At 38.0% G+C, this 63,521-nt stretch overlaps 2 protein-coding genes and 1 non-coding gene across 5 annotated transcripts; all 3 read right to left on the bottom strand.

Annotated features, from left to right (window-relative positions):
* Positions 1 to 19,743: 19,743 nt before the first annotated feature.
* cpne7 (copine VII) lies at positions 19,744 to 47,195 on the bottom strand. Its single transcript, XM_026319919.1, has 15 exons — positions 47,022 to 47,195; positions 43,062 to 43,244; positions 42,757 to 42,831; positions 40,601 to 40,675; positions 36,932 to 37,015; positions 36,751 to 36,840; positions 36,506 to 36,604; positions 36,251 to 36,337; positions 35,853 to 35,912; positions 35,020 to 35,153; positions 25,922 to 25,976; positions 22,385 to 22,436; positions 21,643 to 21,776; positions 20,526 to 20,762; positions 19,744 to 19,896 (listed from the first exon to the last, which is right to left on the bottom strand). Exons 1-15 carry the CDS (start codon positions 47,193 to 47,195, stop codon positions 19,744 to 19,746), a joined length of 1,692 nt encoding a protein of 563 aa, XP_026175704.1.
* A 5,255-nt stretch (positions 47,196 to 52,450) lies between these two features.
* Positions 52,451 to 57,723, bottom strand: rpl13 (ribosomal protein L13). 3 transcript variants are annotated; one of them, XM_026320448.2, is made up of 6 exons: positions 57,681 to 57,723; positions 57,079 to 57,196; positions 56,067 to 56,208; positions 54,249 to 54,422; positions 53,126 to 53,182; positions 52,451 to 52,655 (listed from the first exon to the last, which is right to left on the bottom strand). In XM_026320448.2, the coding sequence occupies exons 2-6, from the start codon at positions 57,180 to 57,182 to the stop codon at positions 52,497 to 52,499; spliced, it is 636 nt and encodes a 211-aa protein (XP_026176233.1). In that variant the 5' UTR covers positions 57,183 to 57,196; positions 57,681 to 57,723; the 3' UTR covers positions 52,451 to 52,496. The 3 variants fall into 3 exon arrangements, with proteins under 3 accessions (XP_026176233.1, XP_026176234.1, XP_026176235.1); XM_026320449.1 differs by having other exon boundaries at positions 57,623 to 57,720; XM_026320450.1 differs by having other exon boundaries at positions 57,685 to 57,714.
* On the bottom strand, positions 52,815 to 52,892 carry LOC113138309 (small nucleolar RNA MBII-202). Its single transcript, XR_003296439.1, has one exon. It is a non-coding gene; the product is annotated as a small nucleolar RNA MBII-202 (small nucleolar RNA).
* Positions 57,724 to 63,521: the final 5,798 nt, after the last annotated feature.

Here is a 63,521-nt window from a genome sequence, read left to right as displayed (position 1 = left end):
AAACTACTATTCTACACTTTACTGTTAGATGTCATTCCCATCACTCCTTTCATTACCTATAATCTCTCTACTGTTGTACATCTAATAAGGGCTTAAAGAGACAACTGGACAAAATTTCAGCATGTAACACATTATCCATTATTTGACTGGGAGCTGGTTCCACAGGAGAGGAGCTTGATAGTTAAAGGCTCTGCCTCCCATTCTACTTTTGGAAACTCTGGGAACCACAAGTAGACCTGCACTCTGAGAGCAAAGTGCTCTATTGGGATAATATGGTACTATGAGGTCTTTAAGGTATGAAGGAACTTGATCATGAAGGGATTTGTATGTGAGGAGAAGGATTTCAAATCTTATTCTGGAGCCAGTGGAGAGAAGCTAATATAGAAGAAATATGATCTCTTTGGCTAGTTCCTGTCAGGACTCTGGCTGCAGCATTCTGGAATAACTGGAGGCTTTTATGGAGTTACTGGGACAGCCTGATAATAATGAGTTACAGCAGTGAAGTAACAAATGCATTAAATAGCTTTTCTAACAGAAATATTCATATCTAGTTAATTAGTGTCAATTTAGCTGGGGCTGCAGGTCCCAGCCTTATGTTTTTACATTTGTACCACTTGCTTGCTTAACATCATTTCAGTGACTATACTATGGGCTTCTGGCTACACTATATATATATATATATATATATATACATATAGGCCCAATCACATGATATATAGACAGACAACTATTCATGTTCACATTAACACCTACAGGCAATTTAGAGTTTCCAATTAAGCTACAAGGACACTTCCAAAACCAATCACATATCCTGATGACTTGGATTTTCTGATCTTTCTACAACAATGGCAAAAAATAGTTAATGATATGAAACTAGAAATAAAAACACCCTGTTAATAGTTGTTGACCCATCCATCTGAATCCAACATCTTCTTCCCTAAAAGATTTTGTTATAAGAGCATCATGCTACCTCAGCCTGTGCTTCTGACAAACAACTGTCATAATTCACACAAAGTTTAAAGTTTTTTTTTTAGGTAAACCTTAGCATAGGCTATTTTAGGCATGTGAAAAAATGAGATGTTATATATTCCCAGACTCCCAGGTCAGCATTTTCCTAATCTGACAGCACTCTCATGTTGGAACATATATCCCACATCTGCCAGACGACACTTAAGTGCCTTCACCTCCCTCCAGAGATTTGACTGTCTCCTGCCTTGGGTCTCTTTCTGGAGCTCAATTTACATGCCCCATCATATGCCCCATTTCTTTACAGACTTTCTGTTTCTCCTGTCTCTCCAGCTTGGTGGCCAACTTCCTTGCCTTCTTTTTCTCACACGTCTCAGTGCTTTGGACTTTTACCATTTCATGTCTCTTTTTAATAGTGCCATCTCTGGCTATCAGACTTGCCCTTCATATCCTACGTGCTTGGCTGGGTGATTCAGTCTCCAATAATTTTGTGTGAAGTTGCCCTCTGCAGCAATGCCTCTCTGATATAATATCTGCCTGCTTTTAGAGGTGCTTAAGTATGCCAAACAAGTAAGAAAATTAGTTCTGAAAATGTTTATTTTTAACATTTAGGTTCAGTTTATGTTCATTTACATAGTTTGACCTACACAATGCACTGCTGTTCCCTGGCTGGATTTGTGAGAAGTGTGATTATGATTTGGGGTTCCTTTAGTTTAGTGTAATTATGTGCCTTTAAAATTTAAAGTGTCTGATCCACAGTATCACCCAGTCATATAAAGTAGGGCTAGCAGTGTTTTTTCTTACAGTAGGATCCTCTTGTGGCTTAGTGTTCTTTATTTATTAGATGCAAAAACAGAAATATTGCTTATTATTGTATGAATAACCTGTCAGCGGTGGAAGTGTTTCATATGATATATCTATGAGTTCAATCATTTTCCCTGGCAAGTGGCTTTGATGGCAGGATTGTAAGCCTTGCTGCGAGTCAGTAAAGATCAAAGGTGTTCATTTGAAGCTCCTTCACTTACAACTTATGGAAATGACATGTTTGCAGGATTGAGCCATCTTTGTTTTGAAAAATCTGACTGTTGGTGATTTAGAGGAAGTGTAGTCCAACAGATGACTGAGAGAAGTTGAAATATATCGGTTTAAAATACACCCCAGCATCCCATCAGATAACATCGTTTTGCAGTGCTGATGTGGCTAAAGAAACTGTCAAATTTAAAAATCTTCTGTGCGGATAATGTAACTTGAAACAAACACAGCGCTTGGCATGAGTCTCTTAAGTGCCCCAGCATGCTGTTTATAATTGGGCAGTGTCAAGCACAGAATACATATTGGTCTCAGGAAAACTTTCCTTGTGAAGGTTTATTATTCACAGCAGTTGCCAAGTGTTTATGCTGGTGATCTTTGTCACTGAAGGTCAGCTTTGTCCCAGCTGGCTCCTGCTTTGTCACTGTGACTCCTACCTGACCTCAAACAACCTGCCTGTCAAAAAAAAAAAAAAACATATGCTGATGTACACACAAAAAAATGTTTGTTGTTTGAAATTTTGTCTGCACACACCACTATACTGCCAGGTGTTTAGGCATCAGTTGCCTACTTTCCACAGAGCTATTGCTTCAGCACACGAAACTCAACCAAATTACAAAGACATGAAATTCGCTTTAAAAAACGAGCGAGTTCTAACATAGTTGTGAGCTTTGAAAGCTGTGCCTCAAAGTGTTTTGTGTGTTCAGATGTTAAAACGTTATTTTAAATTTAAAATAAAATTAAATCTAAAATCTAAAATAACAAACTTTAGGGAGAATTGTGTAAAATGATGCATAAAACATTCAACCAACATGTTATATTTTATAACTTACTATTGTGCTGATGGGTGGATGGACTATTGTGCTATTGCCATATTGAAAAGTTAGATCACCAGATAAATAATAGATATCCATGACATTGTGATAGTGTGAATGTATTTTCACTTAGTTTTATAATAAGTTGAAAGCCAAGAGTTCAAGAGATTAAAGATCCACACTATTGTGTTACAAAATTGCACATATTCAAGTGATATCTTATAATCATTTTATTAAACTAGCATATCATTTCCAAGTGAATTGGATACATGATCCCATTTCCTGGCTGCATGTCAGAAAGTGAAACAATGGGTAAGCAGCAATGTCAATGTAATGGAGCTATTTTGTGCCAAGTGCATTCTGTGCTGTGCTTGTTTTTTTTTTGTCTTTTAGCAGAGTGAATTATAAAAGTCTGACTCCTCTGATCCCTGAGGATACCTACCCTGTATGAGTTCAGGTAGATGAAAAAGCCACGAGCAACCACAGCTTGCCAGCTCTAAATCACCTGCTAACAGTCTTTTTAACACTTTGAACCTGACTGACCAAGAAGCTGCAGTCTGATGCACTTTATTGTTTTTATTACAGTATTTCCCAGTGTAGCTGCTGCACTGATGCTGTTCAAACACTGTTTTTGTTAGTCACAGTCCATTGTCATCCCCAGTTTTTGGGGTGGACATGAGCAGTTTACTCATTGGGTTTCATTGTGGTTTTGTCCTTGCAAACATTTGATACAAGAGTAGGAACAAATATGTGTAGTTATATTAGACTGTCTGTTTGGTGTAATTGTGGCATTACGCCTTGACATTTGTAAAGCATTACCTGTTGGGCCACTAAAAGTGACACCGATTCGCCGAGCAGTCAGTAAAGATGATCAGAGACAGACAGGACACTGCATATTGAGCTTACTCCACATCTGATCTTCACCACACAGGGAACCTGTGGAGAATCGATGCCACTGATCACAGTATTGTTGTATAGACCAGAAAGTAAAGGAAGATTTGAGAACTAGACAAATGCACTGCTTGGCTGCACAGTTAAAACACTGTTTATTTAGACCTTTCAAAGATGCTTTTTTAAAAGATAGGCAAACAGTGGAGGAGCCAGCTGCCACATCTCTGTTAACCACACACTAGCGGAGCACTTCTGTTCTTTTCTTTTCTGGTCTTTTGCTCGCTTTTGCCATAGGAAGAAAACAATTCTGATTCCCTTAGTTTGTGAAAAATGTTATTGAGGATTAAAACTATCACTTGTTATTTCACTGTTATCGCCACCTTGAAGCATTTTGTGGCTGATGTACAATTACCTGAAATTGCATCTCTTTGATGGTGCGCATATTCGGTCATCAAAAAATTTTCTTTGGGATGATGTTTCCCTACGTTTACACATTCTTTGAAAGGGAAATCAAAGCTTTGAAAATGGAAATTAAAAAAACAGCTGGCATACGGGGGAGGTCAGAGGCTCGTAAGAGTAGTGGTCCTTTATCCACACAGTCGGTCAGGGAGTGTATACCAAAGCACAGCCTAATCCTGGAAGAGTGGAACTGCTGAAAGCTCACACTTACTGTATCAGCAATTCAGCGCTACTGCTGGTGTTCTGTTTCTTCTTCATCTCCATGGAAATTGAGATTTGCTGCTGATTGATTGTCCAGAGTAAGCAGTAATTTGATCTATAGATGATCCCAAATGAAACACAGCCCATAGGCAGCAACCAAAGGTTTGACAGTGTTAGTTAAAGTGTTTCGGGCAGCTGATAAGCAGTTGAACCGAGCACAACGCACAAGAGAAACCCTAGTGAGATCTTCTCAGGTCACATCTGGATCCAAGTTACTCAGGACCAGGATTTCTGGACCTCTCTTCTTTTTTCTTGTTGCCATCATATTGGAAAGTCGCCCTGAATCACAAATATCTAAAAATATAGACTAAAAACTAAGCGCTGCATGTTGCCTTTACTTTTAACGAGTGTCTACAGCTGTTTTACCAGCTCTTAGAGGCTCTGATTGAAAGTGCTTTTAAATAGTAACATGAGCATGCTACTATGGTGGAGAAAGTCAGCTGTGTATACACTGTGCTGATGATTGGTGAGTAGTAATCTCTTGGGGATACTGATTAAAACACTTTCTAAAGAGCAGGACCAATATCAATCCCTGGCAGGTGTTTAAAAAGCAGATTTACAGGGATTTATCTTACCTGCCACCAACACCGGTCAGCCAGCTCCATCTGACCATTTCACTGGCTCTCACCACTTCTTACAACTAACTAGAACTGTGTTTGCATGTGTGTGTGTGTGAGTGTTTGTGTATAGACTACAATTGTCAATGGGCATTGAAATACTGTATATAATCACATCTCAGGTGTGCAGCGACAGGATTTACAATAACGTGCATTAACATTAACAACATAGAAACCACTGTGGACAAAGAAAAATGACTCCGAACATGTTCTCCTCCTCGCTTTCTGATTCAACTTTAATTAAAATGGTGACTTGGACCCCTTAACTCCTCTCCGGACATTTTGTGCTTGTAAAACAGTGAGACAGTTACAGCATGATTGTGGCAATACTGTAAGTGCTAATGTGGGGTGGTACGAGAGATGATGGCATTAAATCACAACAGTCTGTCCCAGAGGAAGCTTTGACTTTTTCCAGACATTCTCATGGACAGTCATTTAATGGACAAACAGAACCATTAACAAACACCTAATGGACTGGAAACTGTTTCTGTGCATCACCCACCACTCCCCTGGCTGTCCGCATTATAAATCCATATTATTGTTCATTCTGGAAAGAGAGGGTTAACATTGAGTTGAAGATGTGGCCCAGTTTAATAAAAAACATGCTGTAGGGATTAATTAAACATTGTAATATCAGGAATCTGAGTTTGTCTACATTTCCAACCCAGTTTATATTATCATAGTGAGATTAATAGAGACATAAAAGTAAAACCCAGCTCCATTATCTAACCCCCTTTCACTTATTTCTCACATAACACAGCACATCTTTCAGAGTTTTCTCCATTATAAGGTTGCACACATAAATAATGTTGAAAAATCCATTCAGCTATTTCCTGCACTCTGCTGTCTCCTCAAAAAAAAAAAAAAAAAAAATCAAAGGACACGAGCCGCACAGCACATGTTGTTAGTTGAAAGCAATTACCTCTATGGTTTCAGTCACTGATGCTACGTGATACTACCTGCAGACCTACACAACAGATCCATGTAAAACCAACTCAGCTGCTGAGCAAGGACAGCGTCTCACTATATACACAATAAAAGGCATAATGATAATGACAAAAAATGTATATTACTCAAGTACTTTTATTTTTGCTTTTGGTTTTGTGCTACCTCCAGCTGTGTTACCAGACCCGTTGCTCCATCTAGAGCAGACACAGCTTGCTATTGATTATTGCAACCTAATATCATCAGTAAACAATGGATTTTAACACAAGTTGCCGTAGCCTATGGCATGTTGCAATTTCAAATGTTTTTTCTATCAATGTTGTTTTATGAACAATAGATATTTTTGTTATTTTTATATAAAACCTGCTATGTAAAAATTCTTTTAAAATGTCAAGAAAGCGGATGGACGTATACTGTATCTATGAGATGGAATCCTGCCCATAACGACGGGCATGTGTGTTACTAACAAGAACACAAGAAAAGCCCTAAACTGCAAAACATTTGAAATTTAAAGCTGATATATACACTTTATTGTAATTGAAGTATTGCATCTTCTTTGCCAAAGTAGTACAAGTATGGAGCTATGAAATTTTCTCAGGGCTCATTATGTCCTTTGATAGAGTTTTGTAGAAATAATAGCCATTGTATATTCTGCAGCGGAGGAAATGTGATGTCCCGTTCCACAGAAAAATAGCAGCAGATGTAATTATTTACTTTCAGAGAGCTCTCAGTTTTGATAGATGGCACATCTGTCACAGGTATGCGGTTGAAAGGTAGATACTGTCAGTGGCCATTAAAAGAAAAATGTATTGTTTTAAATTCACCCACACATTGCTCAGGGACATGAAGGGAAAAATCTTAGCAATGTTATTCCACAGTGGGTGTGCTTGGTGAGGACAAGCTGCTCAGTCTTGTGGACAGGCCAAAAAAAAAAAAAAAAAAAAATCGACATAGCAGTCCAATGGAGAGCATTTGTCTCGCAAACATTATGCTGATGTCCTTCTGATTGTCAGTTTTAGAAAGTGAAATGCCTGACAACATCTGCTCCCTCTTCATCAGACAAATGAAAAAAACAGAAGTACTTATAGAAGTACTTACAGAAGTACTTGTCACTTACACTGTTACTTTAGCTCTTATTAGTTATTAGTAATTGGTGACTCTAAATTGCCCATTAGTATCAGTGTACCCTGCCTCTCGCCCCAGTGTCAGCTGGAATCTGCTGTAGTATGGCTAGTGGATGGATAGTTTTTACCTCCAAGCCTGTCTCCGTGCTGTTCTTTCATGTGCTTTCCCCTCTGGGGAAGGTCTAGTCTTTTTATATCTTACATGCCCAGTCTTATGTCCTTGCTTTATATTTTATTAAAACGTTATGCCATCTGCATCTATTGCAAAAGTTTAAACATAAAATTCTGAATTCATTAATTAAACCTCCTTAGTACAATAAGTGAGAGTAGGACAAAAGACTGATTATACCTAGACAAAAGTTGCCAGTAAAAGTCAGAATTTTAATCAAAAAAGGTCAGCAGAACAATGAAGAAAATCTGCCGTGCTCATAATAATGTTCAATTACATTCTCACTTTTATGACCAGGATCAGACCCCATCATTAATAGGGTTTTACTCTATACATGCTTGGATGGAGAGTGTGTAGAGATCATTTTCCCATTTTATTACACTACAATTATCTATGTTTTAATAAGATCTATAAATAGCAAGTCTTACTTTTCAGCATAGCCAACTTAGTGACCACATTAGGAGAAATCACGATACTCAAATTCTAACCTGTAGAATTGTTCTGATAGTGATGAACAATTCAGGTCAGAGTCTTTCCTGTCACAATGTTCTGTATTATAGTGGTTTTATCTCCTGATTATGTTTGTGTTTTGACCTCTTTGGCACTACCAGATGTGGGAATCCTTATATATAGCAAGTGTTGCTGTGGATGAGACTGTCACATGCAGTGACAAAGAACAGAACAAGTTTAACAATGATGGCTATGGCATTTATTTATAAGTTATTCTCTAATGCCCACTAAAGGAATTCTGAATGAAAACAAGACTGTTAAGTAAGAAAACTGGAACCACACCTCTCTATCTGTACTTTTTTTTAGAAATATCAACAGTGTCTTTAACCTTATAGTTTGTTCTGTGCTTTATTGGTTGGGCAATGGAGTCATGCGCGATGAACACTGGCAAAATTAAGTCCATTTATCTATTTTAGAGCCCGTGAGCTACTGGAAGTTGTAAATTGATCACTTATTCAAAAACACAGAATGGGTTGCAACACATTAGATTTTTTTTTATTTGTTAATTTCTCTCATGGGTAACAACAGCAAAAAGAAACATTCTCTCTTCTTTCTGCATCATTGCTAAAACACTAAAAATACACAATAAAAGCAAACTTTTGTAATGTCACCAATGACATGACATGAAACAAGAGAAACAAAATAACATGAAGTAGGCTCAAGCCAATTTAAAAGCATCAATTTATTGAGAGAATTGATGTGTCTTTAAAAGAGTTATTTAAGGTATTGATTAAGTTGATCAAGAGACTGATGGAAAAAGAGATGATGAAATTGATGAAATTACACCTTAAGTCAGCTATAATCATGAACTACCTATCTGACATATTCAACACATTTTTGCAACTCATTTTTGCAACTCCAAATAAATTGAGCGAATTAGACCAAATACAAAATTTTTAAAATATATTATGTTTTATCACAACTTGATTTTAAAGACAATAACCTTAACAGTGAAGATAATCTGAATTTAATTTTTAAAAAAAGCTGATAAAAAAGCCAATCAGAGAAAGAGTTAAAAGTTAATTTATGTCACCAATCCATAGAAAATATTCACAAATCTTATTTATCTGTAGCTTGTTATTGTTTTGGGATTCCTCTTACGATTTTGATTGGCTTTCATTCTTGTAAATACAACTTGATATCAATAAATACGGCTGATCTTGAATCATAATGTGAACTCAGGGTGAATACAGCCCATAATTGGAATGTAGGATTTAAATAACCTGCAACAGGATGAAACCTTTTGTTCATAGTGACAAATAATTAAACTCGTCCAAAAAACAAGCCTGTAAAACTTTCGGTCTACCTTAAGCTTTATATATGAAGATGCATATTTATGTTTAAAATATCAAATTATTTATTAAATTATCCTTAAAAATCTAACTAGAATTGTCGACTGTGGCTTGTTTGTGCTGAATCACAGATGCACACTGCCCTTTTGCTGAAAGTCCAAATAATAGCAATTTAGTCTAGAACAGATGTCATTTTCTGATAAGACACCACACAGTTATGACCTTTATATTTTGCAATTGACTCACAGCTCTCACTTACCATTTGATTGAACATGTTGCGCCTTAAAAAACAAAACAAAACCCCAAAAATAAAAAAGTAAATAAATAAACCTGTTGATATCTGTTCTGAAGCCAGATTTTGACTGGGCTGAAAGGACAACACTGATATATATATATATATATATATATGTATATACATATATATATATATATATATATATATATTACTAAATTGCCTTTATAATTATGCTCTGTTACATTCAGAGTCAACATTTTCAGTTCACATTCTGAGTTACATACTTCCAACCTTAACTACAACAATAAAAAAAGGTTATTTATGTAAGTGCAAATATTTGTTATTTTTTATTTTAAAAATAAATTCATTTTAACACTGGATGCATTCAAGGACTTAGGGGCCATTTTACTGATATGTTTAGTCTCAACATTTTGCAGTTTGCAAGATAGTACACATTAAAATAACACTTCATTGTCTTACTGGAAAACATAATTGATCATTTGTTTTAAAATCTTTATCATTCAAAACACATTTACAGCAAAAGTAAATATATAAATGTTATTCCTGGGACACTGGGTTGGCAAGATAAAGACCTATTGAACAGAATACATGTAGTTTGCCACCTGCTTAGAAAAATGTTATTAAATCAAATCATTCTCAACACATTTCTAATACTTATTTACATTTTAAGTATTTTCCTACTATTATGGGCATAGTTTAGTTAAGTCAAGGTAGAGAATAATGTCAGTGCAGAATCTCACATTTTTTTCAAGAAAAAATATTTGTCTTCTGACATTGGTGACAACATATGTGGATAAAATTACTAATCCCAAGTGTAGCTGGAAATGTCTGTTTGGAAATAAGACATATTAATAACTAAATAAGGCCTAGAAAATAGAAGCTGGTGTTCAGATCACCAGATCATATGAGTTAATGTAATTTTATCATCATGTTAACAAAAAAAAAAAATTAGTTCAGTGTGAGGTTGTGTACAAATTTACACATTGCACATGACAGTGTAATCAGTGCAGTCTAATTATGGAACCTAAATGTTGAACTGCACCACCAACCCACTGTTCATAATCACTTTGCACGCGTGTGCAATCCTACAATGTCAACTCCCACGATTAGCATGAGCGTGTACACAAGCCCATTTAACCTGGTTACCACGTAATTGCAAGTCATCATCATGGATCAGAAACTCAGCAATATCCCTACAGATCCAGTGTTGTCTTCATTCTGCATTATTGTCAATATATCATCTAGCAATAAATGCAATCATTTACCCACATATTCTTTACCAATATTATATGTTGTTCTTTGTAGTCAGTGTATGAATTACTTTTGTTATAATATTGTATGGCTTGTTGATAAGTGCCAGCACTGTGAGAATTTTTTACTGTATAACACTATGAGAGTCAAAAGGGAAAATTGCCCTTTCTGCTCCTCATTCAGTTTGGATTGTTTTGCTTTGCTGATTCATACAGCAGGTGTTACAGCTTCATGGCTCCTATGTTGCTGACTACAGATTGTGGATGACATTATTATCCAGAGCAGCTGTTCTCAACATTTTGAATTATGACAACAGGATCGCACTGCCACAGGCAAAAAAGCAGCATGGCAGCATTCGCTTTTTTGTTGTTTACAGGAGTTTGATCACCTCTAAAGCAGGTATAAACAATAGCTTCCTGATAACAAAACATCAAATAACAGCTTGAAAAAATGTGAAAGGGGTCACTGCTGATGATGAACCTACATAAAATTATCACCTGCAACTCCCCTAGGCTTTGTGAACCTATATAACATGTTTCAGCTAATTGTTAGTACTCTGGATTGCAAGGTTATTGTGGATCACTCTCACAGATCTCATAGAATTAGTTTGTCTTCTCAAAAACTATACCTGCTGAGCACCAAACAGCAGGAAGTTTGCATTTAGCTGATGAACGCAGCATTCAGCAGTTAAGACGTGAATAGGCGGTATGCCAAATAAGAAATATTCAGGAAATCATAAATACATGCACTATTTTAAGGTTGCATTAGCGAGGAAATCACTAAACAATATGATGAAGACTTGGCAACAGTATTTATGTTTGGAGCTCTGATTTGGACAGCTCTCTTGGCATTGTCTGCCAGAAAGTTAGCAAGATGCTTCTCAAGAGCAACAACACTGAATAACAGGCAACACATTCTGTAAATAAGAATAACCACTATAAAGTGCCAGTCTAAACATCTAACAAACTTCCATTAAGCAGACTGTATAAAATTAAACAAAAAAGCTATGGATTTCATCTGTAGTATGCTATATGTTCTCAACAATTATGATAAATGTCTCAACCACACATTCAGGCTGCTTTGTTATCGGAGAATAGGGCTGGTGCTATAAATACAACATAGAAAATCTTCTGAGTGTTCACTCCACATCCTGGGATGGCGGCTTGCTCTCTGTACTAATTACACCCAGGTTCTGTGGCTTCACGGCATGAAAGATTCCCACATGTGGATCAGTTGGTTAATTTCATATGAAGGAACACAAGGGAAGTGTTTTGTCATTAGGAAAGCCCAACAGTCGAAATTGGGCAGTTATGGAGGGGGATTTGATGAAGCAGGGAATGAGCACTGCGTGGAGAGCTGTGAGCAGTCCAGCTGGCACTCCAGAACCTAATTAAATGGCCATACAATATGTGTGGATGTCAGACATATAGACAGAGGAACCTGGGTCTATGGCACAGAGTCAGTGAACCCCATCTGAATGTCTTGCAGTATGAAAAGGTTGTTAATTCTTCTGCAGACAGGAAGACTCTCCTCCAGAGGAAAGTGCCAATTTCCTTTTGCTAAAGACCCTCGTTAGGATACACTGAACAGGGCTATACACAGTGTGAAGAACTGTCTGTCTTCATAATTTAACATAGAATGAAACATTTCAACTTGATCTCTGCTATTTAAAGACTCAGTTCAACTTTATGCTAGCTGCTTATGGTCATTGTAGAAAATCCACTTGAAGGTTAAACTGTACATTATTATTATCATTGATCTGAGGATGTAAGAGTCTTAATGTTAGAAAGTTTATACCTGTACACCTGTTTCTGTCTTGATGTAGTTGTTTAAGCCTATAAACACCAAGGACAACAATAGAAGTAAGTCCAGGACCCTTTCACTGTATTTTTGCAATGCCTGATTTGTACCATTTTGCTTTCTTGACATTTGTGGATTTGAGTAAAATGTCATAATTATTCGAATACCTTAAAATTTGGGTCAAACATCCATCCTTCTCAAATGAACTGTAACTGGTTTAGTGATCCTCTCATTTTTCATGTAGTGTCAGCATCTGATTTGTATTGTCCAATACTGATTTGTAATGGCATTAGCATTTGATAAGCATCATTATGATGGAACTGTCATTTTGAGGTTATTAGCATGCTGATCCTAGAATGTAGCTTAAAGCACTGCTATGTAAAAATACTGCCCCACAAAGCTACTAGCATGCTTGTAGAGCCTTAGTTTGAGAACACACATTATGGGAAAAATTCATAGTGATGCTGATTTTTGTTTTCAATGACAAGCAATGACAATAGCAACACTGATTCACAAAATGAATATGAAAATTGAAATGTGTGTGTGTGTGAGAGAGAGAGAGAATAGAATGCATGAGGGAACAGGAGAGTGAGATAGTAAATGAGGCAAATGCAAGAATGTGATATGCCATTGCTTGATAATGCAACAGTTTCCCTAAGGTCAAATTAACTCAACTAAAAATCACAACTACAACTCCATTTTAAAGTTAGTTTGTCATGTTTCTTATTAGAAAATTTCAGACTGAGATGGATATGATCCAAATGCTAAAAACACTTAGCAGACAGGCAAAATGAAACAGTTTTTTTTTATGTAACACAGGAGAACCACAAAAGACTTACTTTAGTCCAGGGAGACAGTATTAAAAAGGAAGAGTCAGAGTCCGAGTGCAGGTCCAAGCAGGGATCAGAGGCATCCTAACAGTCAAAGCAGAGCAATAATCCAGGGAGGGTAGACAGAGTTCAAAAGCAGGGAAAGTCCAAACATGAGTGAAACACAAGAAACCATAATATTAGAAACACCGGGGGACTAGAGTACTGAGGCTATAGGAGCACAAAAGCTAAGTGAGCACATCAGACAATATGACCGAGAATCAAAGAAACCAGCCAACTATACTGTATGCCAAGGGAGCTAATGGCTGCAGTGCACACAGATGTGATGTGAGGCCGAGTGAGGACTAGATAACAAGAGAATGGGTGCCAGGTGTGCAGGTGTTGTGGCAAAATTGCTGAGGAGAGCAGTAAAGAGAATGACTGACCTAATTGTCTTTTAAGTTTTATTTCCTAGCAAGGAAAGGAGCAGCACAAAATAGTTAGACACTCAGTTGCTGCTCAGCTCTTATTAGGTAGAGGCTGTTATTTACAGACAATTGTAAATGATCTTCCCTTAATTTCCTATTCTACGACAAAGATTATTCCCTAATACGGTTATTTCCCAAAAACATACAATCTCATTTAGCAGTTAGTTCTCCATCCTGGGCATGCTGGGCGTGCACTTGTTTCATCCTCACACCTAGTTTCCCTGTCACATAAGTGAGAAGCATATCTCAAAAATACTCCTGCACACATTTGTATGTAGCCACAGCAATACATCATTGAGAACACAATGCCCCGTTAACTGCACAGTGTTCTGTCACGTAGGCACTTGGTAAAACAAAGACATGAAAAACATAAAACATAGAACTACATCTGTAGTGTCTTCCTGAAATCAATCAAACCCTTTAAATAAAGAATTGCAAATACAAGAAAAAATTATTTTTCCATTACAACAGTGTAAGGTCAGAGGGAAAATTAAGAGACACCTGGAGACTGGACGGGGAATGACAACATCTAGAAAAGTCCAGGAAGCAACAGGAAAGCATATGATAGAGGCAGGATGTGTGGCATGGCCTCCTGTTGAGCTGTCTCTTCAGTTCTTTCTTTGTCACTGTGAATCTTGACTGCAGATGACTCATCCATTGAAATCTTTCAATAGACTCACTTCAGTAAAGCTGAAGACCTGGTGCAGTGCGTCGTTTGAAAGTATCAAATATTGCCATCATTAAATTGTCCGAAAGAAGATTTCCTTTTTGTAATGTAATGTAAGGTAACACAGTTCAGTTGGCCACAAAAGGGCGCTTTTGTGAAGGTGTGTTTACTGTACGTGCATCCACAGAGTTGACTGGGGGATTGAAAGCATGTAGAGACAACATCAGATGAGCTAGCTGGAGGCATTTCAAAGGTGTGTTCTGTTTCCTCAGGGAAGCAGGAGAGCACTAATTACAAGTGAGATTTCCCATTCTCCATGTCGTATTAGTCCTTTACTCATTGCAGGCAGACATTAGGCAACCAGTCACCAAGAATAAAACTAATGAGTTCGTCCTGTACTTCTAGCTAGACCTCCCAGCCATTCCAGTGTTAGGGAAGCCAAGTTTAAAGGCACTAAAGGTAATCTGATAACATGAGGCAATGAGCTGATTCCACTAAACAACAGCACCTTGTCCCAAGGTGCAAGCCTGCTGTTGATTTTATTGCCAGTGAATGTTAAGTGGTGGTGAGTGTTCTTTAATTGTGGCTATATATCAACTGGACAGGCGCAAAAGAGGTAATAGGGGATAGAGAGTGAACAAGAGAGACAGACTGTCTATACTAAACACAGAGTTGACCTGGGGGCTTACAGCCCCACTGGACATTCAGTGGCCAGGGAAAGGACAGCATCCTTCACAATCAGAACATCCTCGTTTTTATAAGAATGTGCTGATGACCACCTCCCAGAGCCCTCACCACATCCTGCATCTTTGTCCCTGAATCTGACAAAAATGAAGGTCTACATCTCCCCACAAGTAGGTGTCACCATGGAAACAACTGTTATTCAGTGCTCTCAACAATAGACGTTAAATGAAAGGAGCTGTCTGATGGAATTAGAGAGTAGGCTCAGACCCTCTTTCTATGCAATAAGTACTCACAGCATACCACACAGGGCAAATGCGTACATGGTATAATCTAAATCAATATAGTTCTATTATCTACATTTCTATTCATGCTTTCTGAACAGCCTCTGTACAGTAAGAAAATGTTTTGCGAATCACTCACAGAAATAAATGAGCAGGATCAGAATGTCAAAAAATGGATATATGGTTTTGGAATATATATTTTTGAGAAAATAATTTACAACCTATTTCAATGCAATAACAAATCACAGAAATGGTTTCAGTTAAATGATGAGATTTATTTACCTAACTGCAAGACAGAGAGCATAGAATTACAAGAACAGAGGTTTGTGCAAATGCAGGCTTGCATATTAGCATATAATACAATCCAAAGTAATGACCGCGCAGCACAGCTTAACAATAAAAGTAAGCATGCAATAAATCTTCTTCCTTTAGAAGAAATCAAATATTTACTAATTATATATGGGTTGCTTCTCTCCCACATGGCCTGCAGTTACACCAGTTGCATATAAACGGTCTGGGCTGTAAACCTTGCTCTGATTTAAAAGTGCATGGGTGAAAAAGAGATCACAAGTGTGCATGGGAAATTTCAAATATATCTGTGTGGTGTAAAATTTATGACTTTTTAATTTTGTCTAAGAATGGTGCAAGTCCAGATAGGGGGAGATAAGCAGCTCACTTTGATTCTTTGATTTGTTTTCATCCAAAATGGCCACATGAACCGTGGATTTATTGGCTTCCATGTTACAGCAAACTTTTTCTACTGTTTTCCAAATGATTCTGATTATTACATAAATGCTGCATAAATGTTTTTCATGAAATTAAAGTGACAACACCACATGGCTGTGCACTTGGGTTGAGCTACTGTTGCTTTCGCACACAAGCATAGAGTCATATCCTTTGAACATTTTAGCATTTCATACATGAATGAAAAAAAGATATTAAAAAACAATTTTCATTAAAAGTCTGAAGAGAAACAAATCTAGTGATGCATTAAAGACCCAAGCATCGCTGTTTAACAAGAATTACAATAAGACATCTCATATATTTTGTAATTCAGGTAACTCAAAAATGCATGAAGCATTGTATTGGGGACTGAAATGACAAAATATTTACTGTATTACTTATTTGATAATAGAACCAATTTTTAATGGAATTTTTATTTTCTTTTTTTGTATGTTCTGATGTCAGTGATATATCACAGCTCATTCACATCTCATAAAAATGTTAATAGTAAGGGGTAATAAACCATTTGAGCTGGTGCAGCTCATAACCTGAGGCAAAGTAGCAATAAGGTGATACCCAGTAACAGGGGACAAAGATTGAATTACCATGTAAGGCACGAATCACGAAAGAAGTGCCGATCCCTTTTAGATTATAATGTGTGTGCTAGTTTGCCCTCAAGGAACAGACATATTGGTTATTATCTGCACTTCTTGCCTTATTTGGTCAGAATAAGTAGCCACTAAAGGTCCAAGAGTAAGCAAAACACTGTTTTAAAGGCATATGTTTAGTCAGGAGTAGTTCCTAATTGTTGCATTTGTTTCCATCCTGTTGTACATCAGTCACACGGATCTAAGCTTCAGTCAGGAGACCAAAAGCAGCTCTGAGATCATTTACTGATTCAATAGACCTCATCCTGTGATCCATAGTGACAGACAATACTCAAAAGTTATGATCAGCAGAACTATCTGTGTTTAGGTGCATTTATAAGGAGTCAGTAGAGTGTATCTGGGGAGAGCTAGTGTAGCTTTAGTGGACAATTCAAAGACAGATTAATATTTGTAGCTTGGGGGTGGATATGAAGATATTCTTTCTGTGCATTTAATGGCAGTGACAGCTTGGTGTCTGTGTTCTGCCAAGTGAATTAATCAGCCTTCAGAGTCATTCTGAGTGCAAACACACCATTTAAGATAAATGCAAAAACACCAAGCAAATATACAAAGTATAGGGTTATTACTACAGTAGGCAGCAAACAATGAAATAGTCAGCCAAACCCCACAATATTAGCATTACAGTAAACAGTAAGGCTTGAAAACAGTGGAGTGTTTTTGTTGTTGATGATTTTCAGTCAACCCCCCCAACCCCCTCGTATGAGCAAACATCTTTGAGCATTTAATAAATGTTCTACTTTTGGAAGTTGTTATTTTTTTCTTTGGATCTAAAACGTTTTCATTGTCCAACACAGCGAGATATAGTTATTTGTACAATTGTTTGTACATACTCTATGTTTTCATGTAATCAAAAAAGGAATGTAAAGCCAAGAAAAGTAAGAATTTGTTTTTAGAGAGACTGCAGGGGATGTCATGTTCATTTTAAACCTCAGATCTTTATGCTCTTAATGATGATGAATAAAAACTCTACTGCCAGATTCTAAGGTGGAATCATCTGGCAACAAGCTTTAGAAATATTTTCTTAATAAAGGAAGCAATTTATTTTAGGGGCATTCAAGGTTCTTCATATAAGTAATAAAAAAGCTTAAATGCCAGGAAAATGTCTTTTCAAAGGTCAGAAAACATTTGTTCCATTCAATGTGTTCGCTTTCTTGTTCAGTAGGCTTTTTGCACACTCCTTGAAAATCAAATTGTATATCATTTAAACACACAAGGTGCCATTCTGTCTGTAGTTAGAGTCGTATTCACATAGGTATTTACAATGAAAACAGCATCTAAAACAGTAATTATTTTTTCTGCCTTGAAGACTCAGTGACAGGTTCAGGCTCTCTATCTGCAGAATTAACATGTACCTTTTAGAAAACACCGAGGCCAAAACATGACAGCTTTTTCAGACTCATAACAGACTACACTCTGGTTACTGAGAAGACAATCTGACACAGTTCTGCCAAGTTCTGAAAAAGTGAGTAACTTTTTCAATGTGATGAACACTGAAAGTTCAATAGAACAGCAAAAACATCAAATGGAGCCATTCCAGTAAACAGTTATCCTTCAGGCATGAGATACACAGACATGAAAAGTAGGTTTCACAGAGCAAACCTTTCATTTTAAATCCCTTCAAAAATGTTTCAGTAATCACCAAATAAATTAATAAATTTTTTTAGATTTTAATATACTGCTGGTACTGTGTGTCTTAAAGCAACTGTGATCTGTTTTGAGCTTTCATTTGATCTGATCTGTGTCCTTGCCAGTTGAAAGTTGAATTCCTTGTGAAACACTGTGCTGAATTATAAAGCAGCAGAAAGGAAAGGAAAACTGGGAAACTAGAATATACTGCAGAAACAGGAAGAATACTACCTGCTTAACACCAATAATGAACAATTCAGAGGAAAAATATTCATCTGACATGTAGCATGATTTTTACAAATTACACCAAATACCACTTGACAAGGAATCAAAAATAGCGCCAAGTTTCACATTTCCCACTTCAGCCTGCAAGCTGATGACCTGACTGCATCCTCTGACTTATTAGCTCCCTGTTATAACTGAAAACACAAAGAGCTCAAGCTATAGCAAATATCGCAAATTGGAACTAAACAAACATTGTTGCTGTTTCCTCACCTGGGTTTAAGTAGGCCTAATTATCTAATTAGATCATTTGTGTTATTTAGGTAATTATTTTACATAGCATACAGTAATTGGCAGCCCCTACATGCTAAGTGCCAAACATACCGCACTTAGTATTCTTTGCTTTTGTACTTGCTAAGTAGAGGTGTCATCACAATGGTTTACTGTGGCTATCAGGATATTTTTTGTTTGTTGAGAACAGTTAGTGCACTTTGGAATAGAAATTTTAGTTTTAGAAATAAATTCTTGTAGGAATTTATGTTTTATTTTAAAAATGAATTGCCTCTAACCTGGTCTAGTGTAAATTCTGCAGCCAGAGAGACTTGAGTGAAGGTCGGTGTAATTATGAATCAGAGATTAGAAAGGCAACCTCTTTTTATATTTTTCCTGTGATTCATTTATCAATTCAGAATTTAATATTATTGAGATGTTTAAGCTGAACAATCCAATTATAATTGTGACATACTGTATGGTACATCTTCAAAATAAGGTATGACATACAGAAAAGAGTAATGTAACGTGGTGCTGAATGTTATGGGCAGTGAGGAAAAGTAAACCTGCATTCAATCCATTGATCAGCACTGAGGGTTAGGCTTGCATGCATAAAAATTAGGGGAAAACATAATCCTCCAGGACTGATGATGCTGAAACAGCTGGATGGTCAGTTTGCACAGCCAGGGAGAAGTACTAGATCCACACTGAGCAGAGAAATATAACCCACAGTCTCATCTGTACCGTCCTTGTGAAAACACTTCTATCAGTGAAAAATGAAATAAATGAGTAACAACACATTTAGACAGACTTTCTCTTCAGCTCTTGTTCAAAGCAGTGAGGCATTTGTCCCCTCTCTCCTCTCAGTTTGCTAGACTGTTGCTGTGGTCAAAGCTTGGTCCCAGGAACAAGGTGGGTGGTTATTCTGTTGGGGTGGTGGCAACTGGGCTGAGGATGGGTGTGTGTAAGTCCCTCACTGGACACATTGGGGAGATGGCCTTATGGCTGTAGTACTCCACTACTTGTTTGGGCACCTCTGCCAGGACACATTTGGCCAGGGCTGCAGGTGAAGCCTGCAATAGAGATAGAGAACAGCTGGGGTTGTTAAAAAAGCTGTAAAATATTGTTTTCATCTCATTCCCTAGTGAGGTTACTATTTTTTGTGATGAAGACACTATAAAAAGTGTTTGGACTAATTTCATTGTTTCAGACAAAATAAAAGAGTTATTGTTTTATTATTATTATTATTGTATGTTATTGCTATTGTTAGATATCATATTAGAGAGTAACAGTTTTTTCATGATGCATGAAAAAGTCTCTTCTACCTTGATGCTAAGAGCTACATACAGGGGAATGTTTGTAGTGTGTTTTGTAGTTGAATTTCATTTTATGTGGTAAAAATGTGGTTATTCTAGCATATATCAAAAGACATATAGTCTGCGTCAGACAAGATGAAATGTCAGTCACTGCATGTAGCCTCATTAAATACATTCTTGGTTCTCCTCCAGGCCACGATGCCCATCTGTAGAACAAGGAAAGCCAGAAAAAGCTGCCTGTTTACTCTTTTAAATAAGAAGGGGACTTCATATGAAAATGAGTTAATGTTCATAAGCATCACTAGCAGTGAGAGGGAGTGGGGCTGAAAAAATGAAAACTGAAAGTCAATGAGTGAAGATTGACAGATGAAGGGAAAAAAACTGACCGTTTTGAAGTCTCTGAAGGGCACAAATTGCACAATGTCCCGGAGGACTGGCTCGCCCTTTGGTGAGCGTAGGACTCCATCATCTCCATCCAAAATCTGCATGTCTGTGAAGTCTGCATTGCCCACACCAACAATGATTATAGAGAGAGGCTGGTAGGAGGCTCGTACAATGGCTTCACGTGTGTCTGCCATGTCCGTCACTACACCATCCGTGAGGATGAGCAGGATGTGGTATCGCTGGAGCAAGATAAGAGCTTTCAGTGTGAATTAATCCATTGTAAAGCTGATCCATTTTAACACCAGTGTGCTCGTAAGTAAAGACACCTCTCATTGTGTGGTGTGGCCTGATGTGGGCCTTTCATGTTGTCTTGGATAATTTTACATTCAATACTGAACAGAAAATATTATATGTGTATGGCAGAAAATAAGACCATCATGAACAGTTTAAAAAATAAAGTAGCATATTAAAAACGAAAGGCAAAGCAGCTAAAACACAAACTAAAGAAATTTGTTGTGTCTGCTGTATATTACAATAAGAATTGTCCAGTCAAAGAATATTAATATAATACACTGGCATTATTTTTGATTGTGCCTGTGGGTGGTGGTTTGTTGGTGCCCTGGCTGCGTATATATGTGATACTGATGTCACAAATGTGTGTGTTCCTAGAGTCTAATTATTTAGTGTAGCTCATTTACTAGTTGAAAGAAAGACTGAAATTGAGAAGGAAAAAAATTACATGGAGGTCAGTGGAAAACAAGGAAAAGGCAACAGTAAATACATAAAAGGGCTTATGTTTTTAATACCAAAGAGATAGCAGTAATTTCTAGCCTGTTAAATTACATTGTAATAGTTCATGAGGTAATTTCTAAACCCCAAAAAACTGAAAATATGTCTAAAAAATACACCACCAATATGGCACAGCATGACTTCAATCCATTATTTAAAATACAGTAATTAATTTTATAGTAGGTATCTTCTTTGTTTGTGCAGCAGGACATCCTTACTGTAAACAGTGGGGTGAATTAACTTACTGACTTGGGAAACTCAATGGGTGGCACAATAACAAAGCCTGTATTACATCCATATACTTGTAATAGAGTATAAAGGAACACTCACAGAAGCATCTTTAATGTTGCCATCGCCTGCTGCCAGCTTGGCTATCCTGTTAATGATGGGGGACACGTTGGTTGGGCCATACAGCTGGATCTTAGGAAGGCAGTTCTGGTATGCCTCAACAACTCCTTGGATTGCTGATCAAATAGTGCACAAAGCAAAATGAAGGATACATCAGCACAGTAATCTACAACTGTAAGTAAACAAGACTGTGTAAACTAAAAGGTTCAATCAGATGAATTATCACCGCAGTCTAATGTTAAGGCATACCTGTTAATATTTGGGTACCAAATGGGTTGAAGTTTGTATGATGTTTGTTTGTTTGTTTGTTGTATTTTGAACATGTAATTAGAAAAAAGTAAATAAATAAAAAAAATAGGAAGACAAAACTATGACAATAACAACAGCAAAAGAAAATATCATACATTAGGAAACATATGTTATATATAAACATGTTCAAAAAGGAGCAGGAGGAAGTGTGTCAGTTGTCTGAGTAGGATGCAGGGGGCGGGAGATGGGTGTGAAATACAGACTCCTGGGAAAAAACAGATATTTATTATGTATTATATACAGATATTTACTATGTTTTCTGCCTCATAGGGGTAAAAGAAGATCCTCTGAAAGAAGCAAAGTTTTAGATGTTTGTATAGTCAGTGTAGCAACTGTTATTGTCAGATTATATATTTCAATTATAACATCATCAGCACAGAAATGCACTTGCCAGTAAAACTGGTGTAAAACTTACCTTCACATTCATCATCCTCTGGGTTGAAATTAATGGCGAAATCATGAGACACCTGTGGATGGAGAAAGATATACTGCTAATTTTTGATGCTTTGTGAAAACACATAAAAAAACAGTATTTTAAATTACACAGCTTTTCATTCATTTCATTCAATCATTTCATTGTCAGTTTGACAGTGATTTTTGGTAAGATCAACAGTACAATCATAATATAGATGAGATTAAAAATACAGGCATTCAGTTTCCCACTAGCCAGGTTAATTAACAGCAAGTAACTTAAGTCATTTTTAATATTACGTACATCCAGAACACTAACCTATTTTGACTTCGAGTATATAAAAAAAATGTAATGAGTCAAGTAAGAAGGAATATATTTATATTCATAGAACCCTAATGGCTTGTAAATTGTTTAAGCAGATGACTGGGTTTCCTTTCAAATTAATAAAGGCAGAGAAAGTATGTGCTAATGAAAAGATTTAATCAGAAACCAATAGCAGACTTGTTAACTAAGAGTTCTGCATATAGTTTAGGCTGACATAATGCAAATGAAATTAGATACTGGATTGGATAAAGTAACTCATGCTTGTTTTCATGGGTGTTTCACAGTGAGGTTTGGTTATGTGATGTAGCATTTTCCATATCTTACATTCCTGACATGTTTGTTTATATTAACATCCTGAATCATCACTTCATCACGTTATACAATAATGAGCACATAGCTTGCGCTGCATGTTTCATGTCTGTTTCAGAAAATGATTGCACTCCTTTTAGCTGGTCTGTTCTTTCCATCCAAATGTCAGATTGGCTTTGTTTATCTAAAGCTGTTTAACTGGCAAAAATCAAATTAATTCTTGATGGCTTCTCTCACAAGAAACTGTTTTTTTCACATGCACCAACTGTCAGACATTAGTGACAACTGTCTCTTCTCCAGATGGTCACTTTTTTAGTTATTTTTTTATTTATTGTCACTGTATATAAAGATATGATAGCCCTATCATACAGCTCACGCTTTGGTTTTGACACTGGATCACTGTAGGAGAAGTGAACTTGTTTAGTATCTCCATTTAAGCAGATGGTTTGAGATGACATCACATGCAATACACAGGTATATCTATAACATTAATACTGGCTGACCCTCATATGCTGTTGTTTTCTGTTATTGTGCAGGCTGCTTAACTATTTACAGGCATACGTAATATAAATGGAATCATTGTTTAGACCTGTGTTTTTTCTGTTAATGTTTAATAATAAGCCTTTCATTATCGATCCATCCATTATCTATACTAGCTCATTCCTATTTAGGGTCACTGGGATCTGTTAGGGTATCTAGCCTATCTGAGCTCTCTGGGTGAAAGGCAGGGGTACACCCTGGACAGACCCACACAGAAACAAACAACCACACACACTCACACTCACTCCTATGGGCAATTTAGAGTCACCAGTCAACCTAACATGTATGTTTTTGGACTGTGGGAGGAAACCGGAGTGTCCGGAGAAAACCCACGCAAGAACAGGAAGAACATGCAAACTCCACACAGAAAGGTCCCTGATGGATTGCAAACCCGGGACCTTCTCGCTGTGAGGCAAAAGTTCTAACCACCAAGCCACTTTGCTGCCCATGCCTTTCAAAATTTCAGTCTTATTTATTAAATTTGCCAAATTATGTAAATTTATATGTTTTTGGATGTGAACCCCCATGAAAAAACAAAATTTTTTAATTGTCTTCTCCTGTGATCAACATGAACATGAACGAAGTATTCCAAAGTCAGTTTTGGTTATATCACATGCAAGGTTCTGCTTTCCTCACCATTTTGTAGAGCGGGACTTTTATGGAAAAAGTTGCTGTCACATGTGTAAAATGGTCAAAATAGTTTTCAGATGTTAAAGGTGGAATGAAATACCTCTATTTAGCACGATAAAATCAATTCTCTGATGTCCTAAAAAGACTTCTGTGACTTGCTTGTATAAAAAGTCTGACTTGTTTTGGGGCCGTGTGGCTTAAATGAAAATAAATCTATCCTAACCACACACCCTCAGTCATGGGGTCTGCCAAAGGCCAAGCTACAGCTAAGTAGTCTTGAGAACACATTAATGCCAGCAAAAGCACAACATTGCAACCCACAATATTTGACCCAGAGTCTGACCCAAGGCGAAGCTACCAAACCAGTTGGGCCATCTTGGCTTCAACAGGATGTTTCTGCAAGGTTAATTATAAATGTTGTACATTACACACTCACATTTATTTTAGCCAGTAAGTCTGCTATTTTTTGCTGTTAGAACAAGGACAGTTGCGTGTTAGGAGGAAAACGGCAATAAAGTCAAACATATTATCACTAGTGGAGTAAATAAGGGATGTTTCTGTGTGCCATTATGTGTTTGAAATAACTGCACATAAGAACAATGTGCTCCCGAAGCACCTTCGGGTGTAGGTATGCTCATAATTGCTGCAGCGCCAAGTTGTGGTAGCAACGTGGGGTTAAACTGTGGTGCCTTCCAGATAAATACTGTACATACTCAAACACATATACATACATTCATTTGTACTCATATACACATAAATTCTTACTTCATACATTCTCATTCACATATATACATGACTGTGTATGTATATATATATATGCATAACAGTATGCATATATGTGTGTGCAAGTATGTGTATATCCATTACAGTATGCATATATGTGTAAGTGCATGTACCAGTATACATATACTGTATGTAAAATGCATTCAGTATCTATAGACCTGACTATGGGCCCTTGTTTCTTGAGGAATAAAGCAGTACTAAGTATTTCCTATATTATACTCTTTCAACTTATGGGACATGCTTCTGAGAAATTCATCAAATTTGCACACTGGTGTGGCCTCTGAGCTCACAGATGCAGTTCATGATTAGTCTAATGCTTTAATTAGTATTCATCTGCACCGCCAACCACACTGTGGCAACAAAATGCTGTGACATTAAGTTGATTATTGCAAAGCAGACACTGTCATGGCAAATTCAGAAATGAAGAGTTTATATTATTAAACAACAGATATTTGCATGATTGAAATAGTTATTAGTGTATGACATTAGCGCAGAGCATATTGTAATCTTACATTAAACACAGGACTTTTCTAACAGATGATCAAGAAGAATAGTGATTTAACAGTGCATTTGCATGCCCGTGTGTGTGCGCGTGTGTGTGACCGTGTGCAACCATGCACTCACTTTTTCTTCACGTCAGCTGTCTTACCACAGCTCTATTCACAATTCACGTTATTTCTTCCAGACAAGTTGATATTTAAGACAAAGGCCTTATGATTAAGCATAAACTCACTATTAGCTCTAAATGTGAAATTTTGACAGAATGGCAAATTGTGTCATGGAATAGGTCATGGAAATCAACTTGTTTAACATGAAAATACCAACATTCAATAAGAGCATATGAGGCATAACATTGCCTAAGTGACGGAAAGGTCAGTGTGATACAATAAAATTGTAAAAACTGAGTTTTGAACTAAAATCAGGGGGAGCAGCAATATGAACAACGATACGCACCTCATAATTTGGAGGGATTCTGGCACCAAAACCCAGAGCTGAAAATCTTTTGTCACTGAAAGATAAGAAAATTAATCAGTCATATATCATTGTTAGTGCAATTCATTCTGCAATAGCTTTCTACAGTGGTCTGAAAAACATTGGTCTTATCCATCTCTTCACATTTCCATGGGCCAACTCCCTGCTTGTTTGCAATTCACAAATATTAATAGCTTGAATTACAATTTGAAATCTGCAGTGAGTGTTTTCAACCAGTTCAAAGAGTGTTTCAAAGCCTTTATTCTGTCCATTTTTCATCATGCCATCTAGATGGGCAGATACTACCGTAAGATGCTCTGCTATGCTGTATTCTAATGTTCCTTTTGTCAAATGCCAGGGTGCACAGTTTTGTGTAAATAACAAGACAGAGGCTGTGTCTGAAAATACTGCATATTCACCAGACAAGTGCACTATATTTACCCTCGGCTGTTTTGTCTGTGTACCTGAATTTTGAGCATGAAATGTACCCACTATATAATCGAGTAATTCATATAGTGTAGCAAAATTAGAAGTGCCCTTGGCCTTTCCGCTACTTTCTGGTAAACATTTCACAATGCAATGCACTATATTTTGTAGACCACTCAGAACAAGCCTTCCAACCAAAATAACAATATATGACGCCGGTCCCTCCCTTACATCATAACCTATGAGACCCTTCCAGCAACGTGTTTAATGGACCATCTCACGGAAATGGTCAAGAACAGAACCATGGCAGTTTCATTAGGTTCAGACACAGATCAGTCTGGTCAGGTTTAGATGCCAAACGTGTGACCCAGCCATACACCCCAACCTGTTCATAATTTTGACTTTGCTGCCCGATTTACTACATCACCGAATGTTCACTTGTCTGTATCTGTCAGTGATTATGGCAAGCCGTTTGAGCATAAATTAGATATCCTTGATATCAGATGTTTATTTCACATACTAGTTCAGTCTTTGTCAGAACTAGTTCGACGTTTGATTGCACTAGTTGGACATGTGATTGCACTAGTTGAACAAGAACCCTTACTAGTCACGCTTTCTCAGCAACTAGTGGCATTTCTGTCCAGCTAGTTCCATGAAAAGCCCTACTATCAATGCCAGTCACTGCACTAGTAGGACCAAAGTCCCAACTAGTCAGCTTTTTCATGTACTAGTGGCCCTCTGGACGACACTAGTAAGGCTAAAAGTCCTACTAGTTAACTAGTGTGCTGAAAGAAATGTGACAAGTTTACTAGTCAAGCATGAGTTTGGCTCACTAGTGAACTAGTGACCAGTATTTGTCTGCACTAGTTCACTAGTGAGAGCCTAAATCTTCACTAGTTCACTAGTGAGGGCCAACATGCACACTAGTTCACTAGTTAAGACCTCTAGGCCTTACTAGTGAACTAGTGAGGCTAAATAATGCATACTAGTTAACTAGTGAGGTTAAAACCACACTAGTTGTACTAGTGACAGACATTTTCATGTAACTAGTAAGTTTCAAAATGTTGAACTAGTGGAAGCCCAAATGCTCACTAGTGAACTACTCAAAGTTTGTTTTACTTTACTAGTTAACTTCTGGGCGCAAAATCTTTAGTAGTTAACTAGTGAAAGCCAAGTCAATCACTAGTAAAGTAGTTACACTAAATGCTAATGAAGAGGCAGGGAAGTGACATAAACCTAACCTTCCTATTGGCTCTCCTGCAGTTCAATCAAACCAAAATTTAAATTTAACTCTGTAAAGCCTGGCTTGCTCCTCTGCTTCACTGCTTTGTTGAACATTTTTTAAAAGAAATACCAGGAGAGGAAATACCACTCTCCAATTTAAAGTAAAATTTGATGGAGGTGGCAACAGTTAAAACTGAAGTTTATTTACAAGGAACCATGTATAAAAATGTACTATATTATTGCTGATTAGTGGCAATAATCCATCTAAAATACTATGTAATAATGTTGAAAATTAAGAAAAAAATATAGCCGGAAGCGGCGATGAGCGGCTTTCGCCTCGAGCGGACCGCCGTCGCGAGCGACCCCCGGCCGGCGAGAGGTCGAACCGCTCCTCCCGGGCGAAGTGGCTCACCGGGAGCCCTTCGGACGAGAGCGTATAGCAAGCCGTTTGAGCATAAATTAGATATCCGCCATAGTGTCTGTGCGTTTTTGTGTCTCGGCACATCTGGATATGTGTGCATGTGTTTACAACTGCTGCTTTGATTACCGTGGAGATGTAAAGTATTTCGGTGTCTGTCCGTTAGACGGACATTGACCGGAAAAAATCCCCCGCCTCGGGTTTCCGGCTCTGAGTCCCGCTCTTATGGCAAGCCGTTTGAGCATAAATAGATATCCTTGATATCAGATATCAGATATCCTTGGTAGGAGATATCCTTGATATCTGATATCCGATATCACTTATTCTTAACCTTGATATCAGATATCAGATATTCTTAACCTTGATATCAGATATCAAGGCAGATATTCTTAACCTTGATATCAGATATCAGATATTCTTAACCTTGATATCAGATATCAAGATATTCTTAACCTTGATATCAGATATCAAGATATTCTTAACCTTGATATCAGATATCAAGGTTAAGAATATCTGCCTTGATATCAGATATCAGATATTCTTAACCTTGATATCAGATATCAAGATATTCTTAACCTTGATATCTGATATCAAGATATTCTTAACCTTGATATCAGATATCAGATATTCTTAACCTTGATATCAGATATCAAGGTTAAGAATATCTCGATATCTGATATCAGATATCAAGGATATCTCCTACCAAGGATATCTGATATCTGATATCAAGGATATCTAATTTATGCTCAAACGGCTTGCCATAAGAGCGGGACTCAGAGCCGGAAACCCGAGGCGGGGGATTTTTTCCGGTCAATGTCCATCTAACGGACAGACACCGAAACACTTTACATCTCCACGGTAATCACAGCAGCAGTTGTAAACACATGCACACATATCCAGATGTGCCGAGACACAAAAACGCACAGACACTATGGCGGATATCTAATTTATGCTCAAACGGCTTGCTATATGAGTCCGTTTACTATTTAGTGGGTCTATGAAGGTTAGGAATTAAGTGGTGTATCGTGATTGATATTTTAACTAGGTTAGTGTGATAATCAATAGATCATCATTGTTTTTTGTAAAGTGTCTTGAGATGATTGTATTGTGATTTGGACCTATACAAATAAAATTTAATTGAACTGAATTGAATCATCCTCTAGTGTAAAATTAAATTTATCAAATGGAATCTCTGACAGTAAAAAATGTTACATTTCACTGACAGCTACTTTTTTATTTCTCACAAATACAGATCAACTCAAGAACAGTTTTGTAATTAATACAATAAATTTCATTTTAAAATAACAGCAAACCTAATAACATTGATAACAGAGGAATATTGTTTTAAAATTACTTTGTGTATTAAATTTACAAATTAAATTGCCATTCCATAATAATACAAAATAAAATTATTCAAACACTTCCTGAAATTAGTTTTGCTAAAACCCAAGTTACTATTCAGAGCAGGCACTTTAAGGCTTTTCAGAACACAGTTGACCACTGACCAATCAAAATCTTTGTCCCGCCTGCCTCATTTGCATTTAGTCCACTAGTACAACATTGATTTTAAAGTGCCACTAGTAGCACTAGTGGCTGCATGTTTTACTTTACATGTTAACTAGCGAGGGCCAAATGTCCACTAGTTAGGGGCTTTTGACCTTACAAGTTCACTAGTGACATAGAGACAGAGTCACTAGTTGACTAGTCAACATAAAATGCCAATTAGTCAACTAGTTAATGTTTATTGGTTCTTACTAGTTCACTAGTGAGATTCAAATATTTACTAGTTTACTGGTAAATACCAAAATGTCTACTAGTTCCACTAGTGGGGATCATTTTAGCCTTACTTGTTAACTAGTTAAACACACAATCTGTTACTAGTAAGCTAGCAAAGTCCAAATGGAGTAAGTAGTTGACTAGTGGCAATGATGTTCTCCTCACTAGTTAACTAGTGGAAGACATTTTGCCTCACTAGTGAAAGTCTGTTTCAGACATGTTCAGACTATGACTGAACATGTCAGACATTTTTCCTACATGTTAGGCCTTTTCTTTAGCTAGTTTAACATTTATTGGCACTAGTGAGCGACTATGTGCAACTAGTGAGACATTTGTTTAACATGTTGGTCTTTTTGTTGCACTAGTTAAAGTTTTTGGTATACTAGTGTAAGTTTTCATTTGACTTGTCTGCAAAACCTGCTCACTAGTTGACATTTCTGTGCAACTAGTTAACTAGTGAACAGTTGCAAACATCATACATGTTAACTAGTGACACTTTACAACATTACTAGTTGCACTAGTTGAGCACACAAATCGACTAGTGAGCATTTATATTGGACTGGTAAGATCAAAACGTCAACTAGTGTATTGAAAATATCAACTAGTGCATCAAAAAGACCAACATGTTAAACAAATGTCTCACTAGTTGCACATAGTCGCTCACTAGTGCCAATAAATGCTAAACTAGCTAAAGAAAAGGCCTAACATGTAGGAAAAATGTCATAGTCATAGTCATAGTCTGAACATGTCTGAAACAGACTTTCACTAGTGAGGCAAAATGTCTTCCACTAGTTAACTAGTGAGGAGAACATCATTGCCACTAGTCAACTACTTACTCCATTTGGACCTTACTAGCTCACTAGTAACAGATTGTGTGTTTAACTAGTTAACAAGTAAGGCCAAAATGATCACCACCTGTGGAACTAGTGGACATTTTGGTATTTACTAGTAAACTAGTAAACATTTGAATCTCACTAGTTCACTAGTGAGCCAAACTCATGCTTGACTAGTAAACTTGTCACATTTCTTTCAGCACACTAGTTAACTAGTAGGACTTTTAGCCTTACTAGTGTCGTCCAGAGGGCCACTAGTACATGAAAAAGCTGACTAGTTGGGACTTTGGTCCTACTAGTGCAGTGACTGGCATTGATAGTAGGGCTTTTCATGGAACTAGCTGGACAGAAATGCCACTAGTTGCTGAGAAAGCGTGACTAGTAAGGGTTCTTGTTCAACTAGTGCAATCACATGTCCAACTAGTGCAATCAAACGTCGAACTAGTTCTGACAAAGACTGAACTAGTATGTGAAATAAACATCTGATATCAAGGATATCTAATTTATGCTCAAACGGCTTGCCATAAGTGATGACACATGATGATGATTCACAAGTGTCAGAAATCCCTGCTAACTACAGCACAAACCACGTGGGCAAATCAGGGATTGATTTCAAACATAGTTGAAGATACATTTTATTAACACCTAGGGGAAATTCAGGATTTTGTTTTCAGGTGATAAAGGGTCTAACACCAATAATCCAAAGTAAAATGGATAGAATGATGTCAATTTTATGCCTACAAAAACACTATAACTCATGCAAAAAATTTCCCATTAGACGACTGATTAATTGATTGGCAGAAATAGAAATATGAACCATTATCAGCCATGTGTGAACCATAAAAAAAAATACTATGATTGAAGGGAATACAGTATGTGTGTGACATTTTCCCATTACTGCAATCTCAAAAAAAATGCGGTTCAAAATTTCCTCCTGAAGCTCTGAAACTTTATGGAAGTGTCCTAAATTCCTGGAGTGTTCCTTTAAGCACATACTGTATACTAAATACACAATAAACTGTTTGTGTTTACTGTAATTCAGTGGAGATGGTGGCATTTAAGATAAGCAGAGCTGTCACAACTTGTGTTCAGTCATATCAGTGATTGTTTTCCTACAGACAGCTTTCTCTGATGACTGTCTCCCTTATCAGCAAATTTGCTGTATTTCATGCATTTGTAGCTGACAAAACAACCCCGAGTTCTCCAACCCAGTGCAATCACAAAGCACATCTCCATTTAAACAGAATCTTAGTTTGAGGCGCAAACATTTGAAATGGTGTGTTTAATTAATTTACCCTGGACATGGTGTGGGTGCATGAAAGAGTACACAGGCAAATTTATAGTGTTAATAAGTGGTCATTTGGTATGTAGACAAGTGTTGATTGGATAGTTGTTTGTCCACTCAAAGAGCTGATACAGCTTTGAGGCAGCTTTTCAGAGCTGCCAGAAGTGTTTAATTAACTCTAATAGGTGTGGATTTATATAAATACTGGCAGCATGATAGTTTTTAACTGTCTCAGAGTGTACAATAAACTTTCAACTGTGCACGCTTGACAGAAACAACTTCCATCCATCCATTATCTATACCCGCTTATTCCTAACCAGGGTCACAGGGTCCTACTTGGTGCGAGGCAACAGTGCTAACCACTCAGTCACTGTGCTGCCCAGAAAACAACTTCACTTCATCAATTCTTAGTTTTTAGTAAATTTTTAGTTCTGCTATTCTATTTGTATGCTACACTATATTAATTATTGGTACTATAAATTGTATTCTTGTTGTTGTTGTTGTTCTTATTGCTAAAGCAATAACAGTCCATATGCTCTGGAAAAATTAGAGCTCTGTTAAAAGGACAATATGATACACATATTTGGTTGCCAACATTTTCCTCTATTCCAAGAGAAAAAGATAAACATGTGACACAGTCCAATTTTTATTCTCTGTAATGCAGGCTAATGTGCCATACTGTGGCAGATATAAATATACTCCAGTAACAATATTCCAAACAAATAGATTTTTGATGATAAAAGATGTCTCTGCTCTAAACTCACCTTCAACACTGACATGTTTTCAACTCACTTTTATCAAAATTACTCTTCCCACTATTGAGACATTTCAAATATACTGAGGCATGTTGTATGGGTGCAGAATAAAAGATGCTGTGCCTCTGGTATTGTATTGGTTTTACCAGAATATGTTTAATGGGGAAGAAGTTATTCATGCTGAGCCAGTTTTATTCTCAACTGTATTGTATCATTGTTGTTAACAGGGCTATATACTGCACTATGCAGCATTCATTATCTTGACCTCCAGACTCTTTCCAAACACTTATAACATTTTCTTGGAGCCTTAATGAATTTTTTTTTTTTGCATGCTTAATTTTGCAAAATAAAAAAAAAGCATAAACTCCAATGGTGTAAAAATGTAAAATAGTATCTTCACCTCAGACAGCAGGACGGAGACTAGCGACTCATTCTCAACATATGCGTTTTCCAGAGGTGCACGGTGGTCCCTGTTTTCTCACTTTGCCAGCAAATGTGAGGAGCCACAGGGCTATGTGCCCGGTATAATAGCTCTCGCAGCAAGGTAAATGAGCCTCTGCCCACACAGACAAAAGCTAGTCACTCCAGCTCCATAATGCACTCCTCTGCAAGGACTCTAAAATCCCACATCACCTATATTCACTAAAGGCTAAAAGGTTTGCTTGCCCACATTGTGCACCTCAATAACAATTCCAACTTGAGAGGGACGGACTGCCTACACTTGTGACAACTGTTCATCCAGAGGTATGTTTGTATGTCTGATGCTCGTTGTATCAACGTAAACATGACAATGACAATGCTCCAGGAACGAGTTGCTAATTTTCGGGCAGGTTTTCAGTTTCTCCAGTGCTATCTCTTGGATACTATAATTAGTTAGACAGTGCTCCCATTATATTCAATAGGAGGATCTGCATAAATCAGGAGTCACAGGAGTCAGGAGTTAATCCTCATCTGGATTATTTTTGACAGATGAGAGGGCCTTTTTCAAAAACAGATAGATAATATAATTTCTCATTAATTAGCAAGTACCTGCAAGCCAAACAGAAATAACTAATTGTGTTTTTTTTTTTTTGATGTGCCACTGAAGTAATCTATAAGTCAGTATTCACATTCATGGTAACACGAATTCCTACATAAAACTAGAAAATGAAATTTCTGAAGAAATTGTGTTGGGATTGCCGGCTGCAGAAAAAGCTTGACTAAGCTGTGTTGGTGGCTGCTGAACAGCTGAAGCTGGGATTTTTTTTTTTTTTGTTTGTTTCTTTGGTAGGAATTCTGTTGTTTGCTTGCTACAACAATTCCCACAAATATAATTTCATTCAAATAAATAATGTCTTGAATGATTCCTCCACCCCGCATTCATCCGTCTTTACATTACACACTACTCAACACTGTTACTTCTGTAGCCATAATGCCGCCCACTTCTTTTTGAAGTGCCTGCTATCCTGGTGTTAGCCCTATCTCTGCATGTTTTCAGAGTAATGAACCTATGCGAACTAAGAAGGAGCAGCGATAGCTGCAACAGATGCTGAGAGGAAACTGTATCATTGCGTTATCCACAGGAGAAAGCACATGCAGGCACCACTGTGACCAAGAAGACCGTGTCCTAAATACTGTCTTTAAAATTAGAACCTGAATAAGAAGACTTAATTTATACACATAAAATACTTCTCTGATTGATTTATCTGAAAAGATTACATGGTTAAGGTTGCAATATCACATTTGGAGAGATGATAGATGTGTTAATTGCAGAATATATTAATTAATGGATAGTCAATAAGGAACCAGAAAGAGGAGTGCGTGTGTCTCAGTGTCCTTGACTGCTGCTACCAAGCAGCATCCTCAGACCCAGATTAGCCTCATGCATAAGTAATGGCAGTAGAGGCCAATTTTGCTTGCTCTAATTTTCCCAGATACAGTTTATCATGCATTACTTAGCAATGGCCTTAACACGGATTAAAACTGACTTGCTAAAGTGAACATGATGTCGACAATAAATAAGTTCATGTGCTGCAGGTGATGCATGCTTTGTAACTCAACAACTAGAAAGGATTTAAAATGCAAACTACATTTCAGTGAAGAAATGAATCAGAGGTAGTGGTCAACAGTTCAGTTCCATCATCTCCACCAACAGCTAGTGAGTAAAAAGATAATAACCTGCACCATTCTCTGCCTTTCAGTTTCAGCGGTTCACGTTTTCCATTACAGCCCTTTTGCTGTGGTTCATTTGGAGTGGTTGGCTTCAGTGTGAGCGATCCCATCAAAATGGCATGTAAGGAGTACCCCACAGCTCTATTTCACCACAGGAGATACTGGCAATCATACTGTAAGAGCCTTTACTGAGATACAAAAGATTGACAAACCTATCATAGTCTTGACAGATCTCCCCCACTGCTATCAGAGCCTTGAGGTACTCGTTGGGCTGGTAAGGGTTGATGTAGTGCAATGAGCAGCTGTTCCTGGGGTCTCCATTGGAGGCTGTGAAGTCAATGGCAACCTAGTAGGAAGAATTACAAAGCAGGGAACATGAACAATATGACAGAATCAATTATTATTATTATTATTATTATTTTTGCTGCTTAACTTTTTGCAAAGGCACTTGGCTGCATATCATTCTGTGTGAGCGAGCCTGAAATACACCCAATGGCAGTATAAATTATCTGATCAGAGGTAAGAACTTGCACTTTTACACCCACATAGACTGAAGCAGCTAAAGCTCCCATACACTGATGATATAAGCAGCCAGCTATTTCAACAGGAGGAATTGAGTCTACCACAGCAGCCCTTATTAATATTCATTGCTTCAGCTGTGCAGCCATAGGGCAAGAGATAGCCCTACAGAGGGCATATCAAAGGGTAGGAGTTGAAGAGGGTCTGAATGTATTTCATGACACTGCCTACAATAAGAAAACTATGAACTGTACATGGACCAAAGTACCGTCAAGAGATGTTTTAAGGATAAAAAGATCTTATACTTACTGTTACATTTCACAATTAGAACAGGAAATAAAAAGGTTTATTGTACATGGACAGGCAAAATGTCACACCAAAAATCTGTTCATCTGTAAGAAATATAGCCTTAAAATAACAGGTAATATGCAGAAAATATGACAGTATGAATTCATACAGCTGGGACCAGTGCTCTTAAAAGCTCAATGACAGTGAAGTGTCACTAAACACAGACTGCTTCATTTACCGTAAAGTGAATCTGGCATCCTCCCATGATGTAATCTAAGAAGGAGTACACTCTGTGGAGCTGCAATAAAAAAGCAAAACCTCAGAAGGGATTATTTCGTGGGAGAGCAAATGCTCAGTCAAGGTGTTTGAAGCATCTGGTCATTAAGATGGATTTTACTCAATGAATTTGTTCACTGAAAATATGTTGTGTAAATCATTATGCCGTTTTCTTTTATCTGTACAGCAAGAGAAACTAATCAAGTTTGTAATTATACATGCAAACAAGTAATTATTGCTAAAATGTATGCATCCATGCTGCTGTATGCATTGTGTTTGTGAACATTGAGGTTTTGTTTAATCCCAGGTCTTCCTTCAATATTCTGATAGACAAGATATATTAATGCAGCTGAGGCCTACCTTAAGGTCATTGAGGATGACAACTCCTGAATTTTTATAGTTTCTCTTCTTCTGTTTGTATTTAGGATTAACACAATCCCACGTCACCTTAAACAAAGCAAGTTGAAGACAAAGAACAAGAACATTGGCAATAAAGTACCAACGCATATGTATCAATTGAGATAGATTTCATCAAAGTAAAATGAAATTGGAAATGGAAGAAACTGTTACTTGGCCATCTCTCCCTCACTCTGCTCCGTCTCTACATTCACTGACCTTATTTCCACTGGAAATTTTCTGCATTTCCCTGAAAGTCGCGTAGAACTCGCCGATGAAGTCGTGCTTCCCCCTGGAGTCATAATCCCACACTAGGCACTGTGGCACACACAAACAGTGTTTACTACTTTCTCTCTGTCATCGTAGCCCTGCTGTCTGCCTGAACCAAAACTGGTCATAAGGCTTCAGAGTCACCAACTACTTCGGCTTTTGCTGGTGTGGACTTCCAGTTCAAGGTCCTTTACCTTGAGCTTCCGATCTTCATCACAGCTGCACAGGGATATGAGAGACACTTTGAAGGGCTCCCACACAGGGTTCAGGTTGTTTTTTATCACCTGTAGGAGCATGAACATATTACATATGAAGCAAAGGTACAACAACAACAGCCGTTGATGAAAATTTAAAAAGGGATTATACTAACTTTACCTCAGTTCTATGCACAAGCTGTTCAGTTTCATCCTCGTTGATTCGGTAAATTTCCAAAAATGGATCTGATTTGCTGAAAAGATCCTGTAGGAAAAGAGGAAGCAGAATAGCAAAGCTACTAGCACTGCATATCAAATGTACCCAGGTAACATACTGTAACTCTAGGTCAAATGACTTCCTTAAACTATGATAAATCACTGAGGAAAATATGTAAAAATAACAATATTCTAGCTTGTTTAGTTTTGTTTTACCTTTATTTGTTCTGGAAACCCACTTAACATTAGTGTATCTTTAACAATTAATCAGTCAGATAATGTTTGTCAATATTTATGATGGGAGTGTGAGAAATATCACACAAGTAAAATTACAGAAATTCATTAGCGAGTCCATTCTGGAGTCTTTTTAAGGTTTGTCTAGGGCTTTTTGTGATGATTTGTAGGAAAAATGAAATTTATACAAGTGGCTGTTGACACTGATTTATCATTGCTTGATTGCAGAAGCAGATGTAATTGCCTCTGTGATTGAAGGTCAGGAAGAAGTAGGCATAAATTTTCCAGCACAGCATGGTGGCTCTTTTGGAAGAGAGATCATTAATGTGCTGAAGACTGAGAAAAAGTGACAGTGTTTGTAACTTTATGATCAGTGATGAATTTGAGCATATTTTTAAAAACCTCCAGTACATACCAGTTATCCCTAGTTCTTATAATAATTTATACAATTATCTTGAACCAAGACTTGTGCTTACCTCCTGTTTCCTCTCATACAGCCTTCACTGAAGTTCTGAAATATCTTTCCAATATTTTTAAGCTCATGAGAAGTTAAACCCTCTTTTACACTTCATTACATCCCGGGTGCAAAATGAATCTAAAATAGCCTCAGTTTGAATTATTATTTATGTCCTGCATTAACATCAGTGGTAGCTGTTTCCATTTACAACATCAGTAAATATTCAACTAAAGTTAAATCATGAGTAAGACGTGGCATCCTGTACAGTTATATGTAGTACCCTTAAATCATCCCCTGAGTCTGAAGTACAAGCGCCTGAGTGCAAAGCAACGCTGATTATTTAGGTCAATTGATTCTTCAGGGAGGAAAACAAATGATTACTCTGTGTGTGTGTGTGTGTGTGTGTGTGTGTGTGTGTGTGTGTGTGTGTGTGTGTGTGTGTGTGTGTGTGTGTGTGTGTGTGTGTGAGACTGGGGAGTTATGTATACCAAATGAGACTGTTTATTCTGCATTTCCCACAGCATTCATACATCTCCTGAGGGACAGGCGGGAAAAAAAGAGCTGTAGCATCCTCTGTTTGTTGTCATAGCAACCACTAGCCAGTGGTATTATCAGCAAGGGATGATAAGACACACATCAAAAGTAAAACCCTGCCTAATGACTAATGTTAATCGGTTAATGTTAATTTGATGATATATCACTACTACACTATTCCTCCTGCTCACGTATGTTGATACAGTGATCATCATCATTTAAAGCTGCCAAGATATTAATTAGAAAGTGTTTGCTGCTTAGGTCATCATCTGTTCTGTACAAAATCTGAATGTATTGTACATCTTGAGGCTGATTTAAAAAGATTTGCCTCACCTGTTGATTTACCATTGTATACAATATTTTCATAATTTAACCAGTTAATGCTGACCTTATATTTAAAGGTTCAATGTGCAATGTTTAGATTGAAAATTTGCAATATTTAGACTGAAATTGAAAATAGCAGATCATAGTATGGTATATAATATACATAGGGGTATGAAATGCAACAAGGTTCCTCTCCAGGAATTGAACTAGGGACTTTGTAGTTTTTATGGTATGTTCCTTAATCATTCAGCCACCAGGATAACCTACATCCAATTTATTTTTTTCACGTTACTACTAATAGTAACCACATTTATTGTCTGAAACAGCCTAATTGCTGCTTTTCATTTCTATCATCACATCAATATATCAAGAACAGATGGAGTGATTTACTGTAACATCTGTTAACTGGTGATTTCGATTTCATGGCTAAGTTTTATGGTTTCAGTTCACCAAACATCAAACAGACAAAATTTGTGACTAACAGGTGATCACAGGAGCAACCCTAAGCAGCCAAAATGTTAAACATCCGGGTTGTGGTGCAGGTCAAAACTGAGCAAAAGAGAGACTGAATACTGGCCTTGAATTCAGAGACTCCATGTGAAAGATCTTCTGTATGTCTGCTACATGCATAAATAGGTTCCTGTTTACTAACCAGCCTGGGGTGACATGAAGATGTTTACTATTTACACAATTGGTAAATGTAATTATTACCTTACTGATTACCTTAACTGATTATATGCCAATGTAGTGTGGAGTGGACAAATAAACAACTATGCCATATCCCATCCCAACCAGACAGAGCAGTAGCAATGCTTTGCTTCATTTAGAAATGTAAATGCCAGCCCCACATGAGTGATCGCAAACACTGCTCACACCCATGTTTGTTGTTGACATCAAATGTTTGCACAGATGATACCAAACTGATCCAGACTTCACCAACAATGACTCGACTTCCCATAATCAGACTCAGAGCTTTCCTAGTTTAAGCCTGTTATGTTTGCAATAGTCCACCTAAAGATGGGCTAGTCTTCTATCCAGAATGACATTGTAAACAACTGTTGATCATTTAGTACTCCACTGTTTTTTTATGTTTGCCACCAAGAACAAAAATTTATAGGATTTCATTCCAAGAAATCTCCATCCCAAATAAGTGTGTCTCAGTGGCATGATAACACACCATCGTGCCACAGTGGTGCATCTACAGCTGTAACAGCTAAATGTAACACTGATTTATTTGAATGTGCAGAAATCTCAGTGGCTCCCATTCAGTTTAACAAAGAGAGTAAGTGGATTCTTCAGCTTTTGTAATTTTCCAGAAACAGCCTGGACGCAAGAAAATACCACATGCAGAGGAAGAATGCATTTTATGGCAAGAATTTATTCTTTTTTTTCCCTATCATTTCCCTTATGTGAGAGTCAGGTTCAATTTCATCGTCAGAGTGGCTGCAAATTGTAAAATGTGATTTCAAAAAAAAAAAAAAAAACACACATGTAGAACATTTGAATTTTCCTTCCAATACTACGGGGATTTAAAGGCAACCCTGCAACCTAAGGCTTGCTCCAGAGAACATGGCGTGACTTCAGATCACCAGAGTTGTAACTGGATGTAAGCCCCTGCTGTCTTTTTGATTGAAACATGCCTACAGCAAAGTTTGATGTCTGAAAACAGCAGCAGTGATAGCCAGCCTTAAAGGGGAACTACATGAGTTCAACAAGTAGTACAATATGACGATTCACAAGTGATTCATGGATCATCATTGAACCTTTACATGTTAGAATATTTTGTTTCTGTAGAGGTTTGATATTACATATTAGCAATTTTTTCTCCCTTTAACATGAAATTATGTGTTGATTTTTAGTTACACTCAAAAACAATGAGTTGTATTTGCATAACTTAAATAAAAGTTTAAACCAGTGGAGCATTGTGGGTGGCTTTCTGAGCCTGCACTACAGCGTCATCACTTTTATATTACTACTCCACCTATCCCTACTAGGGATAGGTCAGTACATACATATATACATATAATAAAACATGATCTGTGTTGGTATTCCCATCAAAAGCACATGTTTTTGTGCTCCTCTTACCTTATCATCAAGCTTTTTGGCACAGAAGGAAAGTTCCACATATCCATTGTTACCTGAAATTTCCTCAGCGTGCACCTAAATAGAAACAGGATATGTCAGTAATATTTTTTACTTTTATCCTTATATAGTGAAATTTATTGATAATATTATATGATTATATGTAACATATTCTTTTATATGGATTAATGTGTCTTGTCTTTTAATTTTATAGTAGGTCTTATGTGAGTATCTAAAAAGCATTTTTCCTATTCCAATGATAATGTAAAAAGTAATTACCTTTTCACTGTGGTAATCAGTTACTATAGTGTATATTTTCAAGTGACATTAAATCTAGACAACCACAAACAGCATTAGCTGCAATCTAGAATATAAAAGTTATCACATGAAGTACAGTGCTGCAAACTGTGTTAAATTGTGTAAAGGCTGGCTCACTGAAAGGCATCGCATTGTTTGTTCAGACTTGTTACACACAAAAAGTGCAGGATTGCCATTTTTTAAGAATCAGTGAGCACCCTCTGCTGCTCCCTTTATGGTGTTTGGCTCACTCCCACAAGACCCAAGCTTTTATAGCTCCTCTATTTGAAACCTAACACTGAACTGTCAGAACTGTGGCTGTACAGCAGTACAGGCAGGGCTCGGCAAGGTTGACAAGGCAGTGGTGATGGGCAAAGTGGGGAACTTGTGCTTTTTAGGAGGCAGTTTGTTCTGACAGTTTCCAAGTGCAAGGGAAAATGTTTATAACAGTGTGGGATAAAGGTTGTGCTCCTGTATTTTTAGTTTGTCCAGATCCAGTTGAGGTTTATAGTGCAAAAAAAAATATTTCAGGGCTGAGGTTAAAATATATAGACAGTTATAGGCTATAGTAAGAAAAAGTCTAATGCTATAAAAAGAAAATTAAATAAAAAATACAGTATACTGAACATATTGCAAATACACTCAAACATATTTTAATACCATCACGTATGGGCAGCAAAAACATGGACAAAAGGTGCAATATTATGATGGTGCTCTGAAGAGTCCACATTTGACATAAAAAAGTGAACGTGTAAATCCTTAGAGTTATCCTCAAGACCTTCAAAAGTTTTTTTGCTGTTGGCTCTGGTTTAAATAAAGTATAACTTTGGCAAGAGATGAAATAACAAAGATTTTAAAATGGATGAATTTGTCTTTAACTTTTCCATCACAGCACAGAGATCTTGGGTTTAAATCACAGGCCAAATCCCTTCTGTATGCACTAGGTGGGGAGAACAGATAAGAGAAAGGTTTCCTGCCCATAGGAATAGGATCAAGTTCAGGTAGAAGTTCATACGTTAATTGACACCAAACATTCAAAAGATGTGCAAAAGAAACAGGAAGCCTTAATTCAGTACTAATAGTGATAATAATAGTGCTACCTGTCACAGTGGCTTTATTTACTGATTAGTAATTTTATCATATAATGGTAATGTATAAGGTCACATTATTATGTTCATATCTTGCACATACATGATATCATACAAACTACAGTAGGATTTACAGTACATAGTCTGCCATAGATTCATTAGAAAAAGAAGATGAGAATTTCTTGTGTATTCCCCATCAAAGTGGAGTGGTTACTCCACAGACCAGAGTGGCTCGGACTACTTCTTCTATGTTACCACCACAGGCTTGTTATCTCTAGCACGGCGGTTAATGGACCAACAGCTCAGCTTTTCCACTGACAATTTCTTATTCATGCATATGAAAAGCGCTAAGGGAGGCTGTATACTTTGAACAACTTTCGCCACAAGAAACCCAGCAATTCCAAACAATAACGTGACGCCATTCTGTAAATGTTATCTTTATCTTAAACAAGTATTAAAAACTGGAGCTCTAGGTGATTTTTTCATATCAAATCGGGTTAGTGAAGAAAAACCATGAAAACATCCAGATATATGTAAAAAGAATAAAAGCCCACTATGGTGTCATTATGGTGCCATTATGTGAGTAAGCAGCTGTGGGACTGTGGAAATGAAGTCAAATAATACACAGACCTCTCCACTACAACCCATCAATTTGCCATCCATTATTTCAGTCAGCTGTCACTGGCCATTAGCTAGGTCCACTTTCTCTGTGTCCAGCAACCCAGACAATTTCATTCAGAGCAGTAAGGCCATAAGCACAATGTGAAAACTTACTGTGATGGTGGATTTTCCAGCATATTTCCCATATTTTAGCAACAAAGGCTTCACCATCTTCTTTTGGGCCACAATCTAAAAACAGCAAGATAAACACAAAGTTGGACTACAGTCCCAAGCAGTAAGAGGCACCAGCGAGTAGCCCTCACTCTGTAAGAACTATCAAACACTGGGTATATTTACTACTAACTTTAATAACTTTAAAACTAACTTTAATTCAGACTACCATGCATCACTGTTTCTTCAGAAAGCACAACTACTACAAATCAACATAATGGGCTAGTAAGACAGTCGCCTCTGCCTACCTGGCCAAGAGTGCACTCCACCCCACCCAGGAAGTCATCGTCACGGGTCCCGATGCTGTGAGTGCCATGGATGTCGTAGACTTCAAAACGCAGCTTCTGAACCTCTTCAAAGTAGTAGTCTAATGTGAAAACCTTGGCAAAGACTGGGTGCAAGTTGCTCTTGATCACTTCTGTCCGGTCCAGCTAAAATAGAACATGGAAAGATTTTCAATCCTCACATTTATTTATCTATTTAAACATTTTAGTTATTATTTTTTTTCATTATAATTCATTCTGTTTGTAATTAAAGCAATAATAGGTGATAGTGATACAGACTCTGGCCAATATCATTTCACAAAAAGATCTCAGAAAATTTTGATGAAAAATACTATATTATTTTCTACTTACAACATTTAGAGGAATACCAGCATATAAAGAAGAGCAAATGTTATTACGGTCTGTCAAGGAAATGATATGAAAGAATACTGGGGGTGGGTGTCGGGGGGGGCTCTGACATTTAATCTCAGCATACAGAAAACATCAATGTCTCTGTTTGATTGTCTGACAAGGAAGAGCTGAGCTCTCTAAGACCCCATCTGCTCATGGTGGAGGATTTAGCTCTCACACAGCTTCATGAACATGTCCAACATGTCACAAGGACAAATCATCATTGAGCATGATATTTACGCCCATAGAGCTTTATAATGACAAAAAATTCAGACTCTTCATAACACTGTACTAATGCGTATGACATTTAATGTTTCATACATTTTATACCAAAACCAAAATCGGAGAAGAACAGCCTCATCAAGAGGCATAAAATTAGATACTCACAAGGCACATATGCTGAATTGAGATGATTATGGAAAAAAACTATGATGCAGCTGTAACACAAGTTTTAAAAGACTGAGCTTTGTTGATGTCATCAGTGTTTGATGGAAGGTATTATGGACAGACATAATTATACCCTTTGTTTTTCAAAGCTTCAGGTAGTACTGAAGGATACAAATTTCCATTTCAGCACAGCCTTTCACAAAAGCTTTTTTTTTTTTACACAAATCTACAACTGTTCTTGGCATTTCCTAAGCAATGTTTACTCATAAGTCAAAGTTTAAGCCCGCTCCAGGCACAGTTTTTGAATGTTTTATGCATACTGACCCTGGTGTTACCATAAAGCATGACTGATATCATTTTCATACTCACCAAAGCATTCAGTAACCTTTCACAACCTGCGGATTGAATCATTTTCATCTTGGAAGAGACCACTCCCATCAGGATGCAAATTTTCATTTCAGGATAGAAATTGATTCTTGTTTCCCTGATTAGAAATATGCAGTTCAATTTGTTGGTCAGTAAGGGCGGTTTGCTGGGGAGATTGTTAACACTGTCCAGTCAGAGCAAAGAGTTCAAATCCTGTTCAACTCTGGGATCTCTCTTTGTGGGGTTTGCATGTTCTTCCCATGTCTGTGTGGGTTTTCTCTAGATACTCATGTTTCCTCCCACAGTCCAAAGACATGCAGGTTGGGCTGAAGCTAATTAGTGATTCTAAATTGCCTGTATGCATGAATGTGAGTGTTAGGGTTAGTCTGTCTCTATGTGCAGGCCTGTGATAGACTGGTGATCTGTCTAGAGTCTACCCCAACTCTCATCCAGTATCAACCTGGATTGAGGCCCTGGATGTGCTAATATACAGATAATGGCAGATAATGGATTGAGATTTTTGTCAGTAAATAAAAGAATATATATTATTATTAGTTGTATAGCAAATGGTAAAATGTATTGCACTAAATATAACCAGATTTCAGTCTCTGATGTTAATTAATGAATAGCTCTCTAATAGCAAAAAAATAAAAGTATTGTAACAAATGTCATAGGCAGTTAGTAGCAGGGATTACTCTTTCCTCTGTTTCGGTTTGATCCCGGCAAACATCAATGGGAAAGAAACCAAGCTACCAGCTAGGACTTGGCTTCCTCAGCCTCATTCACCCCCATTTCTGTTTGTTGTCTTTTCTTGCCTTTTCCTTTTCTCTTTGTGCCATCTGGATAGGCAGATTTGGGATGAGTCTGTTTGTTGATGAAAGCTAATCAGAGCTACGGAGGATAGGTTGTGCCGAAGTCTGTGACGCCTGTTTGTTGTTGCTGAGGAGCCAGAACTATAGAGAGATCCTTGACATGGGAAATGAAGGATTTCTCTAATCAGTTCTGCCAGGTAGGTAGACCGTTATTTATGTAGCTCATTCATAACAGTTCCCTGTAGTTTAGATTAGATATCACAGGAAGACTCTTCAGTGAGTGTAACTCACTATCATTGGAGCTTATAAAGTGTGGTTTATGCCTAAAGAAGAGTGTTTAGGACAAATGTGAAGTCAGCTCTTCTCTGCTTCAGCACTTGTCCTTGGAAGTGAACAGGTGGGAAAATAAGGTAATAAAGAAATGGGTGCCATTCAACAGATAGCACCCGTCAGTGGGGCCATATATGAGCTCAGAACAGAAAAAGAGGGCAATATGGTAATGTTATGAGTGGGCTCAGCTTCTTACTCAGATGTTGACGTAAGTAAACAATTTGCACAAGAAATTGTGCCTCCCAGTGAGGGATTTGACAGCAGAGAATTATCAATTTGTGTACAGTGTCAAAGAATCAGAAGATAGATAGATAGATAGATAGATAGATAGATAGATAGATAGATAGATAGATAGATAGATAGATAGATAGATAGATAGATAGATAGATAGATAGATAGATAGATAGATAGATAGATAGATAGATAGATAGATTTTTTTAATGGTGGTTCAAAGGTAAAAATGAGTGATAGCTGGTTGAGGTACAATATACATAGTTGGGTAATTAAATCTATGACAATAAATTACATGTTTTAGGAATGTTCATTGTTTTGTATTATCTTTCTAGAAATACTTCAAATACTTCGATATTGTACTAAAGTGCAGTGCAGTAAGTGTACTTAGTTACTATTCACCACTCTGCGTGATATACAGATCAGATACAGCCCAAAGACCACAGTGAGCATCTTCGCTAAACGTTCCCATGTGGCAGGCATCTGGCAGAATTACAATTAATTATTATCTCCCATTTCCCTGAAAATGAGAGCTTTGTTGTTGGATGAACAGCTGTATGGAAGAAAATATCCTCAGCCACATTTTAGAGCATCCTCTTCTTAATGTGGACCTGTGTTTTGGCTTTGAAATAAATGACTTAATTAACAAGGAAATGAGGGACCTGCTGCCTACGCTCCTAAGCTGCATGGGACCAATTCATGAAAGTAAATATTTTCAGCCTGAACACAGCTCATCACACGGCATTACTCCCCAGCCTACTGTTTGACCATGTCAGCCAATATATGTTATATATGTACTAAATTACGGAATTGTGGAGACAGACAGTTTACTCTTTCTCCGCAAATATACGTCACATTTGACATTTTTGAATCATTTTGAATCAGAAAGCTGTTATGTAATCCCCCAGTTTTTTTTTTCCAAAAACGAGGAAAAAACAGCTGCAAGTTCACCAAACCATTAACAGACTGATCTCCCTGGTTGATCATGTATGACTACACAGGTTTGGGGGAGAAATAGAAAAAATCACTCCAATGTATAATATTTCACACATCAATGATGTTTAATCTTAACATCTCAGCCTGTCCAGATCTCTGATACTGGACAGGGGAAGGTGGACTGAGCAACAATCTCTGCTCTCTTTCTGTGCACCAGTTCTCTGTAAGCATTAAGAAAACATATTGCTCAGGTCAGCCTAAGGTGCTGTGATTTAAATAATCTGAACTCTTATTCATGTGTGAGTCATGGCACATATAATAATGCGGTTAATAAAAGATGCTGGATTGATTTTGTTAAAGCTACATAGTGCTGCCTATGGAATTGCTGAATGAGGAGATAACAACCTCACACTCTTGCTCTTATGCTTCAAACTGTGTATTGGTCACACTGAAGAAAAAGAAGAGGGCTCACCTCCGTCCACTGGCCGTTGGTCTGTACCATGAGTATGACACAGGGGTCTGACTTATTGAGCGTGTCTCGGTCCAGCAGAGCTTTGCAAGACACGCGCAGCTCCACTTTGGAGACGCAGGTAGCTGGACCACTGAGGCTGGCCGCTGGGGAGGTGGCCTCCAGAATGTCATTCATCCTGGCTCAGTGAAAGAGGAGCTGCCAACCAGCGAAGCAGTACGATGTGGGTCTGTTGGTGTAGCTCAGAGGGATGGGAAACGGCACTGGTCGGCGGTGGGGTCTCAGTGAAGACGTGGCACACTCACAGGAGACAGGATCTTTTGACTCGGTAAAGATGTCGCGAAAAAGAACAGAGAATCCTGCTGAGACCCAGGAGAACAAACCAAACCCAAAGCTCAGCTCTATCACCTCTGTAATGACGAGAAACAGGACAGGAAGGTGGTGGGGTTGAGCTTTCAGGGTTCTAGATAAAAGCCTGTAAAGATCAATTTGTCAGATTTAGCTCTTCTCTTTTAATTCTAATATGACAAAGAATTGTGAACATGCTTTCCACAAATGTATACACAATAACATAAACTAGACACCAAGAGTTACTACAGTCTGTATACTGCCTTGCTGCTGTTTTAAGTACTAAATATCAGCTAGCAAACAGGTTAGGAGAGGAAAAATGAAATAAACAAAGAAAAAAAGAATCTCTCATCCAACAGTGGGTAAACATGTGAAAGTGGCTGCTGAAATTAGGACTCCAAAAAGGCACATGGCTGAGTGTCTTAACTGCCCAGAGGAAACCACAACAGTAAGAAAGAGACTTTGTGTTCCACTGTGGCATCCGCCCTCCCGATGTGTCCTTGAGCCAGGGGGTTCCCGACCCCGCTTAGATATTTTAAAGAGGGCTGGTGTTGAACTTCTCTATCAGCACTATTTAGTCTGTCTCGTTACTGGGTGGCGAATGAACAAGTGGACGTTTGGCTTTCAGCACCAGGGACAGCGCCCGTGGGTTTTGTGTCGCCAGCTGTGGAGTCTGCGACCCAGATGTTACCCCCCCAAAAAAAAGCGTTGATGTCAAACTTAACTCAAGAAAGCTCGAAATGCAATCAGAGTGATTAGCTCTAAGACCACAGTGGATCACACAAAGCCAAACTTCTAACGCGCAAATGCATCGATAAAGAAACGATCCGCTGCCCGTTCAGCCTGACAACTTCGTGAAGGCGATGCGAGGAACGCTTAGGTAATAATTCACCGCTACCGAGCTGCAATCCACGAAAACCAGCGGCAAGATGACGATCCAGCCTGCGCTTTCCTAATTGCGACGGGCAAATGACCGACGTACAGTCCACTTTGGCAACATCGTTAGTCACTGACTGCTCTTACTCACTTCAGCTGATCCAAAAAAAAAAAAAAAAACAAGCAGCCGCGCGTAATCCCAGCTTCAGAACCATCAAACTCCGCCGACAGACGGGTTTAGAATTAAAAAAACTCACTTCCTACCTGTCTTTGTTCTCTATTCTTAAACACACTTGTTTAATCCGCTCCCATTACACACTGATTTTTTTTTTTTTCCCCCTTTTCTTCCGCCGAAACTCATTGGTTGGACAGCTGAGGAGGGAGTAGGCCTGGGCTTGGAGAGATGGGGAGTGGAGAGAGTCCAGCTGCAGATGGAAAGATGGGCTTGTCGCTGGGACTCGATTATTTGGAGTTCAACCCAGTAAAACAGCAAATGCCTCACAGACGCTTTTAACAGCCTGATGGCTCACACAAGAGCACAAAAGACTAAGGAAATGAAACTGTGATACCATCAATCAATCCTGAGTTGAAGTTATTCTAATTCTCTGCAGGCTTATAGTGCTGATAAAGTCATTCATCATATAGAGTTTTTATACCAGTCCAAGTAAATAAAAATAATAAAATAATAAAAGTAGGATGAATGTCAGACATTTCATAGCAAAACAGCAGAAAATCGAAAGGACGGATCGTCCAGAGGCAACACATCACAATCAAATCTCCATGTGGGGGCTCCAGGCAGCTGAGGATCTGTGACTCTCTGCTTCCTTACCTACACACACACACAAACACACACACACACACACACACACACACACAGACGCACACTTGCATACTGCACATAAACATAGACAATATGATTTAACCAAGTCTAATGTCACTCACATTACAATGCTAAGGGTCTGATTCATGGTGTAGATTTGGAATCATTTGACAGCAATGTATGTTACATAACGTATTGTTTCTACACAGTGTTTATGTGTGAACCTTTTCAGTCCACCCACTAAAGTATTATTTTCATGAATGTATTTCCAGGCATTACATAACTTTTATAGATTGCACCAAGGAAACAGCAGCTCTCAAGTTTCTGTAAAACAGAGTCGAAGGCCACAAAAGACAAAGCATCTGAGAAGAAAAAAAAAAACAAAAAAAAACTACTGGACAGTTTTGGGTCGGTCAAAATAAAGTGTGAAACAGAAACTGAAGCACCGTGTCGCCTCATGATAATAAAAATTTGTAGGCTTCAGGTTCTGTGACATGTCATTCGTGAAGGTCTGAAATCTCATAAGTCTGAAATGACCTTCAGACAGAGAACATTTTTTCATTAGAGCTGTACAGAATTACAACTTTATGTTTGATTTCAGGAGAAAGAGCTTTTTCAGATGGTAAAATGACGTGTGCAGCACACAAAAAGGTCAATCAAATTATTCCAACAGCATGAAAAATGACATTTGGATGTCTGCTTTTTAATTATCTGCTCTGTTGAGCTGATCACCATGTAACTTATACACCACACAAATCCCCCTTACAGGGTCAAATTACAGGTGAAATTCTTTTGATAGAAATCCACGCGTGGTTATGCGCACAGTGTGTCTAACATGGAAACACACTGTTTTCCTCAAATGAAATCACTTCTCGTCTGCAGTTTTCACCCCCACTGCCTCTTCTTCAGTGGGTATTCACAGTCAGTACGAAGCGTCTGCTTTGGGGGCACACACCTGAGCCCTGTTACGCCACAGCTCCAAACAACGGCCATCTGCTGCTTCTGCTGCTGCTGTGTCAGTCCAGCAACCTCACAGGACGTTCCCTGCATTTACACATGGATTATCTATTCAGATCCCCTCCGCTGCTTCTCCCTAGTCACACTCAGGCATTCAGGACTTGGCTTGGTGCTGCTGACCACATTGCATGTACAATAACCCAAACAGAACAATCTGTTAGATGGCCTGATGCACTCACATATTCACTTTCAAACTACCTACAGTGTGCTTGTGTAACATCATCCACAGTTGTCCACCAGCAACTCCCTTGAGCAGATGTATTTTTGTGCATACAGGTAGGTTTTTTGGAGGCTATTGATTCAACGGTCTTCTTGGTGATGGTAGCTGTAGCTCCCCTGTTCGTGGAAATTAAGCACTGAGTTGGTGTTTCAGCACGCTCTACTTAACAGCTCATTGAACACAAATGATATCTCTAGGAGTCTGCTCTGTCATCAATATATTTGCCTTACTGACCTCCAATTCCTGTGGTCAAAACGGTCTCAGTTCCCTTTCGTAGTACACAATACACACATCATCAGTTCAGGCTAATGATGCAGAATATAAGCAAGCATGCTCCCTCACTGATTTCAGCTGGACAGGAGGATAATTCACATTATTTGTCGGCACTAAAGGCTGGAGACGGTGAGAGTCTCCATATTCTGAGTAAATGAGTCTGCACTTCATTACCTGAAGGCCAGGTTATTTAGTTCAAATGCTGGTAACGCAGTCAAGACAAGGCAGTTAAAATGAATGATTTTTAAAATCCGCAGAGTCCTGTTACATAGTGTTTTAGAGAAAACAAGAGTTGGCTGTACTCTATCTTAAGGATAAATAGGACCATCCATTTGAGTTTTAGCCATATCAATCACTGCTGGCCCAAAACAACCTGCTGGTCCACTCACTGTGATTAACTGAATTATTTATTTGCATTCAGACCGCTGGGACACAGAGAGAAACTAAAGGAGACAGAGAAGGGCATTTAGTCTCACACCATCCCACTTTTTTTTCCAGCTGTAATCTATATGTTGTTTGACTTCAGATGATTTGACTGGGACGTTTTCTACAGTTTAAATGGTGACAAGTAATGCCGTAGTAATAGACAGCCTTAGATTGTGTGTTTAACTGCACCCTTTACTTTTTACTCGTTTCACCTTATCAGAACAAGACAGAAAACCCAACGTGTGCTTTTTGTTTATAAATGTCTAGAAGCTCTGTTATCAATGCAGTGCTTCATGTTTAACAGTCTGGTTTCTGTCTGCAAGCATCTCACCTTCTGTGTGGAAATTAAAAGTCAACTTTGACCACCCTTCCAAGGCTGAGTGTAAAATTGTCCCACAGGAATAATTTTTTTCTTCCATCAGCCTCCACCCCTCCTGACCTTCCACAGCCACAAAGGCCTCCCATCCTCCAGGTCAACTAGCAATAAAACATTATGAGAGGCTGTCAGGTTGTAGACTCCTACACTGGTTAAGTTGTTATTTCTGGTGACAGACTGAAAAAGAACTATAGGAGTTAACTTAAATTGACATGTTTCAGTTTGTCATCTGACAAAATGAATCACTGTTAAAGACACTATTGAATTAAGACTGTCATGTCAGTTTAATAACTGCCACTTAGAAATACAGCTATTTAATAACCCACAAACACAATTCTTCAGTGCTATGTCCTATTAATGAGCTGCATTTTGTGCCTCTGGTGCCACCTACTGCCCTAAATATGTTGAGCAGTCTGAAAGCACTACATCACTATTCACTGAATCCAATGTCAGGTGTGAGTCCATAGCTGGTAGTCCGGACAGATATAGTATATATACACTGTATTGTGGAGACTATTAAAAAAATTTGACAATGCAGTATAAAGACTTTTTCCAGAAGACATTTTAACAAGCCAGAAGAGCCCAAGTTTGAATAATAAATCTGAAATAATTTCAATTGTGCTTCTTCATTTAGACTTCTGGCATTGTGCAAGTTGAAATGTCTGCTGTGAAAAGGCTGATGCATATTAAGCTTGGCATGATTTTTATCAATGTTATTGCAATAAGGTTTTTAATGTATTTCTTAAGTTTTAACTTGTTTTATATTAAGTGCCCTGGTTAAAAGAACAATCTTATTCTATATGATGTTTTGTGTTTAGTTCTGCCCATCACCATATGTGATCTGCAGACCAGTGGTTACTGTAACATCAATCTGATGTTACAATAACACAGATGTTACACGGATGTTACAATAACATCTGTGTTACCTGTAAAACTGATCCAATCATTTACAAGTATTGACAAATCTTCTTCCCATCTGGAATGTGCCTATATTCAAATAATGTCCCCTCAACCTATGACTATATGAAAAGTGCCACCTGTCAATCCAAACAATCTCAATAATGACATTCTCACACTGATCTTTTAAACACTTTATTTTGCAAAGTTCCATAGTGACTATTTTCACTTCTTCTTTTCCACGTCCTGCTCGGCAGCCTCTTTGGCTCTCTTGGCACGAATGCCAAAAAGACGAGCGTTGGCACGAGCCATACGCAGACTGGCGAAAGCCTTGAAGTTCTTCTCATCCTCAGAGATAACCCTGGCCTTCTCCTTCTTGTGCACCTGGAAGAAGAAGAAGACAATAACCTCATTTGAGTTTTCCGTATGTCGCTTAATAATTGAATTTTTGTCAACTGTTGAAATCCAGGCAGTTTGCCATTCAGATATGAGAATTCAAATGCAATGTCAGGATATCACTATAACAACCAATCTAGTTTTCCAGCTTGGTTTAGCAGTCATCAGGAAAAGGGTTCAAATGTTTCATCAAACATATACAGAGATTCCGGAGATTTGTCATCATCTGACTGCTGTAATTCAAGACTGTTTTTAAATTTCTGATAGTCGTTACTGACAACACGATGGCATGACAAAACTCAGCCAGCTTACTGTTGACTGGTCTGCAAAAGGTAAACAAATTCCACAGAAACATGGACCATTTATTTCAAATGATCTCTAAACTACTTTAACATCTTTAAACTGGATATGAATATATTAGGGACTAAAACAAAAAATTGACGTAAAACTCAGCTTACCGTTTTGATGGGCATGACTGGTCCAGCGAGCTGTGTAGCCATCTTCAGTTCCTCCTCCTGAAAATATTAAACAGTTAATTCTTCCAGGAAACATCTATATTGCCCAGTAAGACTTGCTACATCTGTGTGTGTGTGTGTGGGGGGGGGGGGGGGGGGGGGGGGGGGGGGGGGGGAGAATTACTCAAATCAAAATAGAGATCCAAGAACATATCTTCAGAGTGTGGGTCTGTCAGCAGGTGTGGAGCAGTGTTTGACAGTCGGTTTGCATTGTTGCTCTGGTTGGCCAGATGGTGCAAGTTTCTATTAAATTACAGGGACCTTAGCGATCAGCTAAAATTATCTAATTTTTCACATTTCATTAGGCAATGCCTAATCCCAGGCAGTACAAAAGCTCCTGATACAAAAAGATTATTATTATTAAAGACTTATTTATTAAATGCTTTCTCAGAAAACCTAGCCAACACTGTAAATAACACAAGGCTTTTCCCCCCTAGGAGCTCCTAAGTTGACAACATTAGGAACACAAAGAATCTGGGTTCTACATTTGCATTAATTTTAGGGGGCACTGATGCCACTACAGTAAATGAAAACTTATTTTCAAGGAGTAATTTACATCTTTTAAACAGTAAAAACTAAGATGCCTAATATGCATGAGCGAACTGACTTTAAGAGATTAACAAATGCTGAAGCACAAGGGAACTCACAAAGGACCAAAACACATTAGGCTGTGTGAATGCATGAGACTGCATGGAAAGCTGAAATTACTGCTTTTGATAAACAGCTGTTTGACATTACTTGTGAAGGTTTTATTGGATGTACAAGTAATGAGTATAGATGTTATCATCTCAAGTAATATGGTTCATTTCGCAGATAAGTGTGGCTGTGTATGGAGGAGCTGACCCCCACTCTCAGACCAAGAGCAGGGATGACGAGAGAAAACCATATTTTCCAATTCACCATCTCACTCATTGGCATGTTCTAAGAGCACACTGATTAAAATGGTCACGTTTCGTTTAAACAGACGTTAAAAACTGAAAGCCCAAGAAAATCAGAGATAATTTTTCCAATTCACATGCTTTACTTGACGTTTTATCCTGCACAACACCATGAAATAAATACTTACAGTGCTGTCTCCCTTCTTGGGGGCAGAAGCCTTCCTGGGGAACAGGATAAGCTTGGAGCGGTACTCCTTCAGGCGCTGCACATTGGCCTGAAGAGATTCTGTGGATCTGTTGCGACGACGGGGGTCAACAGCAATGCCAATGGTGCGGGCTGTCTTTTTGTGGATGCCAGCCGCCTGCAGGGAGGAGCACTGGGCATTTAAATCTTAAACATAGAAGCTTCTTACAACAGAAGAACGTGATGACCAAACTCTGACATTCAATTTGGTTTTCTACTTTGGAAAACAAAAAAACACCATCAGAAAAAGAGTTAAAAGAATTCTAAAATAAAACGAGATCCGTTTGAACTCAAAGCTTTACACACTGGCAATTCACACTTTCATCCCTAATGTTAATTTTGTGACTCAAATAAAAGGTTGTTACTCATTAGATGTGACTCCAGGAATAGTAGTGCTGTATATATACACACCACAGAGGTAATAACTGTAGCTCCTGTTAGAGCCTACTTCTTGTGAAGGTAAAAAACTCCACATTTTCTGGTGTGATGCACATCAGCAGTCATTTAGCCTTCCTCCCACAGCAACCAAGTCCACAGGAGGAAAGGGAAGGCACACTTTGGCAAGAACATCTTGTCTTCGAGCGGCATTTTGTGTTTGACTACAGCTATTGAGTGTTTGGTTGGGTGGGATGTATGATTCATCACAGAAAATCTGAGGCGGTTCTGCTTTGCACCCACAGAAGTTGTCAATAACATTTCTGGCTACGAAGTGACCTTAAACCCTAGGGTCTCAGTGATGCTGATATGCAGGTACCTTTCTACCACACCAATCAAGAGTGCCAAAGTGCATTTTGATTAAAATAGGTCTCTAAGACATTGTTTCCAAACAATGCCTCAGAGAATGATGCTTAGAGGTCGACTGATCGATCGGCCAAGCCAATTAATCAGACGTTTCTTTTGCACATTTTAATTAATCAGTGTCGGCCCATTTCGCTGCACATTAGGCAGGCACATCTGCGACCAGCTAAGCATTGTGGAACACGTGAGGATCCTTCTTGCAACAAGCAGGCTGTCACCACTGGTGTCAGTGAGCTGATGTTCCCGTCTGCTGAATAGCGTTCATAAACAGTAAGAAAATTCTTATCTCTCATTTTTAATTTAGACTTACATTTCATTGGTTAAATATGAAGCCACTTTTGGAGAGCGATTGCGAGTAATTTTTTGGGTCTGTATTGTTAGCGAGCTCTAGTTTAGGCTGTAGGCACAAGTACCAAAACATGCTAACAAGCCCAGCGGCTAAATTATTATAGTAGCATGCGTTGTATGGATAAACTCGTATGTTATTCATTTCATTTTTGTACTGGAGAGGTTCTCTCCCTCTGCGTGAGAGACAGAGCAACGCACTCACTGTAGCCGTGCCCTGTTTACATTTTACACACAGCTTCAGCTAATGATGGCAGAGGAAAACCATTCGTTTCGAATGTGTAATTACATTGTAGTGTATTAGAATTGATGCTGACCATGCTTATGTGTGCAACAAATCTGAAAGTGGAAACGTGCAATTCAGACAAATATTCTTGCTAAAACACGCAGAATAACTTTCCTCAATAAATTTGTCTGTGCGTCCGACACACACAGGAAAAAGATGAAGGGGGAAAATTAAAATCGGCCAAACGAATTGGCATCATATCGGCCATCAGCTGCCCTGATTTCTAAATATCGGCATTGGCCAGAGAAAACCCATATCGGTCGACCTCTGATGATACTGATTGCAGATTAATTATGTCTCCATATTTTTTAACATCTACTAACAAAACATTACCTTGAGTTCTTCCAGGGTGAAGCCACGTCCGGCACGGACCTTGGTGTGGTACCTGATAGTGGGACACCTGACCTGTGGTCTCAGTGGTCCAGCAACAGGACGGGGAGCAATGCGCCGGGCCTTGGCCTGACGAGCCTTTCGCCTAAGGCAAGAGGTATACAATTAAGCAAAGCTCTTTTCAGTCTTAGGAACTAAAAAACTCTGGAAGAGACAACACATTTAGAAAAACAAACAAAAACACAGACATATAATTTCTCTTTAATATTATGCGACTGATGTCTGAAAAGACTCAATGGATAGATGAAAATGAGAGACTGAAAATGTCCAAATAGGCTATCTGTCTCCAAAGTTTCTAGATCTAATGAGCGTTTAATAGTAATTTCTGCTTCTGTTCATCACAAACTGAAACAATTAGTAAATAAACATTAGTATTACTTTTTGTGTCTCCCTAGAGACATTACAATGTGTTGACCCTTGCTATGGTCTTGTGGTGGTTTAAAAGAAAAAACCCATTTTGCAATAATGTGAGACAACTAAACAGCAAATTTACTCAAAACAATCTCACATATCCCTCCCTTAACATAACAAAGAAGACCTGATACTGAAAACACAATCTTACATTTGCAGCTAGGCAGTCCAACAGGCATAACAGTTTGATAGCTAATGTGTCCCCAGATAATACATAGTGAATGTCCTGCTGTCAAGAATACGGTATCTGAGAAGCCAATGGAGCCACAGATAAACATAAACCTTGCTCTTGATAGTTACAACTCACAAATACTGCACAGTTAAAGAATCTGAGCACTGATACATACAAACTGCAATTCAGTTAATGTATTCACAGCAAAGCTTAGCAGAGTCTCAAATGTACAGTGGCTGTATAGATTTTCCATATTTCTGCAATGCCTTAACATTATTGTTTTTTTCCGCCATTACATCTCTCAGCTGATAACCCCTGAAGCAGCTGGAGGACACGTTAGCGTCTCTGCATGCCACACAGGATAGTTCTCACCTGCGGATCTTTCTGGCTGGCTGGTTGAACCAGGTGCGGACTCTTTTCTGCCAGTCTTTGTGGAAGTGAGGGTTCAGGATCATTCCATTCCGGCTGGGGGCCATGGCTGCCTACTTCCCTGCAAACACAACAACAGGACCATAAGCATGGCAGGGGGGGGGGCATCAGCAGGCTGTCATGCCGGTACACCACCAGCCCTCACACCGCTAACGTTTCGTCACATACAAGCTAGCACGTTAACCAGACTACTGGCTGTTTTAAAATCACCTTTGCGAAGTACTACACGTGTATATACTGGTCTTTGTCGTTTCTGCCGTCGTTGCGTTATGATTATATTAATGCCATGACACATAATCAAAAACATGAAGATAAAAAAGTAAAGGCAATGCTAACAGTCACACACTAGTAACACTCGAACAGGGATCACCACTAAAACAGAGGTCACTCTGCTTTGCTATGAGGATATCTGTAACAATAATCACCTCATTTTGAAGGCGATATAACACACAAGTTCAGGTTATAATGGAAATCGATAAACACTCACAATAAACCAAGGATTAAACCAGATTATTTTGAAGCATGTACAGATTAATTTCTCGTACCTACAAGGGACGAAAATGGCCGAAAGGAAAAAGGAAGTTACTGCGCACTGGATTGTGGGATATGAGACAACCAGCCAATGGTCGTGCAGATGTGCCATCAAAGAGTATTTACAGGAGCATTCACCACCCTACATGAAGAAGCCGAAAAAAACGTAAACCGAAATGTTATTCAGTGTAACAATAATTCCTTGCGTTTCAGTCTGTAGGTTATATGCTATTTATATGCACACACATCTGCGCTTCAACGTGAAAACACCTAAACCCGAAATAACCATGTAAGCACAGCCGGAAGTAACATTTTGGTCACGCATTCATTGATCTTGGTCTAGCTACAGAAAATAAAGATTTAATGTTTGTGTTATTGTTTTAATTTGAGTGTGCACAATTTTTTATAGCTTTGCAAATGTGAATATGATATTAAAATTGTTGAAGTGAAGATGTAAAAATAAGGTCAGTATAAAGAAGTATTGATTGTCTGAAATAAACTGCAAAGCATAATTACTATTATTAAAATACAGGCCTAACTTATAACTACCCACTAACTCTATTACCTATATTTAAATTTACTTAAGGAGATAATAATAATAAAAAACAAGCATGCATTCAACTCCAACTTACCTAGTATCAAAGCTCACTTGCGTTAGCTCAAAGGTGCCACGCAATTGTCTATTTTCTCACACACTCACGCAATGCCTGTATTTCTCCCGCTGTCAAAAATATTACTGATAAAATACTGATTGACATTCAGCCCCGGAACCATGGCAAGATATTTGTTTGTAGGGGAACCATGTCATGGTCATTTATGGCAAAACCCACCCTTCTAGGTGGCAAATCAGCACTCTGCATCCTCCAGACTGGTGTAGAGACACAGGTGGTTAGTGTCACAATTTTAATTTAAAATGATAACACTTTTAACCTACTTTACATGGATGTTGGATTTCATCTAATGTTTGTGTAGGCAATGAAGCAAATTAATGCACGAACACGCTATACAGTCAGTTGTAAAAAGACAGAGCGGAGTGACTTTAGTTTAATTATATGCGATCAGAATTGGAAGTAGAAAATCATGAAATCATGACTCTTCTCCTCACTAATCCCGTACTACTGGTCACTTAAGGTGGGGTAAGTGCGTCTCACTGTCCTGCTATGAGGTGAGGATAGGCTCACAATCAGCACACACTGAAAACTAGGATTTGAATGTTTGAAAATACATTTTGAATGGGAAAATTTTGGTTTCAAAACTGAAACTGATTCAAACCTCTGACAATAAAATTTGAATATCTGAAAAAAATGCTTCATTCTTTGCAGTGTTACAAATCTATGGAGCCCCTTGGAGGTGGAAATGATTTTTTTTAGATTTTGTTTTGTGTTTCCTTGCAATACCTTTGCGTCTGCTCGCAAAACTTTTGCGTTTGTTCATAATACTTTTTGCATTACCTCGCATAAAGATTTGCATTGTGTGCATTACATTAACTTACCTAACACTATATTAATAATGTTAACTAGCCACTTGCTAAATGCTTCCTATTAAAACCCAGTGCTGGTTGTCACATTTTATCCGGGTAGGCTATTTTGCTGCCTTCCTTCATCTTAACAAGATGATAAGTAATTTAACTCACAGATTGATTTAAAACTAGCTTTCTCTTCTTTAACCCTCTAGGGTCAACGGACGTATGTCGGCTCTTCCTATCATTGTGAAGCAGAATTCACCAAGCGTTGGATTGTTCACCCACTAATAGGGAACGTGAGCTGGGTTTAGACCGTCGTCAGACAGGTTAGTTTTACCCTACTGATGATGCGTTGTTGCAATAGTAATCCTGCATTTCTCCTGATAATTCTGAAATGAACTTAAATTACTCTGTCAGTTTTGATCGTACAGAAAAGAGCAATATATCATTTGAATCTGTAAAGGGTCTAGTTTTATTTGTATACACTCATAATAACAACAATAACAAAACTCTGTGCTTTTGTAAAATAAAGAAAGCAGACAGGGTGCGCTCTCGGTTTTCTGTCTCTGTCATGTCTTCAGAAACGTAAATAAAACAACTTGAAACTCAGCGAATACGTGTCTCATAAAAATGAGAAACATATGTCTAGAAAGCTTGAAATGTCTTCTTTCAATTGAAACAATTCAAGTCGAAAGCAAATTATCTTTTTTTAATTTAATCCGTATGAACATCAGGCACTCAGTGTGAGTCGGGATCACATGAGCTATAATGAGGTGAGACAGCAGAAACTGTACTTCTCCTGGGATGACCAGGAGAAGGAAAAAACACAAAGCCGAATGAAACGGGAAAAAGTGAAAGTCACCGATGGACACGGGAAACTAGAAAAGACAGAATGAGACGGTCGCATACCATACTAAACACTTGCGATAATAAATGCTTTCACAAACTAATGCTTCAGCACAGAACAAAGGAAAGAGGGAGGTATATTAGGGAGAACATAAAAGGTGATGAGACACAGGTGAACTCAATCTAGTAAATAACGTGAAGCTGCCGGGGACCAGAGTGGAGAAAAACTGAAGTCTTGTCACAGTCAAGGTCTCCGGCAGGAAGTCCAAAAGGGGAATCATAACACACTTGCAATAGTGTTCTAAAAATTGACAAAAGGGATACTGTTGAAAAGAAATGTTTTTTCATTTTTGCGGCACCTTAGTGTTAAAATTTTTTATCAAATAAAAAAAAGCTCCAATTAAAACAAGTGGTTGCAGTTGCGATGTTAAAGATAGATGAAATGGTGTGTAAATATTTCTTAAATATGACTTAACAAAAACTAATTTAAATGAACAAGCAGTTTTGTAATTCAAAGTAAATATAATCTAAGTAAAGGTTACTGTAGATAAGTAAGTAAATTCTAATGGAAAAAACAGAAAATTGCCAGTAGTGTTTATTTTAGTACAATGTGTTCTTTATAAGCCTAATTTCCTTGAGAATATCCTTAATAAAATTTACCCTGAACTCCACGTTTTTTCAATATTAGAAGGTCTTTTTGCTTGAGGTAAGATGAGATCTGTGTTCTTTCTTAAATGCCATGTCATGTTTAAACTTGACAACCTGTTACAATTTGCACAATGCTTTTGTTAAAACATGTAACACTGTTATGTTTTACAATGACTTATGACAGTTTACTGGTTTATTTATTTTAATTCATTTATTTAATTATATTAATGTATAATATATTATTAAACTAATTTGTGTGGTGTGTGAATGTGTGTCTAAATTCCTCAGTGGTGCTTTCATCTTTGCACCACTGATGTGTAGTCTCTAGGGTGGCCTGATTGCTGTCCTCCTCAGGTGTAGTTTCCAGGGTGGCGTTACTACAACACTTTGATTTGAAAATAAGGGAAATCCAACTGCAACTGCTATTCTTCTTCTACTTGTTTTTTTTTTTTTTGGCGGGTGCCATTGCAGCTAATGTTCTGAATACTGCCATCTGCTTTACGAGAGGCGAATGTAGCAAACATATCAATTATACTCAGTGGTTTTTTTTTTTTATAGAAAGATTAAAAATATGGGAGGAATACAGGAAAATAGTTAAATGGACTGATAGCAGAATAGAATGGTAAAATACTGGAGAATCCTGGGAAAAACAGGAGGGTTGACAGGTTTGCCTTATTTCTGTCTTCCTCAGGTGCAGTTTCCAGGGTGGCCTTATTGCTGTCCTCCTCCGCTCTGAATTTTTTTATGTCATCTTGTGTCTCCCCCCGCTGCTTTGTCTCCAACTGACCTTCAAGATCACGGATGGTTTGGCTCATTTTGGTTATTTCGAGATTTAGTTTCTTAATTGTTTGCTGCTTATCAGCAATGTCACTGTTTTGTTTTGTGACTAGTTCATTATTGTACCACATTAACTGCTGAGTCTCATCCACTTGATACTCAAGGTATTGAAAAGTTTCCTGTAGGTTTTGATTCTCCTCCTTTTTTGTCTGAATCACCAACTGAAGTTGGTCCAGCTCAGCTACAAGACTCTTATTCCTCTCACTCAGAATAGCTATCTTTTCCTGACATTGAGGATCATGGTTGGTTTGCCTTGTTTGCAGCTTATCAGCTATTTCATTATTTTTCTCATCATCAGGCCTGGTTAGTTGCTGAGTCTGACACTGAAGTCGGCCCAGGTCAATCTCAGCACTGAACGTCATAATTTTCTGACACTTTACCTGTTCCTGCACATTCGTGCAAACATTTACAAACAAACGATCATGTCCTGCAGTTTTTTCCTCTGTCTGAGGCGGCCTGGGAAGGATTTTGTGCAGCTCTTCCTCAGAAGTCAAATAAAGATTTTTGTAGTGGTCCCTCTCAGCTCTTAATTTTCCTAAACTCAACTCAAGCGCAGTTGTCTGGGATTGGAGCTTAGCGCTATGGTTCTGACAGGACATGCAGCTCCTACTATGCTCACAAACTACTTTTGTCAGCTCTGGTGTTTCGAGTCTATGTGATTCCTCCATCATCTCTGAAACAGACGAAGATTCGTTCGTTGAAATGATCGTGCAAGACAGGCTGAATATCCGGCGAATAGATTCGACTGATTTTAAGAATGAAGTAGTTATTTGTTTTTAAAAGCCTCTGATCAAAGGGATTTATGCTTCAGTATGTTACGTCATGCGACGTCATCTGCCTCGAGTGTAATGTTTATTTTCAAAATGCGCCAGGCGTAAGAGTTTGATGTAGGCTTAGGACGTTGACGGTGGGTGGACCTAAACAATATGACGTCACTAATAGCGTTAGGCATCGCGAGAATGAAGACAATTCAGTCGCCATTTTCGGCTGTTATGGACGTCGCCATGTTGCTTTTTGTAGAGCCAGAAGTACAATATTTGAACAATAACGGAGTCTCTAGAGAACGTTCCCATGGCGACCACTGAGCCAATCAGGAGCGAGTTGAACAAACACGCACCCTGGGGAGTGCGGCAACCGCAGTATGATATGTGTGTATGGGTAAAGCAACCTGTCGGTCAAACCTGTCAAGTCTCTCGACGGAATACATATGTATTTTATACCTCTATGGATTTAGACAGATACACGTTATTAATTCATTATTAAAATAATGAATTAGTAATTCATTGTTAAAATCCAAGTGTTGTAGAGCTTGATGGCAGATTGGCTAAGGTGTTATGGAGCCTAAAGCAGATTGGCTAAGGTGTAATTATTCATTATCCTTATGTTTGACCTACATTTTATATAACTGTCCTGTCACACCACTGATGCTACACAAGCTGCTAAAGGCATTATATTAACTACACAACACATTATGGAAACTCAAGAATAGCTTCTTGTTAGCAACCTATGTTTGTCTAAAGCAGAGTAAGGTCATATCAGTGCATATGTTTAGCAAAAACTTTTTCAAAACTTTGTCAGGTTGATTGGTGACTCTAAATTGCCCATAGGAGTGAGTGTGAGTGTGTGAGGTTGTTTGTCTGTATGTTGCCCTGTGATGGACTGGTGACCTGTCCAGGGTGTACCCCTGCCTTTCACCCAAAGAGAGCTGGGATAGGCTCCACCAGACCCTAAATAGGAATAAGAAGGTAATGTTTGGATGGCTGATTTTTAGCTGCATCTAATTCTGAAATCCACTTACAAAGCTCAATAAAGAACAATTTATCCCCTCAATATGATAACAAATGTTCATTAAATATCTGAAGAGGAAACTGTGAAACATCATGCTATAGTATTGTGGAGCAGCACATCAGGTCAATTGTAAAAAGGTATCATCATAGAAATTTTTTTTAAAGATAGTCTTAGAAGGGAAACACACTGCCCAATACCAACCATTTACATATACATTTTTAAATAACTTCTGTTAGGTATTAGTTAATAGGAATGTTCTGTGATGTAACAGAGG

This window comes from Mastacembelus armatus, chromosome 3 (genome assembly GCF_900324485.2).
Source record: "Mastacembelus armatus chromosome 3, fMasArm1.2, whole genome shotgun sequence".
NCBI classification, from domain to species: Eukaryota; Metazoa; Chordata; class Actinopteri; order Synbranchiformes; family Mastacembelidae; genus Mastacembelus; species Mastacembelus armatus.
The sequence above is the reverse complement of the archived record's forward strand: the minus strand, read 5'-3'. Positions and strand labels throughout refer to the sequence as shown.

What these genes read in the sequence shown, in the direction of transcription:
- cpne7 (XM_026319919.1), bottom strand. Translation starts at nt 47,195, where the DNA reads ATGAATGACATTCTGGAGGCCACCTCCCCAGCGGCCAGCCTCAGTGGT. An exon ending in AAATTTCCAGTGGAAATAAG is followed by an intron (nt 36,338 to 36,505) that starts GTCAGTGAATGT and finishes GCTTTGTTTAAG; the next exon opens with GTGACGTGGGATTGTGTTAA. An exon ending in GATGCCAGATTCACTTTACG is followed by an intron (nt 35,154 to 35,852) that starts GTAAATGAAGCA and finishes TCTTCCTACTAG; the next exon opens with GTTGCCATTGACTTCACAGC.
- rpl13 (XM_026320448.2), bottom strand. Translation starts at nt 57,182, where the DNA reads ATGGCCCCCAGCCGGAATGGAATGATCCTGAACCCTCACTTCCACAAA. An exon ending in TCACCCTGGAAGAACTCAAG is followed by an intron (nt 54,423 to 56,066) that starts GTAATGTTTTGT and finishes TCCTCCCTGCAG; the next exon opens with GCGGCTGGCATCCACAAAAA. An exon ending in CCAAGAAGGGAGACAGCACT is followed by an intron (nt 53,183 to 54,248) that starts GTAAGTATTTAT and finishes TAATATTTTCAG; the next exon opens with GAGGAGGAACTGAAGATGGC.